Raw genomic sequence first — 72,089 nt, 5'->3', positions numbered from 1 at the left:
ATTAGAGTCTAATTTAGGATTAGATTTTGAATAAAAATTCTGAATTTTAGTCCAGCAATAGAAATTCCAGGTTTATGCCATATTTGACTCATCAACTTTGGAGGCTCATAGATTAAGTTTTACTTGGCCAAATGAGGCCCAAGACGGCTCATTGGAAAGATAAAATTAAGGAGAACATTTCTGAGGAGGTTTCACTAATAGATTTGGTTATTAATTGGGTCAAAAATCATGCAGAAGATCAAGCTCCGAATTTCTAAAACAAAATCAATTTTCTGAGTTATTTTCTACATTTTCATTTGTCCAAGCCTCTTCTAATTGCAGATCCATTCGTCAATAATATCCTTGGCCAATTAAACCATCCCAGGCATCAATAGAGAGCTTATATTTTATTTTCAATTATTTATTTAAATAGAATTTGATTGGATTTGTTTTAAATGCCAGAAATGATATTTTGATTTTATTGATTGCATCTTAATTTATTTTGATTTCTTTTTGCAAGAAAACAGTGGAAGAAATATGGAGAAAAGGATCTCAGTCAATGAGAATGCTCCAGCAATTAAAGATGAGAATTTTGAGCAAATAAAATTGATTGGACAGATTTTTCTTCAACAAACTTTCCTCTCAAGAATTCCTTTGCAAATATTATAAATAGCATATTGAAGAATGTAATAGGGGCTGCTCTCCTCTGCAATTCTGGAATTCTAGAAACACTTTTGTAATAGGGATTTAGAGTTGTAGGTGGGAGGAGTGAAATCTCAGATCTAGAGACTATTCAGATTTTTCTTCTACATTCTGAGTTATGTATAATGAACAGAGTTTGCACTATTGCAGCTCTGGTTTTGAAAGCAGAAGCTCAGACATTGTAAAGGACTATTAGAGACCGGAGTTGGAGAAATGGATTCAATAAACTAGTATTTCGAATACTATTGTTTTAAATGCTGGTTTCATTTTATGATAACATAAATGTGTCAGTTTACTTACATATTTGTGCACTTTTGTCGGTATGGGTAATTTGCCTCTATTTTATGTTGTTATTTATCTCTGCTCTTATGGGCTGAATTCTGATTTCTGAGTAACTATTTACTCATAAATTTGTCTTTTAATATTGGATGAATAAATAGTGATATGTTGTGAACTTCTTCCGCATATTATTATTTAATTATTCAAGTTACTGATTAAATGATCAAGATCATTCTGAGAACTTCTTCCTGAGTGTTGATTGATTGATTATTTCAGTTAAAAGGTCTCAATAGGATGTGTTTTGCTATCCATAATGTCAGTTAATTGAACTACTTCATTAACACGATATTCATTATAAACAAGACATATTTCAATCCCAATATTATAAATACCCGCTCTTGGTTGGGTTAGATCTATATCTGCCTAATTGAGATAGGATTAAGATAGTTTATTTTGCTTGCATCTTAGAACAAGTTTGCATTTAGAATAATTTCTACATTCTTTTAAGTCCTCTTCCCAAAGAGGCAAACTTTAGTAGTGGATTGGCTGAGCCCCAAATCAGCTTAAGGATCACTTTCTTGCCTGATCAGCAAGAAGGTTGATCTGATGTCTCTTTTCCATTGGTGAATGAAAGTCATATTTTAAAGCCATTGGAGATTAAGAGAAGGTAACTGGACCCAGTTGAATTAGTCGAAACCACCATTCCAAACGGAAAAGGAGCTGCTTTAAGGTCTGGACCGGGTGGTCATCCCCCATGTTGTTGCAGCGATTTTCGAAGCTTCAACACTACCCAAGCAACTGGCCAGTCGGGGTAAACATGTGACAAGAGGCCACTATGATATGATTCAACCTCCTAAGTCATGTTAAGGAAGTGGAACCGACGGAAACACACCATACATACATTAATCATTAGCTATAGGACCCTCAGGAACCAATCCAATACTTTAGACAGCTTGCCTTGGGGTCCCACTGAACTTTTGGACAATTTAAGGCTCATTCGCTCCCATGCTATAGGCATGAGTGTGACCAGCAACTCAAATTTGTTCTCACAGGATTGCCTGCCAGTGACCAGAGACCAAAACTATTAGTGTTATGCCAGTGACTCCGGGATTTGAGCCACTTTTTCAGGCCCAGAGCCCAAGTCACTGCCCAGAATTGAACCATCTCTTCGTATCAGTAAAATAAAATGTAAATGATAGTACTAAAGCAAATACTTGTTCAAGACCTTGATTGGACCCCTATTAGGCATGACAGGCATTTCGCCAAAAATATTGCAAATTTTTAATCTACAGGTGTAATTAATAGTTCTGAGCATGGGTCTCATACTTAGCTAAGAATCGTTAAGAACCATTGATGCCTCAACACATCAACTAACATTCCATCCATTAGGTCATAGATACATTGATCATTCAGTTACAAGTAAAAACATGATGAGAGCCACACATGGTTGCTATCATAAAACACATACATAACCAACATAATAGCAGCAGAAATACTCATGAAGTACAACCATATAGACCGCATACAATCCATCAAAATTCTCATAGAAATACAAGGAGAAATAACCTTTCATTAATTATTCAAAATCCAAACCTGGGATGGGACTCACGGTCCACCCGACCGTAGAGTAGCTTAGCCAAGTCTATCTTTAATCATTCACCCCCATGCCATATTCCAAGCATGAATATGGGATCTCATAGAACACATCAATAAAAATCCATCTAAGGCTTCCAGAGGCCATCCACCTTAACCCATCAAACAGTGATTCCACATCATTGTCAGAGATCACAAAACCATCATCAGATCGGTCTTTATCCAAGTCTTCCAAGGATCCAAAGCATTTGTCCAACCAAGGCTCCAGGACTAGTAACTCAACCCACATCTTTTACCGGGATCCAGAGTGTTTGTCCAACCAAGGCTCCAAGACTAGTAACTCAACCTACCAAGGGCTCCAGAGCGTTTGTCCAACCAAGGCTCTAGGACTAGTAACTCAACCCAAGATGTTATATGGCTCCAGAGCATTTTTCCAACCAAGGCTCCAAGACTAGTAACTCAACCTAAGCTAAGGAAACATGGGAACCAACCAAAAACACAACAATGAAAATAAACCCACAATCACCAAGGTTATCTAGGAAATGGAAAGGCTAGGTAATCCACTGTCAATCTTGGCCATCCTCCATGCCAATGACAGATCACAACCAAAAATTCACATGCATATGCCATGCATGCAAAAACTAGTGAAGGAAACATACATGCAACTCGGTACCTACAAGAAAATTTGATGTAGTTATTGATCTCGATGCCTTCTTACGCTTTCCTGCTCTTCCTTTGCCTTCTTGCTCCAAGAATCCAAGTATGCCACACCCTCCAAGAGTGCTCCAAGAAAACTCTAAGTCTCCAAGAGTATGAGAGAGAGAGAGAGAATAATGAGAGAGCTCCAAAACTGAACTGACAAAAGGTTACCAACTGATCCTCTGAAGCCTTTTTATGAATGAGGCCTCTATTTTCTTCATTTTCCATTATTTTCCTTCAATTTCCTCCTCACATGCAACCTATGACTTATCACCTTCCTTTTCTCCTAATTTCCATTATTTTCGTAAGTAAATGTGCCAAAATGTCATTTTTCCTTTCCAAAGCCTTAGCCATTGCTCTTTCCAATTTCCTTAGCCATAAACAATCATAAGTGATCCACATCACTAGGATTTTGCCCAACATTTAGCTTGGAATAAGTGTCCCATCATATGTGGTTATTATTTTTCCTTTATCTACTTTTATTACATGGAATTTTCACCAGGTCTATTACAGAACTCTCCCCCTTAGGGGGACACCATCCTCGGTGTTCAACAACACCTATAACCACAAATTTGTTGTAAGAAAAATATATATTGTTGATGGAGATTTATAACTTAGCTCGATACAATATTTACAATGATCAACCTGTTGAGAAGAAACCAACATAACAACATAATAACATGGCATCATAACAACATATCGCATAGTGGAGCTTTATAACACAACTCATTATGGTATTTACAATGATCATCCTGCTAAGTGCCAATTCACATGACATCGTAACATCATGATAACATAACCACTTGATAGCATAGTAACATGACAACCATACCACATAGTGGAGCTTTATAACATAGGTCAGGGAAATACTTACATCCATATACATGTGTACATATAGCAACATTACCAAAAATATATACCAAAACATATACCAAAGAATATATCAAAACATATACTAAACACCATATCTAAGCATATATCAAAACATCATATAGCATATACCAAACCATCATAAAGCATATATCAACCACCATAAATCATATACCAAACCACCATAAAGCACATATCAAACCACCATAAAGCATATACCGACCACCATAAAGCATATACCAAACCACCATATCAAAGTTGCTTTGCCTCAATCGACAAACAAGGAAGGATACATATCCCGCATTCAATCCGCCATCTCCCATGTAGCTTCATCAGGCCCAAAGTGCTTCCACTGCACCTTAACTTGCTCGATTTCTCGGTTCTAGAGCATGAGCACCTTTTTCTACAATATACACTGAGGCTCCGGCTGGAATTATCCATCTGGTTCCACCTGCAATACAGACCAGTCAATCACATGATCAACATCCTTAACATACTTCTTAAGCAATGATACATGGAAAACATCATGAACTTTCATTGTCAAAGGCAGTGCAAGTCGATAAGCTACTGGCCCAATCCTCTCAATGATGCTGAAGGGTCCACAAAATTGTGGTGCAAACTTGGCACAAGATCCAATCCGCAAGGAGATCTTCTTCGGTTTGATGCAAAAGTACACATGTTCCCCAACCTGGAACTCCTTGAACAACATGTTCCTATATGCATAAATTTTTTTCCTATCATGTGTTGCCTTTATATTCTTCTTGATCACCTGCATCTCTTGTTCCATGTCTGCCAATATATCTGGTCCAATCAATACCCTTCTAATCATATCACTCCAACTGATGGGAGTGATCATACAGTGTCTCAAAAGGACTCATCCTCAATGACTCCTGATAATCATTGTTGTATGCGAACTATACCAAAGGAATATACTCTTCCCACTTCCGCTGCTGATGCATCACATACATCCTCAACATGTCCTCCAATATCCTGTTGATCCTCTTTGTTTGTCCATATGTCTACAGATGATAAGTTGTGCTAAAGGCCAACTATGTGCCAAAACCTGCAAATAACTCCTTCCAAAACTTGGAAGTGAGCTCCGCCTCCCTGTCTAACATGATCTTCTTTAGAACATCGTGCAGTCTAACCACATCTCGGATGAATACTTGTGCTACATCGCTAGATGAGAATGTAGACTTCACCGGAATGAAATGTGCAACCTTTGGCAACCTATCCATAATAACCATAATGGAATCATGTTGTCTCATTGTCTTCGGTAACCTTGTGATGAATTCCATGGAAATAACTTCCCATTTCCACTCTGGAATCGTAATCGGCTGTAACAGTCTATCTGGATGTTTACATTCTGCTTTCACTCACTAACAATCGAAACATCTAGCCACAAAGTTTGCTACATCCCTCTTCAAGTTCAGCTAATAGTCAAATATTTTCACTACAATTAATGTCTTCTGATAACCTGGGTGATCTAAATAAGGTTTCACGTGAAACTCCCTCAAGATCACCTTCTTGAGCTCACTATTATCCGGTACATATATGTTGTCTCGGAACCTGACCAACCCATCTATTGTAATACAATAATGCATACCTTGTGAACCTGCACCTGTACCTGTACTGCCACCTGTACCTGTACTTTGTTGTAATTTGTGCACAATATCCATATATCTGACATCCTGCTGACCTACCTGCAAGATCCTATCCTATAAGTCTGTCCCATAGGATCTCATAGCTACCAAGTGATTTACTTGTACCTGTATGCTGAGAGCATCTTCCACCCTGCTCTCTCTACCTTTGATGTACCTAATCTCGAAATCAAACTCACTTATCATGGCCAACCATCTAGCTTGCCTAGCATTCAAATTCGGTTGGTCAAACAAACACCTCAACCCAATGTGATCACTCATAATTACAAATCTTCTGCCAAGAAGATAGTGTCTCCACATCTTTAATGCATGTATGATCGTTGCTAACTCAAGATCATGCGTGGGGTAATTGTTCTCGTGCTTGTTTATTTTTCGGGACTCATAGCATACCACTTGTCCATCCCACATAAGGACTCAACCAACCCTCTCTTGCAAGCATCTGTGCATACTACAAACTATTTGTCCATATTTCCAATCCGTATCACTAGTGCATGTGTCAACAATTGCTTAAGTTTTTCAAAGCTAGCTCACACTCCTCTGTCCATTTGAACTTCTTACCTTTCCTTTGTAATGATGTGATAGGATAAGCAATCTGCGAGAATTTCCTGATGGACCTCCTATAGTAGCCCGCCAAACCCATGAAATATCTCACCTCATCCACACTCTTAGGAGATACCCACTCCATGATGGCCCTTGTCTTCTCTGGATCAACTGCAATGCCATCCTTGGAGACAACATGCCCCAAGTAGTGTACCTCAGTCTGAAATAAACTACACTTGCTGAGCTTAGCATACAACTGATACTCTCTTAATAACCTCAACACTGCTGCTAAATGCTTGGCATGTTCTTCCTCATTTTTAGAATATACCAGTATATAATCAATGAACACAATAACAAACTTATCCAAATATGGATGCAACACACTATTCATCAAACACATAAATGTAGCGGGAGCATTAGTTAAGCCAAATGGAACAACAACAAATTCATAATTCCCATACCTGGTTCGGAACGCAGTTTTGTAAATGTCATCTTCTTTGATGCATACCTAATGGTATCCAGATCTCAAGTCAATCTTCGAGAACATTGATGCTCCCTTCAGCTGATCGAGCATGTCATTAATCCTTAGCAAAGGGTACCTATTCTTGATGGTAACTTTTTTCAATTGCCTATAATCAATGCCTAATATGAGAGTACCATATTTCTTCTTTACGAACAATGTTGGTGCACCCCACGGTGATACACTTGGGATAATGTGTCCCTTGTCTAACATTTCCTTCAACTACAATTTTAACTCAACCAACTCAGATGTGCTCATCCTCTAAGGTGCTTTTGATGTTGGAGTTGCCCCTGGCACTAACTCAATAGAAATTCTACCTCCCTGTGAGGTGGAAACTTTGAAATGTCCTCAGGAAACACATCCTTGAACTATTGTAGAAGTGGGTATCTACTCAACAAATCTTCATCCTCAACTTCCTTACCCTTATCACTAGAAATGTGTATTGCAAATAGCTTGCACCCTTTCCTGCGGCTACGCTATGCTTTCATAGTTGTCCCATCCTAACTGATGTAGTTTTCTTCTTACCCTATAAGACTTTTGGTTCTCCATTTTCATCAACACACTCAATAGCTTTGTCATAATAGTCTACATTGGTTCTATGAAGATACAACTAATCCACGCCCAGCAACATACTACATGATCCCAATGGTAATACATTCAAATATGCTACAATAGGCATACCATTCAAATCAAATGCACAAGCTCTTACCCAATGATGAACTTGTTTCTTCATACCTATGGTCAGCTACACTAACCAATACTATGCATGTGATTCCTTACTCAAACCACACTTATCCACCAAGTCAGGACTAACATAGCTATAATTAAATCCAGGGTTAATCAAAATAGAAATAACTTGATCACAAATATTACTGTCCATCTCAATCATAGATGTTTGATGCCCCCCATGTTTGCTATCCAATGTTGCATAGATGCTTGGAATACTCTGACCAACATCTCCAACAGTTTGTGCCTCTTGTGCACAGTATATATTAGGCCTACCACCCTGGTACTGTGGACAATCCTTCCTGCGATGATCTCCTCCACAAGTCCAACACCGCATGGGCTCCTTATTCTTCTCCTCAAATCTATGTCCCTATCCTCTATCTGATGCATTGAACCTCTTAGGTGGTGCAACATTCTCCTTGTTTCATGTGGCATGTGGTCGTACTCACTTCTTGTCCCATTTGTCTTTGTTCTTTGCTTTACCTCTCCAATCTAGCACAGTCTTAACTTTGCACTTCGATTGTTCATAGAAATGCTTCAGTTTTCAGATAGCCTCCTCCAATGATCTAGGCTCATCAAAATCAATCTTATCTTTGATTGTAACCGGTAACCCACTTACGAATCTCTAAATCTTAGCCTTCTCCTCCTTGAGGTAAGGCACATACCTCAGAAACTCCAATAATTTGCTAGTGTACTCATCATCTATTATGGATCCCATCTTCAGCTCATAGAATTCTTTCATCTTGTCATCAAAGTATCTTTCTGACAGATACTTCTTCTTGAATAGTAGCTCAAACTCACTCAAAGTCAAATCTTCCTCATTTATATCTCTGACATTCTTCATGCCTTCCCACCAAATGTGTGCTTTTTCTTTGAGACTAAATGTAGCCACTCTAGTTTTAATGTTCTCTAAATAGTCATGCAATCTGAAGAACTTCTTCATGCCTAGCAACCATGCCTCTGCATCTTGTGATTTATTTACCTCCCGATCAAAAGTAGGTGGCTTTACTTTCTTAAACTGATCTAGAAAATACCCCTTATCACTCCTCCTATAAGCATGATACCTTTTAGCGCTTGAAATTTCACCTCAGGCTGAGAAAGGTAAACTCCAAGGCAACATCAAACCACTTAGCCTCGTAGCTAGCCCTACGGGGCAGGAGAGGGCTCTCTCCGGTCTATCTCGGTAGAGATCTTCAACGGGCGAGATAACCAATAAAGAAAACTGATTTTAGGCTAGTAAACTGATAAAAGGTTTGATTTGAGATTTTTAGGATTTTGGTGGAAAATCGGGAAAAGGCAATTTTGGGTGCGGGGATTGGACACAGTTTTTGCAGGGGGTTCTTTGGGGCAAGGTAGGAGACTGTATTGATGCCTTTGAATTAAGTGAATGGATAGGAATGACCGGTGAGGAGCTAAAGAGAGCAAGAAACCTTCAAGAGTTCTCTTTAGACAGATGAAAACATAAATATTAAGCAAACTTAAAAGCAGAGCATGACAATCATGAATTCTACTTTAACACTTCATTTGCCTAATTTGCAGAAGGAAAAGTAAGAAGATGATTCACATAAAAAACTTACAAGTACAAAGAGAAACACACCATCAATACATGTAACCACAGGAATCCCAAAAAGGACTGCAAAACCCTGGTCTTTCTTCCTTTGCCAAAATTGCAGAGATACAATGAGTAATACAATAGAGCTTTCTCCCTCAAGAGTCCAACCATGAAAATGACCAAGAAAGTACATAATATAGGCAATCTAACATCTTTCCTTGCCTCTAGGGGTCGAGCTCACTATCCTAGGAGCTGTTTCAACCAATTCTAAACTGAGCACTGAAAACTAGGCAGTCAAAACAACTTGCCTCTATAAGCTAGGAAACCAATTCATTCATTAAATTTTTGCCTATCTCATGAATGAATCTTCTAGAAGAGATAAATAAGTGTCAAAATATCATAAAATTACATCATTTACAACAAGGAAGATCAAAATCTACTCCAAAAAGTCAAATCCAGTCAAAACTGCGTTTTGCTGAGCTGTAGGTGAATTTCTGTGAAAACTGCCCAACACGTCGCGCCCTGATCCTGAACGCGTCGCGCGCCTTTGGAGCTACTTTTGAGGCACTTCCAGGTGTCCAAATGAGGCAAAAGTGGGCTTTTTGGAAAGGTCTGGATGTCTATTTTCCAACCCAAGTAGAATTTCTGAATTTGGTGGCAATTTACCCCTCCAAAATTGCACTCTCCCAAGACTGCTTCCTGTGTGTCAAAAAGGTGGCAAAAAGTCATTTTTTGCTTGTTTTTTGACTTTCTGGAGGCCCAAAACTTGGTGAAATTTCTTGGCAATTGCTGAGAAAGTGTATCTTTGCATGACAAATCCAAAAATGCTGAGTTTTCCTGAAAAGGAGTTGACCATCGAAAGAGTCGCGCGCGGCGCGCGACGTGTTGGTAGAGAAAACCTGTTTTTTGCCCAAAAATTCACAAGTGACCAAAAATGCTCAATTTTTTTTGAAATTTGTGTTGGAGTTAAGTAATTTAGCATCATACATTTGTTGTTACCCCTTGTCTTAAAAAAAAAAAATCGCTCTGCAACTAGGCCCTAGGGTTTCCCTCCAGCTTCTTCGTCCGTTCCCACTAAACCCTGGCAGCGCACCAGCATCGTTTTGAGGTCCTCTCTCACAGAGGTCGGGTCCTGGCCCGACAGATGACAGAGGGGGGGTCCATGGGGACCCCATCCTTTCGGGACGCAGTGATGCATATGAACAAAACGGCGGAAGGTCTCAAGATCCCAGGCTACGAAACAAAAAAAGACAGCTCAGGCAATAACACTGGAATGGCAGCCCAAGGACAGAAAGGTCCAATACAAGGATCAGGCATGTCAGACCTGGACAGAAACAAAAAGAAAAAGCACGTAAAGGAACCGGAAGCAGGAAAGAATAGCTCGAGCCCAGCACTCGAACCGTCAGAAGACGACAAGCATCACAGGGAGGAAACAAGATCTGTAGCAAATGAGGATAAAGCAGAAGCCTCCAACATCAGCTCCAAGAGCAACCTACAAGGTGTCTGTAAACCAAAGAAAAAAGAGGCACTCCGAGTAGTTTTCTCCGACCCAGAAATCCAAGCATTCAGGGATCATATGATGGAGCATGCCATCATCTGCAAATTTATGGGCCTGTGGCCCACTGAACGAGCCCTCTGCAACTGGATCAAACAACACTGGAGACCTAAAGGTGAGGTCGATCTCCACCTTGGAGCTAAAGGTTTTTTCACTGTTATCTTCTCTAACCTAGAAGATAAGGATAGAATATTTGACGGAGGCCCGTATTTCCTTTCCTCCGCCGGCCTGTATATGAGGCCCTGGAAAGCAAACTTCGCGCCTGAGAAAGAAACTTTTACCAGAGTCCCAGTATGGATCCGGCTCTTCTCCCTACCTATAGACTACTGGGGCCTTGCCACCCTCAAGTGCATTGGAGATCGACTTGGTACCTTCATCAAAGCCTCAGAGACGACCATACAAAGGAAATATACCTCCTGCGCCCGAATCTGCGTGGAAATGGATGTCTCAGGCGCCCTGCACGACGGACTGTGGCTAGAGTTCAGAGACGAAGACTACTTCCAAGCCATTGACTACGAGCAGATCCCATTTCGCTGCAGGAAATGTCATGAGCACGGCCACCTGATCAGGGAATGTCCACTAAACAAACCAGTCGAAGAGGCTAAACCTGAGCAGCCAGCAAAGGGTCAAGCGACCTTTAAAAAACCAAAACCCCGCCAAAGAGCATACAGGAAAAGAAACAGTAAAGCAGCAATGGGCCCAAGCAGAACCCTCAATCCGTTCGCTGTTTTAGAATCAGAAGCAGACTCAGAAGACAACCAAAAAGAAAATACACCCCCTGAAGCTCCTCTTCGACATATATCCACCCAAGGCGCCACGAATACAGAGGAACTTGTCACAGACACAGAGACTCAAACCCAGGAAGCAGCAGAGGACACAGACATGCTAACAAGTGATGGGGGAAGCGAAGACATGGATCTCAATGAAATTCTAGAAAAAGAAGGGGTCAATTTGCCGGCCATAGAAGAACAATGGAAAACCCAAGGACCAGACAATATCCCAGAGGAAGAAATCAGAAAAGTCAGGGATATTTTCATTGCAACACACCAAGCAGTACTGGACAGGCAACAAAATAGATTGGGGATCACAAAGGGCACAGGTAAGCATCCTAAAAATCTCTCCATTTTTTCATCAGGACGTAAGCAAAACAAAAAAAGAGGAAGAAGAACAGATGCAGAGGTTCTCCAGGATCTAGGCATATTCCTAATCAACTCAGGGAAGATAAAGGACTTGCATTCCTTCCTGTTTAGCCAATAACCTCCCTGTTTATAATGAAAATCACATCCTGGAATATAAGAGGGCTCAACAGCCTCACTAAACAACGACTTCTCAAAAGGAAGTTACAACAGGAGAAGCCAGACATTATGTTCATTCAAGAAACTAAGTGCTCCCCAGCTCAGATGGAAGTCATTTCCAGAAAGCTAGGATCCTCTATCAAATACATAGAAAGTGCAAGTCATGGGTGGGAAGGAGGCCTTGCAACCCTCTGGGACTCCAGAACTGTCGAAATTACTACTATGGAAGCTACTCGATCCTACATTGCCACTGAATTTCAATTAACAGGTAACTCTGAAACGTACCTCTGTATAAATGTATACGGACCCCAGCGCCTAGAGGATAAGGCTTCATTCCTGTATATGCTAACAAAACTAAAGCAGAGATACCAAAACTCCAAAACAATCATGGGAGGAGATTTCAACATGATTACCACCCTCCTGGAAAAAAAAGGAGGTCTCAGACGCCTCAACAAAGACTCAGAGCTCTTTATTGACTTCATGGAGTCGGTCAAACTCGTGGATATCCCCCCTAACAATGGGCTCTACACATGGAACAACCGAAGAGGAGGAGTAGCCAGGATATCCTCCCGCCTTGACAGGTTTTTGGTTTCAGAAAACATCTTACTCGAAGGGACAACAGCCACCTCTGACATTCTCCCCAGTGGGGGATCAGACCACTGGCCCATTGCACTGGAAGCCGCTTTCATCCAATCCCCCAAGAACCGGCCCTTCAGGTTTGAGAAATTCTGGCTCACTCACCCAAACTTCCAGAGCCTGGTTAAAAAATGGTGGAATGAACCCTGTACTGTCAGAGGGACAAAAATGTTTAAACTTCAGTCTAAATTAAAGCACATCAAACTCAAAATAAAGGAGTGGAATACAACTGAATTTGGCAATATCTTTCAGGATAAACAAAACTTAGAAGACCAACTTCAGGAAATCCACAAGGATTGGTCCTCTGGGATTTACAAAGAAAACTCCATCGAACAGGAAAAGGTTTTAATGCAGAAGTGGCATATCCGCTCCCATCAGGAAGAAATCCTTTGGAAGCAAAAATCCCGCATCCAGTGGTTAAAAGAGGGAGAACGAAACACCAAATTTTTTCACAGATCAACAATGGATTATAGAGGAGCAAATAAAATCCTCAAGCTCACTAATGCTGCTGGAGAAGTCACTCAGAACCACAATGAGATCTCGTCTCTACTTACCACTCACTTCAAACGAATAGCACAGGAGTCTCAAGAAGATCGAGTGGAAGCCTGTGAGGCAATAACGCAAGCTATCCCTCAACTCATTACCCCAGCTCAGAACGCATCTTTGGTAAGAAAGATCACAATGGAAGAGGTGGAGGAAGCAGTTCATGACATGCCAAATGATAAGGCCCCGGGCCCTGATGGTTTCACAACAAACTTCTACAAATCATGTTGGCAAACAATCAAAACTGAGGTTTGGGAAGTGGTGGAAGATTCTCGGCGTTCCGGCTCAATTCTCAAAGGCCTGAACTCCACCTTCCTAGCCCTGATTCCAAAAGAGGAGGAAGCCCGAACCCCTGAAAAGTTCCGGCCTATAGCCCTGTGCAATGTAATATACAAAATCATCTCTAAGGTCATTGCCAACCGTCTAAAACCTATCCTCCCCAACATCATCTCGGAGGAACAATCGGGCTTTGTGGAAGGAAGACAAATTTTAGACAACATCCTGCTGGCTCAAGAGATGATCCACACTCTGCAATCAAAAAAAATCCCTGGAATGATGATTCAACTAGATCTCTCAAAAGCTTTTGACAAAGTCAATTGGAATTACCTGGAGGCTACTCTAAAAGCCTTTGGTTTTGACACGGGATGGATCAACTGGATCCTCGCCCTCATTAAGTCAACAAATTTCTCTATACTTGTCAATGGCTCCCCCTCAGCTCCTTTCTCGCCCTCCCGAGGCATCAGGCAGGGCGACCCGTTATCCCCATTCCTCTTTGTGATTCTTATGGAAGGTTTGAGTCGATACATACACAAAGCTAAGTCAGAAGGATCAATTAAAGGTCTGCGCCCCTTCCCTTCCATTCCTGCAACCACACACCAGCAGTTTGCCGATGATACTATGCTACATGGAGCTCCCACCGTCAAAGAGGCTAAGGCTCTCAAGGAAATTCTATCTCTCTTCAGCAAGGCCTCAGGTATGGAAATTAACCAGGCTAAATCAACTATTTTTTTCTTCAATACTCATGTTGCTATTCAAAATCACCTCACAGGAATCCTAGGATTTCGTAAAGGCTCCCTCCCCTCGAAGTATCTGGGAGCTCCGCTCACCACCAAGCCATGGCAAAAGATCCACTGGGAGAAGCTCATAGCAAACCTGGAAAAAAAGAGCAAGCATTGGACCTACAGAGCCCTAAATTTTGCGGGACGCCTTGTCTTAACCAAAGCTATTCTCCAGGCTATCCCTCAATACATGCTATCTATCCTCCCAGCACCTAAAGCTATCCTCCAACAAATTCGGACCATCCAAAGATCCTTCCTCTGGAGTGGCAGCACAGAAAAAAGGAAATGGGCCCTTGTTGCCTGGGACAAGCTATGCCAATCGAAAATAACAGGAGGATTAAACCTAATAGATCCTGATACATGCAATCAAACTGGAGGCGCTAAGCTGTGGTGGCGATGGCTCAAAGAGACCCACCTCCCTTGGACCCGTCACTGGAAGGAGAAATACACACCCAACTGCAGGGATCAGGATCTTATTAGACTCCAGGAGCTGCCAGAGGGATCCCCAATCTGGAACCTCGCCAAAAGAAACCGAAACATTGTCCAGGATCACAGTTTCTGGGAGATTCGTAATGGCGAAACAGCCCTCTTCTGGGAAGACGCATGGCAACAACACCCCAAACTGGAAAGCCCAGACCTTGGGGACTACAAATTACAGTGCCAGAACAGGGGACTTCTCACAGTTCAGCATTACTGGAATCACAATGGCCATGACCAAACCTGGCGTGAATGGACTCTCCCAGACACAGGCAATCACAACGCAGATCACAACGGAATCCAGGATCTTCACCAGGTTATTCACAGCAGGAAAATCAGGAGATCCACGGGCGCAGACAAGTTGCGATGGGGCATGAAAGGAAATGGAAATTTCACCTTAAAAGAAGCAAGAAAACAACTAGAACTCGCAGAGCAGAGGGAGCCAGTCCCGTGGCTTAACCAGGTATGGGATCCCCTACTTTGGCCAAAAATCCAAACTTTTCTCTGGCTTCTCATGCGGAAAAAGACCCTCACCTGGGAAAACCTAAGGAAAAAAGGCTTTGAAGGTCCCTCTGTCTGCCCAATGTGCATGCAAGAGGAAGAAACAATGAACCACCTGTTCAATTCTTGCAATTGGGCAAATCACATATGGCTGGAGATTGAGAGTATCATGAAGCATCAGAACAGGGATTTAGACTCAATTCATAGCACAATTATCAATTGGCCAAGTAACTATTCGGAAAATCCACAAACTAATAGCATATGGAAAACCTTACCTGGATTCATCACATGGACAATCTGGAAAGAGAGGAACAGAAGAATCTTCCAAAACGAGCATAGGGACCTCGAGCATTTGAAAATTACCCTAATGGAGAACATTCGGCAACTGATCCTGGTTAAGAGCCCTCTGGACCCGACCAGCAACATCTCCGAGAAGGACAGAGGAATCCTGAACGCCTTCAACATTAGAGCTGAGCAAAGCCATCAAACCCCCATTATTCAGCCTCATACCAGAAAAGTGCCCAACTCCTGGTCCCCCCCTCCTAAGGGCTTCCTAAAACTGAATTTCGACGGGGCCTCACGAGGCAACCCGGGTCCAGCGGCCATTGGAGGCCTCATTCGCAATCAGCAAGGAGAAATTCTCCACATATACAGCCAAGCGTTGGGGAAAGCCACAAATAACGAAATGGAATTTACTGCTATGGAAAAAGGACTAAAAATCTTGCTCAGAAATCAGACAGGCAATGCAATTATCGAAGGTGACTCTGAAATTGCAATTATGGTAGCAAGGAAAATTTATGGTGGCACTCCGATCAGTAAAGTTACTAAACACTGGCGTCTATCCATGGTCACAGAAAGTATAGGAAATCTTCTGGGGCGCATGACAGGCCTTGTCTTTCAATCGATAAGGAGGAAAGCCAACTCAGTAGCAGACCACCTGGCAAATCATGGGATTGATAACCCAGACGGAACTGTGGACAGCTGTTGGAGCCAGGTCACGCACACTCAGCTCAAGGAAAGGTGCTCCCACCTTGCACGCTTGGACTTGGTGGCTGAGGACGGGACAGAATGAATACCCATTTCCCCCCTCATGGATAGGACAAAGGATCGTAAGCTTCCATCACACTGCAGGCCTCAAAGCACCTCGAGGTGGAAGGCAATTATGGATACAGCAGCTCACACAATTTTGTACAGCATCACGACAGGGGATGATATTGGCCACAGCAGCTACAAAGATCAGTGGGACACGTGGAGTCTCACCAGTAGCGCAGACGAAGGAAACCAAATTTTCTCCTACCCACCCCCCTCGCTTCACTCAACTCTGAATCCAAGCATTTATGGTGATCGGACAAACAATTTGATTGCCCCGTCCCGCCCCCTAGCTCGAAATCACCCCACCTTCATCCATTTAATCCCGCCCTGCTTCCTCTTGCTCCTCATCATTTTGAAGCCCTTCTCTCCGGTCTCTGCATTCAGCAATTTCCCCCAGCTCTTATTCCCCCAGAATTCTAGTTCGATGGCGAGTGAAGGATGCAGAAACAATGCTGCGAACAAAGAATTGCAGCAGGCAAAAGACATGTATGAGTCCAGAACCTCTGCGCGAAACAAGCGCAGAATCATAGATTTGGAAACTTCAGCCATAGAGGACGAAGGAAAACTCTCTGACCAGCAACTCGGCCAGGAAGTGGATTGGCTGCAGAATCCAGGCACTAACAGCACCCGGGCGACCCAATTCGTCCGCACCCAGGCGGAAGCCTGGCGCATGAAGACTATCCTGGCGAAGGCTATGGACGTACAAGCTGAACAAGCGGAGCAGCTGCGGACCCTTCAAAGTTTTGCGGCCACCATGACTCATGACCATATGGCCGTGGTTGAGAGCAGCGAATTCAAACTCTCAGCAATTCACCAGGAGCTGGGCTCGGTCAGCAACAAGCTCACTGAACTTATTCAGCTCCTCAAGAAAGTCATTCAGTCCGACAACAAGCATCAGGGACCATATCAGGGGGGACCACCAAAGGCTTAGTTTTCCTCTGGTCCTTTGTTTCTCTTTTCTGCTCTCAGTGGCTGCGGTAGCCCTATCTATTTTGCTATGTTTGCTCTCTGTCTTGTTGTCCTCTGTTCTGTTCAACGCTCTTTATGTATCAGTTTTTCCTCGATGTTATTACTTATGGCATTCTCTGGCTTGAACCACCCTGCGCGGGGTTCCTTTTGGCTGCCTCAGACTCTATGTTTTACATGGGCCACCTCTCTTGGCATCACCTTCTCAGCCCTACCTTCTTAGTAACTCCAGGCGAGGCCTGCTTCAGAGCGGCCAGTAATCTGCTTCGGCAGAGCTTTTGTAATATATGATTTTTATGTTAATATCAAAGCTTACTTACACAAAAAAAAAAAAGTAATTTAGCATCATGATCCTTCAAGGAAGCCTCAGCCAAGATGTGGAGGGGATCGGGCATTTTCCTTCGTTTTAGTGCTTTGGCCAACCTCCTTGGATCTAGCGATTGTATTTTTGACATTTATCTAAAACCATGACACCTGTGCAAAAAGTGAAGGAGGTTTTTCTTCTTTGGCATGTTGTGGATAAAAACCTCTCTCAGTTTTCTAAAATTCATCCTTGATTGCTCTGAAACAGCTTTTGAGTGAAACTAATCCCGATGTGTGGAACAAGGGATTTTGTCGAAATGAAGCGAAATGAAGGGGATAAGAGGCTTCTAAATTCTTGGGGAAATTTTTGGAAGTAGGGAGGGATATTAGGAAGCAGGGGAAAGTGGAATCGCGGAGATCGAGTGAGGGGAAGGGGTCCAAAAGGGAAAAACACAGGCCCAACCTAGAAAATTGCCAAGTTGTAGCAAGAAACTAGGGTTTGTGCAAAAATGAGGAATTTGGGGGATCTCGGTGATGGGAAGCATTTGATAAGGTACTTTAAGGATAGGGGAAGGTGTATGAACATCAGGATACAAGTTTTGCCGATGATTTGACCGTCCAAGAGAAATTACCTCCAAAACCCTAGGAGAGGGAAATGACCTTACCTAGGCGCAACTGAAGCATGAACAAGGGGTAAAATGAATCATTAGACACTGACATGATAATGACAACCCTATGAATGATGATAAACTCAGCTGAATGGTGACATGGACCAACATTTGGACAACTTTAGAAGGAGTGAAAGCAAACCCTAGACCTAATGCCTAGTGACCAAATTTTGCTTGAAAACTCTTTGAAATGACAAAATTTGACCTTGACACTCTGAGACCACTTTGTAAGAGCATATTTGATCACTAGAGGAAGGCTGGAAAGACTGACACTAACATTGGCTCCAATGGGGATGGTAGCTCCTTGGAGGTGCCAAGAACCGCAGATCTCTGTAAGAGCTAAACAGTGCCTTCATCTATTGGGCGATGGAGTCATTATTTCGGCAAACGACACAAGACTTTGACTCATTTATTGACTGAAACTTGACTCAAGCCGACACAATTATGAAACCAATAATGACTGAAAACTGACTCATAAATGACTCATAACTAACTTAATGAAAACAAGAACTTACAAAGCTTATTGAAGGGCAGCACTCCATCAAGATTTGAAATCATGATGACAACCACCTGTGTTTCTTACAAGACAATATACCATCAAACTATATCAAAATGCCAATGCAACCAATCAAGAAGATGCCTTCTTGATTGATTCTCCGGATCAGATCTTCTGGTCAACAATGAATACTGGTAACTGGGCATCCAAAAATATAGTCGACCATATTCTCCTTCATCACTGAATACTGCAATAATCACCTTCACTGTTGACTGCAAGAGATCTGCCATTGGATCTTGAAAAACATAAAGTCTTTCCTCCTGCTGAAAGAGCAAGGTGTCTTTTTCTCTTGATTCTGATCTTCCTTCATCATGTACTCCAGAAAGAGTATGTTCCTGGTCCTCAAAAAATTCTGAACAAGTAGATGAGCAGATCTCCTCTTGAAATAACATTTCAAAACATGAGACATATGAGGAAGAATCTGAAATGGAATCCTGAATGGTCTGATCTTTTGTAGTTTGAATATATGGTAAGTCATCCTCATATGATATGATAGCCAGATTCTCATTACATTCATCAATCATGAGAAAAGAAATTTCAGATGTTTTGTGAAACCCAACACTAACATTTCTATCAACTATCATAGATTCATCCAGAGAAACCTTTTCACTTACTTGAACGAAGATCTTGTCTTGTTTTTCACAGAGGCAATGAACTACCTCCTCATGAAGATCTAGTGCTGGTGAGATGAGAGCATTTAGGTCTGCTACTCCATTTTCTTCATCTGAGGCAGCCGCGACAATACAACTCTCTTTTATGAGATCCGGAACAACATGTTTTGCCTCATCACAATTTATCTCCCGATCTGATTTATCATCTTCACTTTCTGAGATTGGAACATTACTTTCCTGCGTTACCTGCATGCTGTCTTCTTCTATGGACAGATCTGAAACAACATTTTCTCTTTCCTCATTTTCAACCATATGGAAATCTTCAGCCTGTTGATCTTGACAAGTATCCTCTAAGATTTATGTGTGCTGCTGAAATGGATTCTCATACAGAGCCTCCATAATCTCAACGTCCATAAAATTATCATCTTCATAATATTTCTCAAGGCTTTCAATAAAACTACAAGCATGCTTGCAACAGTCTTGAACTAAATTTAATGATGGATAAGATGCTTGATATCTTTCAATAAACAAGGCATGAAAATCCTTTAAACAGTAAATACAGGCCTGCGGCAAATTTTCATACCAGGATTGAGCTGCACCTTCCAGAGTGGCCAAGAATATCTTCATCAAGCAATCTTCAGGAAAATCCACCTTCAACTTGCGAATATGCATATGAAATCTAACTAGATGTAAAGCAGCATCCTTCTTACCATCATCATTAAATGTAGGCAAATTCCTTGACCAATCTACCTTCGGAATTTTATTTGGAAAACCAGGGATGTGATCTCGGCTCAGGGGAGCGTATCTTCTTGCAATCCGATCCATCTTGAAAAGCTCAAAGCTACTAGTCTTCCTGCAGTGAAGTCACCATGAAGCATTGATCTCTGGAGTTTTCAGTGAAGGAGTCGCCAGTGAATGATTTCAGCCTGTGAAAACTCTCAACTAATCATCCAAAAGTTCAGAGTTTACAAATGAACTGGGGTAAAATGCAATCGAAGTGGTCGTATTCACAAGCTCACGGAGATTGACTGAAGCAGCGTTTATCTACTTGCGCTGATGCAAAGTAAGAGCGTTTTTTAAGGCTACCTGGCGTATCTTCAGACTCCGTCTAAGACTTATGAAATAAACACATCAATCAGCAAACAATTTGTTCTCCCCAGTATAGTCGCCAATATGTTAGCGCTTGAAATTTCACCTCAGGCTGAGAAAGGTAAACTCCAAGGCAACATCAAACCACTTAGCCTCGTAGCTAGCCCTACGGGGCAGGAGAGGGCTCTCTCCGGTCTATCTCGGTAGAGATCTTCAACGGGCGAGATAACCAATAAAGAAAACTGATTTTAGGCTAGTAAACTGATAAAAGGTTTGATTTGAGATTTTTAGGATTTTGGTGGAAAATCGGGAAAAGGCAATTTTGGGTGCGGGGATTGGACACAGTTTTTGCAGGGGGTTCTTTGGGGCAAGGTAGGAGACTGTATTGATGCCTTTGAATTAAGTGAATGGATAGGAATGACCGGTGAGGAGCTAAAGAGAGCAAGAAACCTTCAAGAGTTCTCTTTAGACAGATGAAAACATAAATATTAAGCAAACTTAAAAGCAGAGCATGACAATCATGAATTCTACTTTAACACTTCATTTGCCTAATTTGCAGAAGGAAAAGTAAGAAGATGATTCACATAACAAACTTACAAGTACAAAGAGAAACACACCATCAATACATGTAACCACAGGAATCCCAAAAAGGACTGCAAAACCCTGGTCTTTCTTCCTTTGCCAAAATTGCAGAGATACAATGAGTAATACAATAGAGCTTTCTCCCTCAAGAGTCCAACCATGAAAATGACCAAGAAAGTACATAATATAGGAAATCTAACATCTTTCCTTGCCTCTAGGGGTCGAGCTCACTATCCTAGGAGCTGTTTCAACCAATTCTAAACTGAGCACTGAAAATTAGGCAGTCAAAACAACTTGCCTCTATAAGCTAGGAAACCAATTCATTCATTAAATTTTTGCCTATCTCATGAATGAATCTTCTAGAAGAGATAAATAAGTGTCAAAATATCATAAAATTACATCATTTACAACAAGGAAGATCAAAATCTACTCCAAAAAGTCAAATCCAGTCAAAACTGCGTTTTGCTGAGCTATAGGTGAATTTCTGTGAAAACTGCCCAACACGTCGCGCCCTGATCCTGAACGCGTCGCGCGCCTTTGGAGCTGCTTTTGAGGCACTTCCAGGTGTCCAAATGAGGCAAAAGTGTGCTTTTTGGAAAGGTCTGGATGTCTACTTTCCAACCCAAGTAGAATTTCTGAATTTGGTGGCCATTTGCCCCTCCAAAATTGCACTCTCCCAAGACTGCTTCCTGTGTGTCAAAAAGGTGGCAAAAAGTCATTTTTTGCTTGTTTTTTGACTTTCTGGAGGCCCAAAACTTGGTGAAATTTTTTGGAAATTGCTAAGCAAGTGTATCTTTGCATGACAAATCCAAAAATGCTGAGTTTTCCTGAAAAGGAGTTGACCATCGAAAGGGTCGCGCGCGACGTGTTGGTGGAGAAAACCTGTTTTTTGCCCAAAAATTCACAAGTGACCAAAAATGCTCAAATTTTTTTGAAATTTGTGTTGGAGTTAAGTCATTTAGCATCATGCTCCTTCAAGGAAGCCTCAGCCAAGATGTGGAGGGGATCAGGTATTTTCCTTCGTTTTAGTGCTTTGGCCAACCTCCTTGGATCTGGCGATTGTATTTTTGACATTTCTCTAAAACCATGACACCTGTGCAAAAAGTGAAGGAGGTTTTTCTTCTTTTGCATGTTGTGGAAAAAAATCTCTCTCAGTTTTCTAAAATTCATCTTTGATTGCTCTGAAACAGCTTTTGAGTGAAACTAATCCCGATGTGTGGAACAAGGGATTTTGTCGAAATGAAGCGAAATGAAGGGGATAAGAGGCTTCTAAATTCTTGGGGAAATTTTTGGAAGTAGGGAGGGATGTTAGGAAGCAGGGGAAAGTGGAATCGCGGAGATCGAGTGAGGGGAAGGGGTCCAAAAGGGAAAAACACAGGCCCAACCTAGAAAATTGCCAGGTTGTAGCAAGAAACTAGGGTTTGTGCAAAAATGAGGAATTTGGGGGATCTCAGTGATGGGAAGCATTTTATAAGGTACTTTAAGGATATGGGAAGGTGTATGAACATCAGGATACAAGTTTTGCCGATGATTTGACTGTCCAAGAGAAATTACCTCCAAAACCCTAGGAGAGGGAAATGACCTTACCTAGGCGCAACTGAAGCATGAACAAGGTGTAAAATGAATCATTAGACACTGACATGATAATGACAACCCTATGAATGATGATAAACTCAGCTGAATGGTGACATGGACCAACATTTGGACAACTTTAGAAGGAGTGAAAGCAAACCCTAGACCTAATGCCTAGTGACCAAATTTTGCTTGAAAACTCTTTGAAATGACAAAATTTGACCTTGACACTCTAAGACCACTTTGTAAGAGCATATTTGATCACTAGAGGAAGGTTGGAAAGGCTGACACTAACAATACCGATGACAATCATAGTGTTTATCTGAATCAGAACTAGAATCATACCTGTGTCTATCCCTTCTCCTATCTGAAGTGTCCAACAATCTGCCATCTCTGATTGTGTCATCTCTATCTGATCTGTGACCACCATGCGATCTACTACCATATGCCCCATTAGTTCTATCCTCCTGCTCATGACTGATCTGAAGTAGTCCCTATCGCTGAAAATCTGACAAGCTCTGAAGTATGACAGTTTTTACCTCTGCTAACTTTTTCTGTGCCTGTATGATCCTGTCATTATCTGCCTTACAACTCCTTATCTCTTCCTTTAAGCTTCTCACTGTAACATCCAAATCGAAAAGGCTTCCAACACCTTAATGCTCTTCAAATTCATAAGGGGAGTCTTTATAGTCAACAATCTTGCTAGCCATTTGATATTTTTTCCTGCAAGGTATCTCATGTCATTTAAACCAAATCACAACAAACCAATGTACCTTAGTATAGCTTAGGGAGGATACCTTGTCTGCAAGATCAACAAATCAGCATGATACATGTATAACATAATCATGACATCATTTAGAAACACAAAACATAAGCATACAACCATGCAACCATCATTCTAGCTAGGGTCCAGTCATCAATGCATGACCTCAACAACAACGCACACCATGATCTCATGCATGACAACCACCATCTTTACATCACTATACACTTGACCACATGCAAACATGAACATGCATAAGTGATGCATAACCAGCCACACATATGCGTAAACACGTGATCAAGCATGAATGAACAATACTTGAAATTAAACCTGGAAGAATGATACATGCAACCAAGCATACAAGAATGTTACCAAACATGAAAAATGTAACCAAGCATGCTACAACGATACATGTAAGCGACAGAAATTGACATGTAACCAGTCATACACTCACGATGTTGCATTCCACCACCACAACCTCAAGTTACATGTGATGACATCACTACAACCATGATCAGCATCATGCAAATGCAACAAGCACATGGAATGCAAGTGTGAGAGACACACATGAAACTGACATGCATGCATGACCAACACATAACCCATCCACTCTAAGAGGTGAACCATGCTTTGATACCACTTTGTAACACCCTCCTCCCACATCCACCCAAGCAACCAGCCAACCAGGGTAAACATGCGACAAGAGGCCACTATGATATGATTCGACCTCCTAAGTCACCTTAAGGAAGTGGAACTGGCGAAAACACATTGTACAAACATTAATAATCAACTACAAGGACCCTCAGGAACCAATCCAATACTTTAGATAGCTTGTCTTAGGGTCCCACTAAGATTTTGGACAATTTAAGTCTCAGTCATTCCCATGGTATAGGCACAAGTGCAACCAACAACCCAAAGTTGCTCTCACATGCTTTCCTGCCAGTGACCATAGACGAAAATTGCCAGTGTTATACCAACAACTCTAGGATTTGAGCCACTTTTTCAGGCCCAAAGCCCAGGTCACTACCCAGAATTGAAGCATCTCTTCAAATGAATAAAATAACATGGAAATGACATTACTAAAGCAAATACTTGTTCAAGACCTTGACTGGAACCCTACTAACCATGACATGCATTTCGCCAAACATACTGCAAATGTGTAATCTACATGTGTAATTAACAGTTTTCAACATAGGGGTCTCATACTTAGCTGAGAATCGTTAAGAACCATTGATGCCTCAACACATCAACTGTCATTCCATCCATTAGGTCATAGATACATTGATCATTCAGTTACAAGTAAAAACATGATGAGAGCCACACATGGCTACTGTCATAAAACACATACATAACCAGCATAATAACAACAAAAATACTCATGAAAGTATAGCCATATAGACCACATACAATCCATCAAAATTCTCATAGAAATGAAAGAAGAAATAATCTTCATTAATGATGCAAATTCCAAACCTAGGATGGGGCTCCCACATTCCACCCGACCATAGAATGGTTGAGCAAAATATCTCTTCAGTCATTCACCCCCGTGCCATATTCCAAGCATGAATGTGGGATCTCATAGAACACATCAATAAAAAACCATCTAGGGCTTCCAGAGGCCATCCACATTAACCCATCAAACAATGATTCCACTTCACGGTTGGACATCACAAAATCATAATCAGATCGGTCTCTATCCAAGCCTTCCAGGGCTCTAGAGCGTTTGTCCAACCAAGGCTCCAGGACTAGTAACTTAACCCACCAAGGGCTCCAAAGTGTTTTTCCAACCAAGGCTTCTAGACTAGTAACTCAACCCAAGTTGTTATAGGGCTCCAGAGTGTTTGTCCAACCAAGGCTCCAGGACTAGTAGCTCAACCCAATCTAAGGAAACATGAGAACCAACCAAAAAAACAACAATGAAAATAAACCCACAATCACCATGGTTATCTGGGAAAGGGAAAGGCTAGGCAATCCACTATCTATCCCGACCATCCTCCATGCCAATGACAGATCACAACCAAAAATCCACATGCATGCCAAAACTAGTGAAGGAAACATACATGCAACTCGGTACCTACAAGAAAATCTGATGTAGTTATTGATTCTGATGCCTTCTTGACATTTCATGCTCTTCATTTGCCTTCTTTCTCCAAGAATCCAAGTATGCCACACCCTCCAAGAGTGCTCCAAGAAAACTCTAAGTCTACAATAGTATGACAGAGAGAGAGAATAATGAGAGAGCTCCAAAAGTGAACTGACAAAAGGTTACCAACTGATTCTCTAAAGCCTTTTTATGAATGAGGCCTCTATTTTCTTCATTTTCCATTATTTTTCTTCAATTTCCTCCTCACATGAAACTTGTGACCTTGCGCCTCTCTTTTCTCCTAATTTCCATTATTTTCATAAACAAATGTGCCAAAATTCCATTTTGCCTTTCCAAAGCCTTAGTCATTGCCTTTTCCAGTTTCCTTATCCATAAACAATCACAAGTGATCCCCATCACTAGGATTTTTCCCAACATTTAGCTTGTAATAAGTGCCCCATCATCTTTGGTTATTATTTTGCCTTTATTTACTTTTATTACATGGAATTTTCACCAGGGTTGTTACAATCTCACACCTATGCTCAATGGATGGCCCATTGCCTTAGAGTCCAACACTTATGACACTATAACAACAACATTTGAGATATGTGACTCAAAACCACTACGCACTTGGTCATATGGCATCTCGACCCTCCACTCTTAAGCATTGATCATATGGCACCCCAACTTCTATGTTCCTGCATAATTGACTGCTCGTATTAGATCTACGGCCCAAATCCACTGCACACCTGGTCACTCCACATTCCAACGTGATAGCCGTCGACGTAGGCTTTTGTATGGCCTCTCAGTGTGGCCTTTGACGTGTGGCCCTCCGTCCCTTCAACTTCCAATTGTGATCTTCATAATTATATGAATTCCCTCGACCCTTTAATAGAGACACAACATCATAGATCTATCCCAGATAGATTCGCCACCTTGATTGAGAAATGATCAATATTTTCCCTAAAAATTGCTCAATACAAGAGAAATTTGATAGGTCAGTATCTTGACTGTAATGAATGGAGTCTCCGCCATGAGAAATCGCCCTTCAGAACTCCATATGCATAAGCAACAATTAGTCCTATCCAAGGCACTATGAAAAACACACGGAATTTCGCTCAGGAGTTTCAACCTTTTATATTGAAAGAATACACCCAATAATATGAGGGATCTTATTTTGCCAAATATGGATCATCTTCAAATATGGCTTCTCGTCCATGTAAGAAATTTAGTTTTTAAAGGGACAATCTTCATACAAAGAATTGACCTTTACTCCTCAAACTCTTAGTCTACAAATCTGATTAGATCATGTAAGAAAGATAAACCCTCGAACTGGCTGCAGGAACACCTCCAAAATAATTGATTGGAAAATAATATAACAATATATTGCCTCTTGATCTCTTACATATACCTTCTCTTTGATCTTGGTAATAAGAATTTTGTCCTCTGCTAATAGATCTGGCTAAAATAGCAATGTCTTGGCTCTAGATCAATTTTATCCTCAACAATAAATCTTGGTATGCAAGAAAAATAGTAAACCTCTTAACACCTCAAAATAATTATCTGAAAAAGGGACCAATTAGGGTGATATCGAGTACCACCAGAAATGGGAAATGTCGACTAGGGTGAAAAGAGATCCACCGAAATTATGACGAGAATTTTCAATCTTGAAAATAATTTTTTTATCTACTATCAAAAATGCCTCAGGCTGGCAGGATGCACAGGTCTACTACCATTGTAAGATCCCTAAAAGCAAAAATATTTAGTGAATCTGGCACACTTGAGTGCTCTAATTAAATGCTTTCAATCAAAACATCGAACACAAAAGGGATTTGAAACACATCCTCTTATTTATATTAATAATTGAAACAAAGATACATGCTCATACAATTCATATTGAATCCCCTACCAATGGCATGTATGGTTTCTCATCAATGACTAATCTAAGACACTGAAGCCCACTTGTGAATCCTGGATAGATCCACCACACAAATGTCACCGCGAGGTTTTTGTCCCGGGATCAAGCTAGAACTATCCATGCCAAGTTCTCAACAAACACACAATAAGACAGACAAACTCAGGATGATCCCAATGTCTAGCTCCTATCCCCTTTAATAGGCTTTATGGACTCTCTAGAAACCTTATTTTATTGTTTTCCCTCGAAAAATGAAGCAAAATACCATGGGAAAATACCACGATAAATACCATGGGTAGATTTCATCCATTTTGACTATATCGAGAAAAGGGAATATTACAGTTAGATGTCAAGTGAAATCTGTGTATGTATTCTCATTATTAACACCACCACTATTTCAAAAAAATAATGTTGAGCACCTTGGCTTGCCTTTACAGATTCCTATCGTTTGAAAAGCAGTGACTTTTACTAATGTATTGCCATAGTGTCTCCATCACACACGGAGGAATGACTTTTATTAATATATTGCCATTGTCTCTTCATCATATAGAAGGTTTACCATTCATATTAATTTCGACAAAGATATTAAGGATGGAATAGATACTCCATGTCAACAATAACTCCTATCAAATTAGGCAAAGTAGATTGAATTTCACCCCTTTAAGCATGGTATGCTTAGGTCAATATAAAACAAATATAGTTGTACACAGGAATAATGGATTTAGCAAGCTACGTTGATATAATTGTTTTCCCATGGGCTTAATAAAGAAAGTTGATATTAATTAAGAAAGGTTTAGTAACATTTAGAAATTAGATAAATGAAATGTATATAAGATGTATATGATATTGTGCATTATCATTTAGATAAACGTATAAATAATTTGTGTTAATGTGTTTGTTTTCCATTGCATTTTTTTATTTAAATTAAGAATCTATTCACAATAATTAATTATACAGGGTTAAAACCTACACTTAAAGATGGGATCCAATAGTATAAACCTTTTCATGAAACCATCTTTTGAGTTGGTGTCTTTCTTTATATCTAGGTCTATAAGAAGGTTCATGTAGGAATAAGTTATTATAGTCCTTCATTGAAAACAACAGCATTGCTTCCTTAATTGTGAGCACTATGAAGGTTTATCCATAGCATAATTCAATAAGTTTCCTACCTTTGATATGTCATGTTCTCCCTAGAGGATCCAATCAATGTAATACCCTAATTTGTCCTTCAAATTGGTAGTTTTCCTTCCATTTTTCAACCTATATCTTCTATGTAAAGTGAAAGTGGGGGAAATGGAATTGACCACACCAATGATGTTAACCATTGAATTAAGAGCTACCACTTTGAATTTGTTGATTGCTTTGGATTTGAATTGATGCACGGGAATTCAATTAACATCCTCCAAGTAATGATTGATTATAGATAGGGGAACTAAACCTAATGTTAGATTATGTAGAAATTTGATAGAAATTGCAACTGCTCTAGAAATCGAATTGAAATTAGGAGACAAAAATTCTACTCTACTAATTTGTGGAATGAAAATCATAATTTAGAACAACATGCATAGACATGAAATAAGTAAAACCACAAGTACACGATGATTTCTAGGGAAACCCAATTGGGAAAATCCCCTCCGCTGCTTTGCATTAATTCAGATGAAAAGAGAAACTATTACAATGACTTGCTTCAAAACTGAAGCACACCCTACATTGCAATCTTATTATCTTGCTTCTTGGCCTACTTTGTCCAATACCTAGCCAATTTAGGCCTCGGAAAACCTCCTATTTCCTTTCTCAATCCTAGAGGAATTAGCCCCCAAAAAATAGGAGAAATTCCCTATTTCCTTGCACAATAGCTTGAGGAATTGATCACCTACTAAGTGCAAAAGAACTGCACACTCAATAGTATACAAATATAAATACAAACATGCCTCTTCCTCCACTGCAATTAGGAATTTGAATTCCATGCATGATTGTGTCTATTTTAGTTGATTCACTACATGCACAACTCTACTTCTAACCTATAACCCTAATTTATTGAGAAAACTAGTAGACAAGGACCATGTCAAGTTAACTTCTATCTAAGTCATCATGCTGATGTGGAAAATCAAATTACTCAATTTGACTAAGGAAAAAAGTCAAAATTGTGCCTTTTCTTGCTACAGTTTCAACATATTATGGATAAGGAAACTAATCCTATCTCCCATTGATTGTTGAAATGGTTGTATTAAGTTTGTGTTTACTTGATTGTCTCATTATACACAATGTGCATCTCTCCTAGTTTGACTTAGAAGTAGAAGGCATCTATTGAATCATTAGCAAGTGACATGCATCTCCTCTCCATCATAGTCAATGAGATTAAATCCAAATACTTTCGTAGAACCTATTTAATTTAAATATTGAGGAAGGGGTATATTTGTGAGTAATCCACCCTTCATGGACCAATATGTATGATAAAGGACTTAATGCATTAATAGGAATAGTAGTTGTCGAGGGACTACTTTTGGAGTTGGATAGGAATGCAAATGAGATGAAGGAACAAGATGAAAAGTGAAGGGTTTTTAGTCATAAAATAGTTACTCTATAAATGGGACTCTTGTGGAAGCAATATAGACATTGGGTAAAATAATTTGTGTGTTTGATGACTTTGAGTTCAAGTATTGCAATAGTTTTGTTTCAATGAAGATATTTAAAAAGTTCATAGGAGAGTTAGATGAAAGGGTAAAAAACAAGTGCCCATGTATATCAAAAATGTAGGAGCTTAGTTTACTTTGAATGTTGAAAATTTATATGGGTGCATTCATTGAGCTTGATAATAGAGCCCTTTTGAAGCTTTCTTGTTGCAACATCGGTCTTCTTTATCAATGGAAGTAAACTTAGTTTTGTGCTGATGTGTTTTCTCAAAGAGAGAAACATGGTATTGCGCGGAAGCTAATTTTATTGAGTGGATAGGGACAATGGAAAATAATTGAAGGAAAGGTTGTACATTAGTATATCCTTTGAAAACAAACTAATGCCACTACCAATTAAGGTTGTTTCCATTATGCAATGATGGCATGCTCAAAAGTGAATAAACACACCAGCAAAGGAAAGGGGAAATGTAAGAAACCATTAAAGGGAAACAAGAAATACATAATGGATGTCTACTCTCCACATAATTTAAAAAAACATGCCAAAGTTTTGTAAAACATGTATTTCATTGAACTTTCCAATTATATAGAAGAGGGCACTAGAGAAAGCAGTTACAATGGTGAAGAAAACAATGGAAGGAAATACTAAGAAACAACCATTTACGAGAAATAAGGGATGAGGTGAGTAAGGTTCTTTTGCATATGTATGGGATGACTCTAAGAAAACTAAAACTACTTATTGCAAGTGCTTCCACAAGGCCAAGAGTGCCACGGTTTGGATAGTAAGATACCTCTTCAAGAATCATAGACAAGGGATTCTCAATATCCGAAAATTAAGAATACAAAATGAGAAGGCATCGATGTATTGGTATAAGACATCCAACATAAACAATATAAATTTCACTAGATAAAAGAACCATATCTGGTATAATAAATGATAGTAGAGAACTATTTGAATACCATCTCCATATTCCTAATTATAAATTCTTTTGCACCCTCGAGGAAGAAATTAAGTTGAGTTGAGTATTTAAGTGCTTCACTGTTAGAGACATATGCTGAACATGAAATAATCTCATGTTTGAGAAGGTATAGATTGAGTACCTTGATACCAAAGTAAAAGTGAAACAAAGACAAAAAAGATGTTTTTTAGACCCTTATTTATGCATTGAACTTGCCAATTGTATAAAAGAGAGCATTAGAGAAAGCAATTATAGTGGTGAAGAAAATGGTGGAAAAGAAATGTTAAGAAACATCCATTTACAAGACTTAATGGAAGAGGGGAGTAAGATTGTTTTGCATATGTATGGAACAACTTTAAGAAGATTAAAACTATTTATCACAAGTGCTTTCACAAAGCCAAGAAAGCCACCCAATGATAACACAAGGTTTGGCTAGTAAGATATCTCTTCAAAAATCATGAACAAGGTTCTCAACATCCAACAATCAAGAAAACAGAATGAGAATGTGTCTATGTATTGGCATAAGACATTCAACATAAGCAATGTAAAGTTCACTGGAATAAGAAACAATAGTGGAGAGTTATGTAAATACCATCCCCATATTTCTAATTATAATTTTTTTTGCACCCTTGAGGAAGAAATTAAGTTGATTTGAGTATTTAAGTGCTTAATTGTTAGATAGTTATGCTCAACAACATGAAACAAGTTCATGCTTGTGGAGGTACAGATTGGCTTGGTACCAAAGCAAAAGTGAAACGAATAGAAAAATATGTTTTTTTACACTCTTTCATTGAACCAAGTGTTACTTCATAGGAAAGATGTTGGGAATTTAATTTTCAATGTTTAATGTTGAGGTGTACTCCTAGCAATAAAAAGTTAATCTTTTCAAATATTCAAAAACCATCTAGCTAACAAACTCGGTACAATAACTATTTCAAATCTATAAAAAAGTGTTGCTATATCATTTAATGTGATAGCAAAGAAAGTAGGGTGGATATTTTTTTTTTAGAAGTGGAGGTAAAAGAGAAGATACTCAAAAAAATAATCAAGGTTCAATGTATAAACATTGTCAAAGAATAATTTAGAAAATATTTTAGGTAGTCCTATATAAATTTAAAAATAAATAAATAAATAAGCTATATATTTAATTGTTAATTGGGTTTATTTCAGGTGGTTGGGAGAAAGGAATGGAATCCTCTCCACCTAGGTTCAATTCCTGCAAGTCACATGATGAGGGTTGACATTATTGATAATATATGTATACTCCTCATATGGAATATACAACGGAGTACCTATATAAATTAAACGATCGGTAAATATTGATAAGCATCAATGCATAATAAGCATCAAAATATTTTTTTCATTATACATGAAATTAAAAAAATCATAAAAACTAACTAAATTATAACTTTATTTTAAATTATTATTATTAATTATAAAAAGAATTAATATATGAGTTTAACATACGCACATTTAAAAAACATAGAACAAGATTCTTAATCATGGAGATTTACCTCCACTTTACCATGGAGATTCTTAACATGTAAATAGGCTTTGTTATAATAACATAGGCCAATAACATGTCTTATCAATACCACACGTCCAAAAAAACATAACTCCCCTGATATGATTGGTTCGTATCACTTTTTTTTTAGTTAATCAATTTAATTAAAAGGGTGAAAAGGGCATAACTACATTGGAGATAAATCTCAACCATTGATTTATGTATACTAATATGAATATTCTAGAATATTCCATGGAGGTTAAATCCCTACTATCCACTTAATAATTATTAATAATTAAATTAAAATTTTGTAAGCCCTATTCCAAAATAAATACACATATCAACATAATAATAAACATTGTAATAAATGTTTATGATAATTTAATTTTTATTAATATATATATATATATATATATATATATATATATATATATATATAAACATTTAATATGACTAAAAACATAAGTAATTAATATTCTTAGCATATAACAAGAATAATATCACTCTAATTTATGTCCAAAATGAAAAATCAAAGATTACAAATAATCTACGTCGTTAAAATTAATAAATTATCTAGGTAGAAAGAAAGAAAGAAAGAAAATTATTTTAACATCCACGAGGCTAAAGGTAGGCTATGGGGCATATTGCTTCTTCATCTGGTTGATGTATTTGACCCTTTTCCTGTGAAGCCTCACAATAAACACTCCCAGCTTCTCGACAAACCCCTCGCTAAATAAATTATCCCAAGAGCTAGCTGTCGGAATATCTGCATAACTTTCCTTCTTGTCTTTGAAGGCCTTACATTCTAAAATGAAATGATTTTTTGTTTCCAATTTTCTGGAAGAACAAAAAGTACATGCTCTCTCCTCCAACACTTCTTTTGGCCTTTTCCAGTGCCTTGTTTGAAAACGGAATTTATGATAATTAGTCATTTACTGAGTAATAAGAATTTTGGCTCTCCAAGAAATATTGGCCTCTATGTACGCTTTTTGTTGATGATTATGAGTGGGATTAAACACTTCAATATAGTATTTTTTCTTTCTCCCTATCTCCTTATCCCAAGTATGCTTGTGGAACTTATCCATAACAAAATCTTTTATCTCTTTACTATTTATGGGACATGTGTTCAAGAAAATACCTCGTTTACTAAACCATTTGTTATTTTTTTGCATCCAAGTCTTCTTTCTTTTCGCAATATGTCACTAAAGACAACCTTAGGCCATCTGCCCTCTTCCATTTGCTCACATTTTTTTAAATACCTTAGTACTCACACTATAGCAATTGCTTTAATAGGAGAAACCATTGTTTCACTCAACAAGATAGCATAAGGCACTGCACTTTTAAATTTTGAATTTGTTTGTAATTAAATGCTTCTGAATTTTCTCAATTTGTTTCCATTGCATGTCGGATGTACTGCTGGCCCACAGTTCACATCCATAGAGAATCATTAGAATCACTAGAAGCCCAAAAATAGTTTGAGTGGTTTTCCAGTCCCATAACTCTGCCTCTCTACACCTATTTTGAAAAGCACAAAATGATTTCCAACCCCCCAAAGTTCTTTTCTTTCTACAGCCATCCCAGTTTAGATTTTTGTTGAAGTCAATTCTGAAGTATTTGTAATCCGAAACTTCTTCCAGAATGTTTCCTTCAAAGTAGAACTTATGTTTGTTATGTTTTATTTTTTTAGAGAAAACCACTACTTTTCATTTTGCTAATATTGACTTGCATCCCCACCCTTCTACAAAAATGCTCATGGGATAGTAAGTGTTATTGAGAACCAAGAGCATATTTAGCAATTAGAATAAGGTCATCTGCATACAATATAAGCCTTATAACAAACTTTCCCAAATAGATACCATCACCCCCTTCTGAATTTAACCACTCCTCAAGCTTGTCCATATATAAACCAAAAAGGGTAGGAGACAATGGGCAACCTTACCTGACCCCGATACTGCTTCTAAAACTTTCAGAAATACTTGTTGAAGTTCTAATTTTGACTTTCACCTCTTCATACATCCTATGCACGGGCGCTATCAAATGTTTAAGAACCCGTGTATTCCTCCATTCTGTGCCAAAGCTTATCCCTAGGAACCGTGTCAAATGCTTTTCTCAAACCAACAAAGCAACAAAAGTCTTCTTCCTTTTTCTCCCAAACTTTTTCAATGATGTGCCTTAAAGTTATACAATGATCAATTGTGGAATTTTTAGGTCTAAAACCCACTTGCCCTTTAGCATGCTTATCTCTTTCTTTTGCCCACTTGTTGATTTTATTTTCTAACATGCTTCCAAATAACTTTGCAAACAAAGGGTTTATCATTATGGTCCTATAATTGGAGGGATTATTGACATCACCACTCTTGAAAAGAAGTATTTCCAGATTAGCTGTCCAATCTATGGGGAACCCCTGTTGTATGATGTTTTTGAAAATTTTGTAATGTGAGGTGCAAGAATCTTTGAGCCCCACTTTAGATACTATGCTTGGATTTCAGCTAAGTCTTTTGCTTTTCCAACACCCAACTTCTTGATACCCATCTCTACCTCTTGCACTGTGAAGAGTTCAGTATCAGTGTTGACTAAGGGGGAGAGTCAACCTTGGGATCCTGCTCATAGAGTTGTCTTGCATAGTCAAACCATTTAGAATCTCTAATATTATTTCCAATTTGCATCTTTCTCGATTGGAGCTCCTTCCAAACTAATTTAGGATTATTTTTCCCAAGGAAGATTACTTCTTCCCTCTTTGAAACCATGAAATCAACCTTTTTATTTATTAATATCTTCTTGTAAGCTTTGAGGTTTATGTTATCCTTCTTTGACTCTTTCCACATTCTCCTTGGCTTTTTGCATTCCTCATCAAATCAAGCATTAATCAGAAAGCAATTTGTTTCATACTTCTTAATTTTTTCTCTTTTGCACTCTGCAAGTGCACTTTGAATTAAATGTATTAATTCGTGACTATCAAGGCTGTGAATTGGGGTTTTCTCCTTCTCGAAGAGCCTCTCTAGTGTCATTTTGAAGGTATTACAATTTTCTGGAGTCAAAAGAATTATGGCTTTTGGGAGATTTTGTTGAACACACTGAGTTTTTGACTCTAATTGCTTATTTCCAGTCCAATAGAAACTTCAATAAATTGAGTTGTGATCTGATTTTAAGTCCCAACGCTAATCTCCAATCAAAAATTCCTCAATTTTCTCACACAAACCATGCAAGCAAATTACATAATCTACTACACTTGCTCCATTGTAAGTATCACAAGTAAATTAGCTGACTTTTCCCATCTAGTCAAGCTATTACAAATGACTAAATCGAAGGCCCCACATAGAGTAAGCAATTTTTCACCAAAGAGATTGTAGCCCTTGTCCTCCGAAATTGTTTCCCATGGATGACTACTCTCTTATATAATCTAATTAGGGTCACAGTCTTCTTTACAACAAAGAATACTAGCTTGCTCACTTGCAATCCTAGCATTGAAACCACCCACTATAAGGACTTCACCTAACTGAGAATATGTTGCAATATCTATTTTTAGGGCTGCAAAGGGATCTTTGTGGTCAAGCCCTCTATTTTTGTAGATTTTTTAAACTTGTGGCGCAAAATAGCATGTGACAATTCTGATGGGATTTCCATTTTCTGATATTTTAAACCAAATGAATTGTTTATTTGAGTCTTATTTTTCTAACTTAATGAGATGACCTTATTTTTCCCTCACTAATACCATGATACCCTCGTGTCCTTTTCCATTCCCTGCTACCTTGTTACACACTGCCATATTCCAGTATCCTTCAAACAAAGGTGTCTTGCACCCTTCATGCTCATGTGTTTCTATGAGGCAAATTATGTCTCTATCTTCTGCAATAAGCGCTAACCCAGGTCCTCGTCTCCATGGGTAACCTCTCCAGTTCCAACAAACTAATCTTTAAGGAAACTTGGGTATGACTTGATTGCTATTTATTTTGACATGCAAGACTCATAGTTGAGTCTTTGTCCCTGCTTTCCCATACGGGCCTTGCTTCCTGATTTCTCATTGAAGAGTTTGTTGCCTCTTCTTTATTACCATCTTGTTGCTCTGTTTTGGAATGAGGTCCAAATCGCGCTATCATAGCTTTACCTTTATAAATCCATGTTGTATTTCCTTCATCCCTTGCTTCCATAACCTTTAACATTTCCTCCCTCCTTTCCTCCTATTGTCTTACAGTGAAATCTTCTGCTAGAAAAAAGTGAGAACCCCTCAAGAGATGCTTCTTGCTTAGAATGATATATTTATCATGCAATCTAGACATTATGACTTTTATGGACCTGGCTCTCTCATTGTTAAACTTACCCACCCTCCATGCTTTGCATATTTGTCCTTGCCATAACAACTTGTCTTTGAAGAAGTCCCTTGCGAGGTCAACAATACATTCATTTTTCCCATAGTCTTTCACCCCTTTAATAATTATGTTTTTGCTCTATTTTGTCTTTCCTTACTCTCTATCTTGCATGTTGTCAACCCAAATGTTTGATTCTCATTCCCTATTATCAGAATTGCTAATAACTTGAGCCCAAGTTTTGGAAACTTTTGTTGAATATCCTTTCATTTCTTCTCTTGCTTTCTCTTCATATGGTTGTCTATTAGGGCAACCATTTTCCCTTTATCCCTGGATGGTTTCACATTCACCATCTCTGTACTTTTCACTAAATATTTCTTTATGTTTTGCACATCTGCCTTCATGCATTGTCATTATGTCTTCGCTATTAGGAGAGCTTCCTGTAGCAATGCCACCTGTTCTTTCAAAATTTTATTGCTTTTTGCTAAAGCCTTGTTCTCAGTTGTTATTATATGAATTTTATGATCTCTTTGGCTTCTAAAACGTCCAACCTATGTTTTGCATTTAACAATTCTTTCACATAAAGCTCAGATGACCATGTGAGAGGTGTGGATGTCGGACTATAGAAGGCAGAATGATTGAGTAGCTAAACACAAAGGTTAGATGTCAAATGAAATTTAATGACAAGTGAAATTTATGTATGCGTTCTCATTATTAACACCATCATTATTTGAAAAAATCGTGTGGAGCACGTTGGCTTTCCTTTACACATTACTATCATTTGCAAAGCAATGAATTTTACTAATGTATTGCCATAGTGTCTCCATCCCACACGAAGGAATGAATTTTATTAATATATTGCCATTATGTATTCGTCACATACAAGGCTTACCATTCATATTAATTTCGTTAAAGATATTAAGATGGAATACATACTCCATGTCAACAATAACTCTTAACTCTTATCAAAATAGGCAAAGTAGATTATATTTGACCTCTTTAGGTCAATATAAAACATATATATACTTGTACATAGGAATAATGGATCTAGCAAGCTACCTTGATACAATTGTTTTCCCATGGGATTAATAAAGAAATTTGATATTAATTAAGAAATTTTTTAGTAACATTTAGAAATTAGAAAAACGAAATGTATATGAGATGTATATGATATTGTGCATTACCATTCAGATAAATGTATAAATAATAGGGTAATGTTATGGGAAGATGAGGGTGAGGGTAAGGGTGAGTGCCATGGCAACAACACTAGAGCATTGGGTGTAATGGTGATGGGATTAGAGCATTGTGTGTAAGGATGTGTAGTGACGAGCCTCGCAAATTTCAAGTTGATGATTGTTTGGGGACTCTTCATAATGGAATTGGGTGAAGTAAACTATGAGGTGTATAGTCTATGTGTTGGTTATATTTTATGTACTAAAGAAGACTTAATTCATGGACGCTCTAATTCATTTGATCCTTTGTGATCTGTGTCAATCTCATAGCTTGATGTAGTCACATTTACTAGTTTTTAGATGGGGGAAAAGGAGAGGGTGGTGGATCATTCTAGAGAACTATGCTTGCGAAAGTAGATGAAGTTCTGGCTCTTTCCCCCTATAACCCTTCTATAATAGCTCTTGACCCAAAATTGAACTATAGGAAGGTTATGAAGTCACATAGAGCTTTGACTATAGTGATAGGGGATGATGTTGGGGTAGTTGAGGCCCTAATTCTCTTACAATATGGTTTGTTTCGGTCAATTCAGTTGCACTACAATTTCATTACATTTAAATAATCAATCTGGGTTGGTAAACTTGTGAGGTGTAATGCACAATATATGTGGGCTTTGGCTTCTAACATGAGCTACTAAAATTTGACTTTAAAATAAAGTTATAATATATGAAAAGCATTGATAAACTAACTAACTCAATACAGCCATGGCTCTAAAACATTTCTAAATCCTCATACCATGTAGAGAATTGTTATGAAACAACTACAAGCTCACTAAAATATATAATTTATAAATATATTGCTAAGTTTTGTAAATTACAATTTCTATTCAATTTGAAGATTTGTATGATTAGCCTACACTGTATTGACACTCAAGCAAATTTAATATGAGAATTTCATTCTTACTACAAGGAATCAAGCACACCAAATGTAAGCAAACTAGACTGTGAAAAATATCAAACATAAACATGAGTGATCACTTGTACTAAGTATAAATTAATTTATTGAACTATTAATCAAACCCTTATGCTAATTTGTGAATGAATAGAGCTCTATATGCAATGAAGTAAAATTAAACTATGCAAATGAATAACCTTGACACTAGGGCCCCTTCCTCGCTTGGTTGCACGTGCTAAAGTAAAACCAATGATTTTAGATTGTTGTAGCTACAATGGAGTATTTTCCCTGAACAATGCATTACAAAAGAAATAAGTGACTCACAAAATGGAGTTGTATTAATTGCAAAATGTTTCAATACACTAGACTTAGAACCCTTGAAGTTTCTCATTACACTTATTTATATGGTGCAAAATAAATCACATAGATCCATTTCTTGTTGATCTCAAAATTGGCAACAGCTAAAATCTAAGAAAATATGGTTTAAAGAATCAAGAAAATATTTCATATCCTTCACATTTTGAGGAAGTCATTCACTTAAAACGTAAATGGGCTCATTCTACAAGAGACCCGTGTTTTAATTTATTGAGATATGTCTTCATTTACTTGAAAATTGTGCCACAAAATCAAAACTTGGAAATTGACAGAAATATTTAACCAAGAGTTTGATCAAGAGTTGGATGATCACATGTGTGACCTCAGTGAGTTTTGAGTAACACAAATCCATATTGGGGTCCTAGCAACAAAACCTATGTGCACGGTTTTCTTTTAAAACCCTGTTGATATCTTGATCACATAGGTGGTTATCAAAACTAGCTTTAAGAATAAAATTGACAAACTTTCATTAGTAAAACCAAGCAAAATTATTCTTAATTCGTTAAAAATAAAGCAAATAATGACAATAAACTACATAAACATGTATGAGGGATTTTTGGCGTGTTTCTAAAGAGAAATGGTTAAAAATGGTAACACTCGATGAATGGAATGATGTAAAAATGGAAAGTTCAAGCAATAAAAATATGGAAAAATAGGAACCCAATGGTTTATTCGGGAGATTTTTAAGGAATGTATTTAATTCGACATCTTTCAAGAGATGGATGGAAAATTATTGGGTTCTTGTGTTGGGTTATTCGCCAGTTTTCCATATTCTCACTTAGGCATGGTTTTGTGTTGTATTACGTTTGGAGGAATAGGTATCAAATATCCTTAATTGGGACTAGCTATGGGGAAATTCCAGTCTTATTATGAAAATGTGGCTCTTAGAATTCAATCTAGTTCGTGAACCGATGTCAATGCAAAGTTTTTGGGCCATCTTTCCCAGACTACCCATGTTGTTTTATTCAATGGACCTGCTAGAAGCCATCGGGAATAAGTTGGGTAGTTTTATTCGTCTTAAGGAGGACTTTCTTACGAATATTGTTTGACATTGAGTAGGGATAAATATAGAGGTTCACCTCTAGGAAGGGTTGGAGGAGGAGTTCGAGCTCATGTATAAGGGCTGAAAATGGATGAAAATCATAGGTTCTTTGTGGATTCCTTTATGTTGTTATGTGTGCAAGCGGGTTGGTCATTTAATTAAACAATGTAGCCAAACTTTTTTGGGGTCTTGAAGCCCCAAAAGAGATTTGGGTCTGGAAATATCCAACTCTAGTGGTCATCTCTCCTTTGGAAGATTCAGGTACAGTCTCTAATCCATCGGATAAAGTGGATGCAAGCACCTCTCCATTGGCGAAATCAAATAATGGTACAAATCTTGGAATCCTCTTTGAAAATGAGAATCTTGATGAAATTTTGTAATATGTATAATCCATTATCCAATGTCGGCCATTTAAAAGGCTCCCCTTCTTTATGTGTCCCTCCTTTGGACTTTGTGCCTTCTTTAGGGACCATCCCCATACTTATCCTTTTGTCTCCTAAGCCAACATGCACTAGTCTAATGTCTTGTAGTGCTCCTCTAGTTTTAGTTGTGTTAACGGACAAATCCCTCTTGCAGACAAGAGTGATCTCCCTATATCTAGGAACGATATCTATAACAAAACATATAGGAACAAAAAACTTTCCCTAGGTTTAATTGCAATCAAATTATCAATGGAAATGAGAGTGGGATAAATTCATACTTGTATACAAAAGTTATCCTCGTTCGTTGTTTGTTGTAGCTTCCAGCCTTGGCATCAATGCTCTGAAGGAAAAACCTACAAATAACACAAAAAAAAAACAAACCATCAAAGCACATTTAATTCAAAAATGATTTGATAAAACTTGTATATATGATCAAGGAAGTATATACCAAAGCTTGTCAAATTGATAGAAAATAATTTGTGGGAAAGAAATATGTAATTGTTCTCCATTTCAATGCCTTTCCTTCATAAGTTTTGAGATCAAAGGTTTGATATTTCAACAAAGTTTCATCAAAAGCAAAATTCTTTATGAGATTTGCTAACTAGCCATCTCAATGGGAGATGGTTGTACTTGTAGGCTTAGGAAAAGATAGGAAGAGGATAAGGGATGGAGGTTGAGATCCAACAAGTTATGGATGCAAGTCAGATCCACATCACTCATCGGAAATGTCATCCATGAGGCTCCTATTTTAGAAGCTTCTCATACTTTTTATTTTTACCTTCATTAAAATAGTGTCGCACCCTATGAATGAGAAAAATGTGACAATATCAAAGTCAATCAGGTATGCAAACTGCGACAATAAGCAATGTCAGAGTTTGTCAATGTTAAACCTGTGAAATCCTTTTTAATTAGGGTTTTTTAAGGTATCTTCACAAGATTATCATCTTCCACAAAAAGGCTTTTCTTCCATCTTCTTCAGGGATTAATGGTAATATGTTTCAGATGATGAAGGATAGGGGTACAACATCAATTTCCATGAATGCAACAAAATAATGTGTGACAAATTTCATGTTCAAAATCCACCTATGTATATTCCTCGAAAGATCATAGGTATGAGAACTAACAAGATTTTGGAAGTATAAAGGTAAATGGTTGAAAAAAATATGATCTCTAATCTCAATTTAAGCCTTTGCAAGAGGACATCCTGAAAGGAGAGATGGTAGTGGAAGTCTCCACGCCAGGACATGCAAGCATAAATTCATACCTTTCTAAGGCTCAGTAAAAAGGCAAGGTTGACATAAAACTAGGTAGACAAAACATTATTCTTAGGGTTCTTGGAGCAAAAAATTCCCTATTGGGGTTTCAAGGTGATTCTCTTGTCTCTTAACAATAGTGGGTTTGGGGGCATCCCTAAGAAGCTCACCCTCAAGAGGCTCTTGAAAGTCCATTATCCAAACATTTGTATGCTCCAAGAAATAATGACCTCTGGATAAAAATATAGATTTGTCCCAACACCTGGCTTAAAGACTATTCATTTTTTCCCTTGACTCAGATGGCTTAAATGGTGGATTTATCACTAATTGGAATCCTTATTTGAAGGCACATTCATCATATGCACATAAAATAACATCTTAGTGGAATTGGAATTCAAGCCGTGTAATTTTATTTGGAATGTATTAAATGTTTACGGCCCATACACCAACAAAAGACCCTTCTATAAATATCTTCATGCTTCTATTTTTTTACTAATACGCTTATTATCCTAGATGGGTGTTAAGAAATCTAGGGGTAGTTATATTAGGTTATTTCTCTTACTTTGATAACTGCTTGTGATGTATTTTTACTTAACGTGATTAGATTCTTCTTTATCTTGATTATTATTGTGTTTGTTGTCATCAAACAACTACCAAACAATGAATATCAATGAGACAAAAGGACACAAAATATATGTTGCAAGCCAGGGCCAAAACATCTCCTCTTGAGAGGAAAACCCACAAGAATTCTTCTCTTCTTATAGAATGTTCATCCAAGGAATTTCAAGACCTAATACCCTTGTTAAAGACCCCTCCAAGACCAAGTCACACTTCTCCACTTGTATACTAATTCACCGGACCCTCTTACAGTCAAATGCTAGGGCCTCTCAAACAAAGTTATATTATATGTATCAGTCTCCTCTGGTTAATGACGGTTCATTATGAACCCCCTCACATTCATGAATTGTTGTTATTCTCTTTCCTCATCCTTATTCAACTTCTTAACTGCTTTTAGAATTAACACATAAGAAAATTCTTTATTGTTTTTTTTTTCTCTATAATTATTTCCTCCTTTTTCTCACAATTAAAAAAAAAATGGTATCAATAGTAATTCTAAATTTTACTTCAACATCCGAAGGTGTTACATCTTCCCTCCCTCAAGCGGAACACCGTCCTCGGTGTTCTTTCCAGCTACTTTAACCCAGCAGCTTCCAACAGTTTCAACCCAGCAACTTTCAGCGATTTCGACCTAGCAAATTATAGCAACTTCAACCTTCCAACAATTTTGACCTAAGCAACAACTTTGACTTCCTAGCAACTTCAACTTCCCCAACAACTTCTTTTGCAACTTCGACTTCCCCAATAGTTTCTTCTGTAACTTCGATTTTCCCATCAACTTTTGCAATTTCAATCTAGTAGCTACTTTCGAGACCCTAACATGAGAGAGATAGAGGTCCAAAACTTTAATCTTGATTCTCTTCTTCTTTTCCTTGAACTTCGTCCTTTTTCCTTATCTTCCATCCTCTTTCTTGAGGATATAGAACTTCTTTCTTGCTTAAGATAATTCTTCGGCTAAAATCACATGATAGACATTCTTTCTTGCTTGAATGAATGTCTCTCAAATGAATTCGAAGTTCCCTTATATATATTAGGAGGTTGAATTGTTTCCCATGAGGCCAACTTGATCCTTCTTGTAGGTCAACTTGCTTGACAAGGTCTTGGAGAGTCTTTATGACACTTTTGACTTTACAAAAAAAATTATTTACAAGATACAACATTCCCAAAGGGGTCTTACATGTATGACAATGACTATTTTGACTTTGTAATTCTATGACAAACCTAGGAGAACTCAATGGTTGCTTGACCTACAAATAAATTTATCTTGAGCATGAAACCCATGCATTAAGAATGACAATAATAAATTTATTTTATCTTTAATATCAAATATATAAAATCATGATTATAACAGACATTATGAAGACCAAACCTGGTTACACATTTCAACAGTGAGGACTTAGATTTGGTTACCTTTATATACAAGGTTCGGGGACAAAATCCACGCATGAACTCTTTGGAATATCTTCTCATCCACTATTTCGACTTTCTTCATCTTGTTGATACCAATCCAATCAAATTGGTTCCTACCTAGAGAAACCATTGTGTCCATGAGGAGACTGTATCAAAAAGGATTGATCATTTTTTTTTGTTTCAGAGTCCATCCTGTCTTCTAACATGCTTCCTAAGTCCAAGGTTGATCTGAGGGAGGATATCTAATCATTTTCCCCATATTTCTTAGGATAGAGATCAGTGATGTCAAAGCCCTAATGCCCTTCAAATTTAATAGCTCTTGGCTTAAGGAAGAAGATTTCATCATGTTAGTCAAAGATAATTTGACACATTTAACTAAAAATGATTGTGTCCCTTATATGAAACAATTTTCCCATAGCCTTTGACAAATAAAGAAAAAAATGAAATCTTGAAGCAATTCTTTCAAAGAAAAAATGAAGTTGCTTTAAAGGATATTAAATCTAAAATCAACTTTATTTATCAATCAAATGTTTTAGGTGTTTTTTCCAATGAAGATTTGGAGTCTTTAAAAGCTTTGGAAGTTTCCAAGAGAGATTGGTTGTCTAGTGAAGAGGAATTATGGAGACAAAAAAGCAGGGCCATTTGGATAATGAAAGGGAACAACAATACAAACTTCTTCCATCGGTATGAAAGTTGTAGGACAAATAGGTATGAAAACTGTAGGACAAATATTGATTTGATTTGGGAGGTAGAGGATAGTAATGGGAATTTGGTTAAGTCTTTCAAGGATATATCAGAAGCAAGAGTTCACCATTTCAAGTCTCTATTCTTAGAACCCCGAAGGTGTCCAATCCTTTACATTCTTGACACTCCCTATATTATTCCTTACAGAATATCAAAAGATATGAATGAGATGTTGGAGGCATAAGTATCTATGTACCATGAAAAAGTAAAATATACTAGGCCCTGTTGGTTTTACTATTGAATTTTTCTTGGGATTTTATGACCTTCTGAAGGAAGACTTTCTGAAGGTGACCAAAGAATCTCGGCACATGGGTTGCATGCATGGTTCATTAAATTTGACTTTCATCTGCTTTATTTCAAAAAAGCAAGATGCTCTCTCGTTTCATGATTTTAGCCTTATCTCGTGTTGTAACATTATTTAAAAATTAGTTACGAAAATTATCCAATTAATTATTCGCTATCCTTAGCCATATCATCTCTGAGGAGCATTTTGGGTTTTTGCAAAACATACAAACATATGATTTTGTGGTTCTAGCTCAGGAGTCTCTTCACTCTATAAAATCTTGAAATATTCTAGCATCGATGATGAAGATTGACCTATAAAAATCCTACGATAGTGTTAGTTGGACTTTTATTAAACTTTGCCAAATCTAGATGGGCATGAGTCTTAAAACAATGAATTGGATCCTGGGATGTATATTGTTGGTGAGTTTTTCAGTTCTTATTAATGGCCACCCTTCCAATTTTTTCAAGGCCATAAGGGGTCTCAAAAAAGGATGTCCTATGTTACCCCTTCTCTTCTTAATCATGGCAAAAGCTCTAAGCAAGCTAATTCATAAATTTATATCCTTTGGGAGCTAAAAGGATCCCAGATCTCTAACCAAGTGACCATATCACACCTCCTCTTCATTGATGATGTCCTTACCTTTCTTTTCTTTTGTGACTAGCATAATCGGTAACACATTAGCTCTCGTACTCGTGTGACATGAGGTTAATCCCCGACAACTACCACTATAACCTTTAGGTGCAATTGCATCGCCCCCAAGCACAGTGCATGAGTAAGACGATGTTTGAACCTGTGACCTGCACAGTGGCGCAAACGCCTTAGCAGTAGGTTCGTTGGTCAATCAGTTGCACCCCTGGGGGCATGATGTCCTTATCTTGCCTGTTGGAACCTTTTCAAATATTTCATTCATAAAAATAATTCTTGCTCACTTTGAATTAGTAACAAGAATGTTAATAAATGAAAGAAAATCCCTTATCTCTTCCAATAATTTACCTGCTCACGTAAAAGATTATATCTATCAATTTTTTCCTTTTAGTATATGGACTTGCATGAAGGCCTTAAATATTTTGGTTTTTATGTTAAGCCAAATGCGTACAAGGTAGCAAATTGGTTGCGGTTAATAAAAAAGGTTGAAGCCAGGATCTCTGTTTGGTTTAATAGACTCATTTCAAGAGGAGGTTGAATGTTTTTGGTTAAATCAACCTTGAGAGCATTCATGTTTACTAGGCATCGATAGTGGTTATCCAAAAGAGCATCCTTCATAGAATCCAAAATATTAGTTTCAAATTTTATGTTGAAAATAGCGACAAGAAATGTTAAAAATAACATCAAGAAGAAAATCATAATTTAATTTGTCCTTGAATTAAATTGGGAATTAAATTGTAATTTTAATTCTCATAGCAACTTGTAACAGTTAAATAAGTTAATTTGACTTAGTTGAATTAGTTAATTCGAGTAAGGAGTCTATTTAGACTCATGTAGAGTGGTTCCTAAATTTTAGGGGCCCGAATTGAGTTCTTTTGAGTTGTAATTATTTAATCCAGTTTAACTAAGTTAAATTCAGCTAAACTAGTTCCAACTGATGGGGGAATTAGTGGGAGATCTAGTAGTGGGGTGTAACCTACAGTAGTGGGGTGTAACCAACACCGCTCAACCTGTAAACTGAAGATTCACTCATAATTAACTCATGCATGTCAAATTAGAGAAAGACACAGTTCAGATTAGAGTTTAGGGACAATGTACTATCAGTTGTAAAATCATCTAAATTAAATATATGGTGCATGCAATTAGAAGAAGGCCTCCAATAAATCATTCCTTAATTAGAAAACTCACTAATTTTAGCCATTCGAAATGCTTTTAAAAGGAGGAATGAAGGCACAAGATTAATCATTGTTTTGGTGAGCATGAGTTGGTGAGACCAAACAATAGGAAGCACAAGTTTGTGTGTGGAGCTTGTGAGAGAAAGGTGTGCCGAGAGAAGATTGTACACAGGTTGGTAGTGAGATAGATAGAGATAGTGCATAGGCTGCTCGAACTTGAGAAAAAAATTGTAATCTTCTCATATTTTTTTATTAATGCAATATACAGATAGCAGGGGTTTTTAGTTGTGGCTTTCCCCAAAAAATTATTGTGTTATTTGTGATTGAATTCTTTCTCTTTTATGTTTCGTGATTTCATCGATCATTTATTGTTTTCGCTGATGAGTAGAGTAGATTCAAGTCAATTGTTTTAGCATCTTACAATCTGCAGTTTTAATCTACAAGGAATTTCTACACAGTATCAAAGCTAGATTTGTAGAAATTTCTACATGGTATCAGAGCTAGATTTGTAGAAATCTCTACATGGTATCAAAGCTAAATTTGTAGAAATTTCTACATGGTATTAGAGTTGAAATCACTATATAAGAGGAGAATATGAGTTTGTCTTTTGCAGGAGAAATCGAATTTGCAGTATCATACTTCTGAGCCAACAGGATGTCATTCTACTGATTGAGACTCGAATATGCCCTTGAGGGCAGTTCAAACTATATTTCTTGGAACGACATGATGGAGGTAGTGTTGAAAGACAACGGGCTTAAGGAATTCATAGAGAAATATATTCCCTAAGCCAACTGATGCTCGGGACCTGGCAGAGTGGGGAACGTGTGTGGAAAAGGAGAGCAAGATCATCCTAGAAGGAGTTCGAGATCATATTGTCTCGAACCTCCATGGTAAGGAAAATCCATTTTCAATGTGGAAGGCCTTGACATAACTGTTTCAAAATAGCAGTGACCACAGGAAGCTGGCACTGAAGGACAAGCTCAGAAAGATCAATATGGAGAAGGGAAACACAATCCTGAAGTACTTAACCAGGTTCACGCAATGTCATGATGAGCTTGTAAGTGTCGGTGTTATAGTTGTTGAAGATGATATAGTGATCCTAACACTTCTAGTCCTTCTTAAGAGTTGGCACAGCTACCAGGAATCAATTAATGGGAGGGAGAAGCTACTAGAGTGGGAGCGGTTGTGATCTGACTTTGTGCAAGAAGAGATTTGGCGAAACAGCAGAGATGAGACCTCTTCCAAAGAAGTGGAAGAGGACTTTGCATTAGTCATCCAAGAAAATAAAGCTAAGGGAAAGCATTCCCAAGGCGAGGAGGGCAACAAGAAGAAGGACTTGTCGAACATCAAGTGTTTTCACTGTCATGAGTTTGGGCACTATGCCACGAAATGCCCACGGAAGAAAGTAAGCAAGAAGGATCCTGCAGTAGCAGCAATAGGTGAAGCTCTAGCTTCAAAATCCGAACTTGATTTCACTCTCATTGCATGCATGGAAAGCACCATAATGGGAAGCATGTGGTATCTCGACAATGGTGCCTCATTCCATATGACGGGGAATAGATATCTCTTCATTGACTTCGAGGAGAAAGACCTCAAATAGAACATAGAGTTCGCAGATGATGAGAGGTATAGCGCGACTGGAATTGGTACAGTTACTTTTCAAAGGGAGTCTGGCTCCCCTCCCAGACTCACAAATGTGGTGTATGTTCCAGGACTAAATGAGAATCTTGTTTCCATCTGCGGTATTGGAAGATCGTGGCTACGATGTGATATTTAGCAAAGGAAAGGTTTTCCTTAGACACGTCGCCACCAGACAAGTGAAACAGATCGGTGTGCGAGTCAAGAACCTGTGTGCACTTGAGGTACAAGATGCATGCAAAGCTTTGAGGAGCAAGGTAAAGGTTAGAGACTTGGTTGTTGAGAGGGAGCATGAATTACCTCTCAACAAGCAGCCTCAAAAGGAACATCAACAAGTTATGGGGCATCCACAATTCGAGAAGCGGAGAGGAGACTAAGTGGAGACATCTACTCAAGCAAAAACCTCTAGTATGGGTGGAATTTCGAGCCAAGTGGGCAGAGGGAGCACATGCAGCCATACCTCCAAGTGAGAAGTGGGGCAATGTGAAGCAAGTCCAAGAGTTTCAAAAATTTGGGCAGGATCCATTAAGGTGTGTTTGTCTCATGGATCATTACCTTGCTACGAGGGGCCACAATATTCAGTAACAGGAGGATCAGTGTCAATCAGATACTAAGGAGTTTAGAGAAGGATGATCAGTAGCAGAGTCAGTAGCAGCACAGTTTTTCTTAGTAGATAGTTGCAGACGCAGTTGATTCAGTTTATTTTGTTTGGATGCTTTTTTGGGTTTCAGATGTTGCAGTAGCAAGAACAACACTGACAAGTGTTGCATGAAAAATATTCCAAAGGTACCAGGTCGAGATAGAGTTGAGTTCCTTTCTTGTTGAGAGGGAGTGTTGAAAATAGCAACAAGAAATGTTAAAAATAACATCAAGAAAAAAATCCTAATTTAATTTGTCCTTGAATTAAATTGGGAATTAAATTGTAATTTTAATTCTCATAACAACTTGTAATAATTAACTAAGTTAATTTGACTTAGTTGACTCAGTTAATTCGAGTTGGGAGTCTATTTAGAGTCATGTAGAGTGGTTCTTAAATTTTAGGGGGGCAGGTTGAGTTCTTTTGAATTGTAATTATTTAATTCAGTTAAACTAGTTCCAACTGATAGAGGAATTAGTGGGAGATCCAATAGTGGGGTGTAACCTGTAGTAGTTTGGTGCAACCAGCACTGCTCAACCAATAAACTGAACATTCACTCATAATTAACTCATGCATGTCAGATCAGAGAACGACCCAATTGAGATTGGTGTTTAAGGACAATGTGCTATCAGTTGTAAAATAATATAAATTTAACAGATGGTACATGCATCCAAAACAAGGCCTAAAATAAATATTTCCTTAATTAGAAAACTCATGAATTTTAGCAATTTGAATTGCCTTTAAAAGGGGGAATGAACGCACAAGTTTAATAATTGTTTTGGTGAGCACGAGTTGGTGAGACCAAGCAATAGGAAGCATAAGTTTGTGCGTGGATCTTGTGAGAGAAAGGTGTGCCAAGAGAATCTTGTGCATAGGTTGGTATTGAGATAGGTAGAGATAGTGCAGAGGTTGCTCGGGCTTGAGAAAAGCATTTTAATCTTCTCATATTTTCTGATTAATGCAATATACAGATAACAAGGGTTTTTTGTTATGAATCCAACTCACAAAAAGATAGAAAAGATAGATAAATGCCTTAGGAATAAGCCTCTTCGAGGGGGCAACCTCCTTTACATTACACAAATGAACAATTCTTGGATGATACAAATGACAAGACCTCCTTTCTATATATAGGAGTCTAAGGGGTCATAATATAATCAGAGTTGACATAACGATAATAATGTAAGGGCACAATAATAATAATAGTGGGCTTCTATGGGGAACAATAATAACAATATGGGGACTACATGGGCACAACGATATAATAAGGGGGTTGTACTAATAAAAATAAGGGGTTACACTAGTAGTATAGGGACCTAACATGCCCCTCTCCTTCAAAAAGTGTTATCCTCAACGCTTGAGTAGTTCTTGATGCTTCTGTATAAAATTCTTGTCCTCCCATGTGGAATCTTCAGCGGGTAAGTTCTTCCACTTAATGAGATAATCTGAAATTGATCGATTTCGTTGCTGTCGGGTTCTTGTTTCTGTGACTGCTCCAGGCTCCAATATGATTGTTCCTTCCTTGTCAAGTTCTGGCAATATTGTTTGAGTTGGGATCTTTTGCAACTTTTGAATGAGTGGCCACACTACTTCGTCCTTCTTTCGTTCATCCCTTTCTTCGTTTATCCAATCTTGTTAGAGAATAGAAATAGCACAAAACAATGCTTCCACATCCTCATCCTTTCTTGAGAGTGCATCTGCAACAATATTTTGCTTCCCTTTTTTGTATATGATTTCAAAGTCATAACCCAGCATATTTGTGCCCATTTTTTCTGTTCTTCTAAAGATAATATTTGTTCTAAAAATTATTTAAGACTATCATGATCCATTTTTACCTTGAAGTGTCTTCTCATTAGGTAAGGTCGCCATTTCTTAAGCGCATGTAGTATTGCCAACATTTCCTTCTCCTAAATAGCTTGCTTGAGATGTAGCCGTAAAAATGCCCAATCGCCTACATCAAAATTTCTTTCAATGCGATGTTGATCTACCCATTATTTCATTTGATTCTGCACCAAAGTGGTGTTATCCTTTAAAAAGTTGGAGAACTTGTTGTTGATGCTCGATGTGATCTTTCAATGCTTGAATCTTTTTCTTCTTGATATGTCCTTCTATCTTGAGGGTTTGAGGAGTCGTAATTTCTTCCAATGCATTACAAGATATGGTTGGATTCATTTCTTGATGCTCAATGTGATCTTTCACTTCTTGAACATTTTTCTTCTTGATATGTCCTTCTATCTTGATAGTTTGAGGATTGATAATTCCGGCCAATGCATTACAGGATATGGTCGGATTCTTTTCTTCTTTCTCGATGTGATCTTTCACTTCTTGAACCTTTTTCTTCTTGATATGTCCTTCTACCTTGCGAGTTTGAGGAGTGGTAATTCTTGCCAATGATTTACAAGGTATGATCGGATTCATTTCTTCTTTATCTGAGGTTGGTTCTTGGTGTATATCCTCTTATTTTGATGTTTCTTGGTCCTTTTGTTCCTCCTCTTCATAATCTATGTAAAATAATTTCTTCTCAGCACACTTATGACATTTAGTGTATTTGCTATCACAATTGTAACAAAGCCCCTTTTCTCTTGTTTCTTCCAATTGTTGTCATGTAAACCTTGTAGGTTGTGAAAGGCTAGGAGAAAAAACACTTCCATAATTATAGTCGTGATTGGTGAGATTCCTTGTTTCCATAATTTCGCTTTCAATTTTTCTTGCCAACTTGAATGCCTTCTCCAATGAATCAGGTTCCCAAAGACGAACCTCATGTTGAATGTTATCATTTAAAGTCCCTATGAAGACATCAAGCATTTGCTTCTCTGGAATTTCATTTACCCTTATATTCAATTTTTGAAAGTCCTCAATGTGCTCTGCCATTGAACTCTTTTGTTCGATATTTATCAATTGGCTAAAGAAGGTGTTACTCTTTGTATCCTCATAATGTGCTATCACGTCTTCCGTGAAAATTGACCAAGTGACAAATGCTTTACGAGAACAAATCCCTTTATACCATAAAAATTGATTTGGTTCTAAATATAAAGATGCAATATGTACCTTTTGTAATAGTTGAACCTCATGTAGATCAAAATATTACTCCATCTGTAGTATCCAATTTACCGGATCCTTGCCATCAAACTTCCTCATATCGCCTTTTCTTGATTTTAGGAGCTTTATCTTGAAACGACTGTAACTCTGGAATTTCAGATCTCCAAGTTCTGAAATTGTGTCCTGCAGTAGCCCTTTGAGTCCTCTTTCTAACCTAGCAAGTCTTATCAGAATTTGATTCTCCAAGAAAGAGTTATGCCCAGTCTCCTAAGATGACCTAATTATATAATGTTTTAGTATAGTGAACTTGTACGACGTGCCACGTGTCATTGTTTTGACCTTCAGATCTGAAAAATATATACAGAGAACTACAGTGTGTCCTCTTTCTGTAACTTCTTACGAAATTTCAATTTGTTGCTCAAAGAGAAAGTTATGACAATTTTCCCAAGGTCACCTGTTTAGAATGTAATTCGGGAGTCTGCAAAAATCCTAACCTCCTCAGATTATATCTCCGAAAATATAGCGAGAAAAGATCTGAGATTCAAACCCGAGCTTCACCAATATTTCGGCTCAAATGGATTTTAATTTTAGAGTCTAAACCTTTGTAGAAAAAATATTATATCGAAAATTCCACGATGACCTATTTGAGATGAAATTCTAGAGCTTGCAAAAACCCTAACTTCCTCAGATCATATATCCGAAAATATAGTGATAAAAGATCTAAAATCTGGACCCGAGGTTCATACCAATCTCTTCTAAAATGGGTTTTTTTGTTAGCTTCTGAAACTTCGTAGTGAAAACGTTATAGCTAAAATTCCATGATGACCTGTTTGGAGCAGCGAAACCCTAGAATCCAAAGCTCTGATACCAAATGTTATGAAACTAGCTCACAAAACGATAGAAAAGATAGATAAATGCCTTAGAAATAAGTCTATTTGAGGGGGAAACCTCCTTTACATTACACAAATGAACAATTATTGGATGATACAAATGATAAGACCTCCTTTCTATATATAAGAGTCTAAGGGGTCATAATATAATCAGAGCCGACCTAACAATAATAATGTAAGGGCACAATAATAATAATAGTGGGCTTCTATGTGGAACAATAATAAAAATATGGGTACTACATGGGCACAACAGTATAATAAGGGGGTTGTACTAATAACAATAAGGGGTTACACTAGTAGTATAGGGACCTAACATTTTTAGTTGTGGCTTTCCGCGGAAAAATATTGTGTTATGTGTGATTAATTTCTTTCTCTTTTATGTTTCATGATTTCATCGATCGTTTATTGTTTTCGTTGATGTGTAGATTATATTCAAGTCAATTGTTTTAGCATATTACAATCTGCAGTTTGAATCTACAAGGAATTTCTACATGGTATCAGAGCTAGATTTGTAGAAATTTCTACATGGTATTGGAACTAGATTTGTAGAAATCTCTACATGGTATCAAAGCTAAATTTGTAGAAATTTATACATTTTCATGGGTTGGCAATAGATCATCAAAGGGAGTCTCTCTGGTAAAATGGCCCATGATAACAAAGTGAAAACTCTTAGGAGGTTGGGGCCTGAAAAATATAATGTTGTCCAGCGAGTCGGTTGCTGCAAAAATCTTATGGTGCCTCTTAAACAACAACTCTCTTTAAGGTAGAAAAATAAAGGATAAATGCGTTGGAGGCAAATTAGAAATTGATTGGATTAGGAATCCTCGAAAGTTTGTTACAAATTCTTCTATGGTATGGAAGGTGTTGACAAATACCTTTCCCATTATTGTTGAATCGATTGCATGGAAGATTGGGAATAGGAAAAATGTTAGAGTTGGTTTGGATCCACGAGTTGGTGCATAAATTGTCAGAAAATGTCATTGCATCCATTCATGAGGTCAGAGTTTACTCTTTGGTGGATGCAAGGTCTCAATAGTCTCATGAATGCAGGCATAGGGGTTGGAAATCAACCCTTGACTTAGGCCTTGCAAATGAGGAAGCCTATGAATGACACACCTTTGTTGTTTTTCTTGTTTCGACAATGATATGTCTGTCGAAGGAAGATGAGAATTACTTGATTTGGTAAAAAAATATGACTCTTGGAGCTTTCACAACTAAACTACGATACCAGGCACAGATTGGGACTTCTTTCAACAGGTAAATTTGTTGGTGGCAGAGGTTTCTTTGGAAACATCAAGTCCTTTAAAATGTAGGTTGGCCTTGTGGATTTCCGTCAATAACAAATCTCTTACTTGGGACAATGGGAAAAAGTGGAGCTAGATCATAGGAGGAGTCCATCAATCATTTATTTCTATATTCTCCTTTTTCTATCTAGGTGTGGACTATGGTAAAAATAAAGTTTTGTCTTGTGGCTGACTCTTGGGACAAACACTCTCTATGTGACTATGTTCTTGATTAGGCTATGGATCACTCCATAAAGGAATATCCTATGTTCCCTGCTTCTTTTGTTTATTCTATTTGGTGGGCTAGAAAATCAACCATCTTCTAGGAAAAAAACATTCCAGTTGAGGTGGTCTTAGGGATTATAGAATCCACATGTAAAGTTGCAATCTTGAAACAAAAAGAAAAATTCTAAGAATCCCCATTATTCTTGCCATTGACTTAGAAATTATATGGGGCTTTTTTTATGGCGTAAACAAAGGTCATTCCCCTCTTTGTGGGGTCGGAGTGGTTCTATTTATCAATGAACATCACTTCTTACCTATCAGGTATTCACTAAGTAGGGGATCTAACAGCAAGGCATAGTTTACAACTCCTTGGACCCTAATAAGCATGGCAAACACTAAGAATATAAAAAAGCTACATGTTTTCAATGATTCAAAACTGGTGGTGGATTGGTAAGTAACTATGTTGGTACTATCACACCTTATTTGGAACATATTTTATAAAACATAAAATCTGAAATGATATTCTTGGAATGGTTCTCTTGCAATCACATCTACAGGGGACTCAACATGAATGCAGATCAATTGTCTACGGAAGCACTACAATGTCCTCCAGGAGTATGTGGACAGCCACAAGACCAAGGCTATGGAATTTTGGTTATAGTTTTATTTTAGTAAATTATAGAATATATGTGATGACGGCATATCTATCACATAGGTTATTTTTCACATTAGATAGATTTGTTGGGTGTGTGTTATATTCTTTCCATGACTAGTCACATGCGTGGGGGGGTTACAGGGGGTCGATAGTTCACTGTTTGTTGTGTCGGGCACAGCAAGGGGCTCACAGGGGGGTGGCAGCCCCCTGCACGAGGTGCGAGGCAATGCCCTGAGGAAAAAAATAATTGGACCCCATATTAGGTGGGGGGACCTACATATATTAGGTTTTGGGCATGATGGTTTTCTGTGCATGGTATTTTGTAGATTCGGTTAAGGGACCTACGGTTATGTTCTAATCCAAGGTTAATCGATTGGGGTTTATAAATGCTTCGGTATGTATATGTATGTATTGTAACATTGAAATGAACATAATGAAAAGTCAGTCTAGTAGTCTCAGTTTTGGGATCAAGGGGAAAATCTCTGTGTATTTGTTTTATATTCTCGTCATTGTTATTTTATGTTTTTAGAATTCAGCTGCAATTAATTTTTGTACAGAGTTAAAACCTGCAAGATTTATTCTCATCTGATTTTATAGATGAAATTTCTAATGAAACCTCTCAAGGTCTTCACAACTTATTTTTTCTTGCAAAATATAAGGGTTTTTTTTAAGAAAAAATAATGTACAAATAATAACTTTAATGTTTAAATAAAGAGATGGAAAAAAGATAGAATCCAACGCCACTATCATGATATATTTGCATTAAAGTAGTCGAAATGTATATACAATGTGCACGAGTGCCAATTGTCAAATTGGATTTTTTTTTGCTAGTATCTATCAAACTCTTTTTCTTCCAGAATAGAATATATTGAGTGCTTGTGGATGCTTTCTTGGAATTTTTCTATAGCATGATGCCTTACCTTTGTCAAGAAATAATAGTCATTTCTACCACCCAATTCAACAATTATTCTGAATTATAAATTTTGTATTTTTAAAAAATAAAAATTATTTTAGAAAATTTATTTATTTTAAGATTTTTATATTATTTAATAAATATTTAATTAGGTTTTTTTGGGTGGTTGAGAGAAACGATTGTCATTATTCCCACCCATATTCAATTCTTGTGGGGAACATTTTGAGCTCATATTGAATATATTATTTTAATGGTACCTCACCTTGAAGAATATCTTACCTTTGCCCATAAACTAGAGGATAAGGTACTTAGCTACATGGAAAAATAATGGTATTTAATAAATGATATTATTTTATTAAAAAATCTTTTTTTAATATACATAAAATTATTTTCTTAAAATAATTATTATTTTTTATATTTTATATATTTAAAAATAGTTTATTAAGTTAATTTGGGTGGTTAGAAAAAATGTTTGTTATTCTTCCTATCCATATTCAATTTTCATTCATGATATTTTGAGCTTATATTAAATATGTTAGTGTAATAGTTTTAAACTTTATTGTTATATCCTATTAAGCATTAAAGAATATTCTATCATTATTGATAAATTAAAAAATTAGATATTTAATTACATAAAAATAAATAAATTTAAAAAAGAAAATAATAAAATTGATTGTTGATTTTTAATACACACTAATAAAAAAAATTACTCATACCTAATTTGATCATTTAGGTTAAAAAAAACTAAATTTATATTCAAAATGAAAGAATTAACTGCAACCATGATTAAAGGCCAAAGGTGGCTCTTAAACTTTCATTATGGATATCATTAATGAAATATCCACATATTGTGTGGCCTTACTTCCTTCCAAGTGGTGATTTAATTTTTTGGAATTGGAGTGAACAAAATCAAATATTGGTTTTACCTAGAAGAGACCTGGCTTGACTTTGAGGATACTATACTCTATGCATAAGACAAATACATATAAATGAACAAATTTGCAATTTGCATTTAGTTTTGGGTTTAAGTGAAGATGTAAATTGGAAGTTTAACTAATTTGTATTTAGTTTTATAGTTATATTTAAAGTGAAGATGTAAAATGTAGGATGTAATAGAAGATACGGGTGGGTGGGACTACTCCAAATCGATTTCAAAGAGTAATAATTTTATATATTTTTATATAAATTTATTGATTTTTTTTATGTGTAAATGTTTTTGGATTATTTACTTTTATATTTGTAAGATTTATGGTTCAAAATACATTACTCTCACACATTATACTAGAATGTAATGATAAAAAAAGGAATACATAATAAATTTGTCATAAAAACAATAATTTTACAATCACTGAATATACAAATTTGTTTATGTTTTGAATATATGTAGTTGAGAGTTTCGTGATGCATGCCAAAAGGGGACAAAGAGGCTTATTGATTGTAATGTGCTGAGAAATGTTTTAGGGTATCAAATTATGCATCGTATTGAATTTGCAATTCCATTCTTCGATTATCATACTTTCCAACCTCATACACACTTCTTTTATTGTTGCAACAATATGTTTCTACTCACTTGTACCTACAATTTACTAATTAAACTATATTCATCAGTTAAAGATTTGCATAACAACATCCAAAAGTAAGTTTTTTGTGATCAAAGGTGAAACTTAACAAATTGCATCAGCTCTCTTAAGATCAACCTAACAGATTTGCTTCAACTCTCTTAGGATCGACTTAGTAGATTTCTCAGTCCAATGATTTAAAAGTGATAAAATTGTTTGCACATTTTCCCTTTTGTTATTCTCACTTGGTTTTTGTTTATTTTATTCATTTGCTAAAATATATCAGAGTACTTTTTTAAAATTCAACAAAGTAAATCAAATATGCAAGTTCGATTCAATTTTCCAAAAAAAAATTGGAGACTTAAACCATGAATGTAAACGATGGTGTTAATAGAAAGTTCTTTAAAAAATGAAATGTGAGATTTAATCAATTCTTTTAACTCGGTTTTTGAAAGATTCATGCTTCCAAGAGTTGCCTTCGATGTAGATAAGGGTTATCCATAAGATGTTTGATGTAAACAATTTGTCATGGCCGTTCAATTGACATTGCTTATGAAAATGTGGAAATGATCCTTTCAAATTTGTTTACCTAGCTTAATTTCTAAACAAATAAAATAATAAAAAGAACACATTAAGTGATTTTTGATAAAATATTAAAAAGAAAGTTAGTAGTAAAGCTTATTCAAGAAAATTAATATCTTACAAATTTTTCCAACACATATATACACCAATATAAATATATTTGAGTGGGATAAATCTACCTAACTATATTAAAAAGCACAATAACTTATATAAGAAAACATTAGATATGAAGACCATGACAACATATTTGAGAAGAAGAAGGAGAAAAGACTAAAAACATACATAAATTCTAACAAGACATCGAATAATTACACTAGTTTAGAAAGATATATCCTATTTTTTCCTAGAGCAAAAAAAAAAAAAAAACCTAATTTTATTGTAAAGAGAGAATAAAATTACATTTTGCTGATACATGTCATGCATGTATTCATGCGATGTTGAAAATTGTTGTTTCTGCTTATATAGATAAGTCTATTTTAAAAAATAAAATAACTTGTAGAGTTTTGGAGGGTGCTGGAATATAGTCCTCAAAGAGTGCATATGATATGCAATATGAAAATATAAGTTGGGGTATGTGGACAACCCAATTGCAGTGTGTTGTAGATGTAGAGTAATCAGTAAAAGCAAAAAAACAAAAAAGTGTTGTGTTGAACCTTCTAATATGAGATGTCATCCTTAATAAAAGGGCGATGATAGAACTCGTGCGTCTCACTCTCATGATCCTTTGTATCACCCTCATGATACTTTGTAATCAGCCATGTCCGCCATTGGAATACCCTCTTTAGAAAGGGTGTTTGTTGTGTCAGTGTGCTCCCTATAGATGTCAAAAGCGAAGAAAAAAGTGAAAACAAATTTTAGACGTTTAATATCATTCACCAATGGAAGAAGTCTAAGGTTGTGACATATGTTTGTGCCTCTTATGTAGTTTATGATAAAATGTGTGATAGGTGTTCTATTCATGATTATATATATATATATATATATATATATATATATATATATATATATATATATATATATAATTCAATAAGAGCTTGAGGGACATGATTTCAACATAGTTGTTTGTGCCCTCTCCCAGTCCTATTTTAATGTGGTAATATCGACTATCATCAATGTGTATAACAACACCACCCCAACAAATTTTTGGATCACCCTATGTTGCCCTGTAAAAAAAAAACCCGAAGATTTGGATTTGTTGATTCGTGGACAAGAAGCAATTATGGTGCAGTGTATAGGGTTAGGATTTGGTAAGAGATTTGAGATGGTCAAGGAATATGCAGGAGTGGATTCAGGATGATTAGACAATTGTTGAAAATAGCCTTATTCTTGGCTAGCCATATACCCCAACAAGAGAGGAGAGGGAGAACGATGAAGTCTTTGGTTCCTCTATTGTTGCACCATGTTTGCCAAGCTTCCATAAGATTCGATCCCATCCAGATACAAGCTTATCCTAACTTGACAGTGAAGATATGCTAGAGGGATCGGGACTGAGTGCAATTAATCAGTGGATGGAATAAAATTTCCTTCGTCGATTTGCAGAGGTTGCAATAGCCAGGTCCCTCTTTTTCTATCTCTTGCATAGGAAGTCCAAGGTGGAGATTTTATTTTCCAGAGCATGCCACATAAATAATCTAGATTTGGCTCGGCACTTGAATTTTAAATATTTCACCCCTAGTCCTCTTAAGGATATGACAGTCGAGATAACCTTCCTTGGGGGTGTAGGACCCCAAGGTGGAGAGAGTCCAAACCAGTTCATCTGGTTCATCTGTGAAGCAGATATGGTCCTCCCTTAAATCATGAGTGTAGGTTGACCAATGTCTTTTAAAAACTCGTGGTAGATTCAATTGACCTGTTTTTAGCCACTATTGATCCTTGAGAAAATTTTGTTGGGGGTCGCAACCTGATTGAGAGTGTAGAGCCCCTTTTCATGAAGAAGGGTGATTAAATCTTCAAGGAGGCTATAAGCATTGTTGCTTTCGACCAATAGGTTTGTTCCCAGTAGGAGACGAGAACCCTTACCCAATTTCCATGCTAGTCTATTTTCAGTGAGGGGAAAAGAATTTATAATAACCCACCATATAATGGATGAATTTTGCTTATTTTTTTGGTACTTTGAATCCAATCCTCGAGGGATAGGAGAGAGACATGTTTTTTTTAAACAACCATATTCCACAAACTCTAGGAAGAGAGGATCCTCCAACGCACTTTTTCTACTAGAGCTTGGGAAAAATAGGGTAGATGTTTCAAGCCCCATCCTCCCCATGCCTTAGGTGTAGCGATTGTGGCCTATTTTACCCAGGGAAAAGCAAATTTCTCTAAGGTTCCAACCCATAAGAAATTGTAACAAAATTTATGAATCTTGTTGACGGTGCCTTTTGGGATCCAAGATAGGGACATCTAGTAAACTGAAATGGCTTCTAGGATGAATTTGATAAGCACCAATCAATCTGCTCTAGATGGTCAATGCAAACTCCAAGATTTAAGCCTTTTTTTCAATTTTGGCTAGGAGTCATCTCCAAGTAGCACTGGTGTAGGAGCTCGGTTTGAGGAGGAATCCCAAGTATTTGAATCCATTTTCTAGGTTGCCTAAGTTAAAAGGAAAATAATGTTGGTGGAGTCTCAGCTCACCCTCGCTAAGGCCAACAAGAGTGAGGGAGGATTTATGGATATTTGTAACCATACCTGTGGCAACTTCAAAGAGTGCAATAACTTCTTTGATTGCTCTTGCATCCCTTCATGAGCCATTGTTGAAGATAAGGACATTGTCTACAAAAAGGAGGTGAGTGATATGAAGAGTGGGGGGACCTTGATATCCTTAAGGCCATTCATTCTGCATGCTTCCTCCAGATATATGTTGAGACCTTCCACCACCAAGAGAAAGAGGAGGGCAGAGAGAGGGCATCCTTGCCTTAGTCCTCATTCAACTTTGAAAAAAGGGGAGGCATATCTATTAATGAGAACAACAAAAGAAGTTGAAGAAATACAACTTATAATCCATTTTACAAGGTTAGGTCTAAATCTTAGGTGGGTAAGGAGGAACCAGAAGTAGAGCCAGCTAACTCGATCAAAGGCCTTGTATAGGTCGATTTTAATTATGCCTCCCTTCAGACGATGTTGCTTTAAATTGTGTAGGCCTTCCTAAGAAACCCCTATGGATTCATGGATTTGTATGCCTTCCAGAAAGGCAATATGTTCCTTGGAAATAGAGTTGGATAGGATGGGTTTAAGCCATTGGGAAATGATTTTGGCTATGAATTTGTAAATATAGTTGTAGAGTTAGATAGGGTAGAAATCATCAAAAGAAGTCGGATCATCGAACCTTGGGATTAAAGCAAGAAAATTGGAATTAAAAGAGGCATGAATGTGGCCACTAGATATGGATTCTTCTATAACCATGTGAAGGTCATCACCTATGATGTCAGAAATCCCCAGAAATAACTCAATCGACCACCCATCTAGGCCTAGGCTTTTGTCCTTTTAGAAGTGGCTCAGAACCTTCTTGAGCTTGTCCAATGAAATAACTTCCAATAAGTGTTCATTATCATCAAGATCAACGAAACTAGGAAAGAAGAGGGTCAAGCGCACCACTTTTGCTATGGAAATTTGGGGAGGTTCTTTGAAGAGCGCGTTGAAGTGGTTAATCCCTATCTCTATGAGGTCTTCGAAGGATGAGGCAGTGTCCCCCTCCAAGTCCCTCAACTTCCATATCATGTTGCTCATTTTTCTCCCTTTGGTGTAGTTATGAAAAAACTCGGTGTTCTCATCACCATCCTCCAAACAAATGGTCCAACTTTTTAGCCTTTGTGTGGCTTCAATATTTTCCAATGGCTCTTCCTCCTCCCCTCTAGTCCTAGAAGCATTTCCCTTGATTCCTTTTAAAAATAACCCTAAGTAGTTAGATCAACTTCCACTTCTCTAAGTTCTTGTTTATCCCTTAGCCTTTTGTTGTCTGGTCATTTCATGGTGACCTCTTTCACTGATTTGAGGTTACATACGAATTGTCCACCTATTGGGATAGTCGACATGGGATCAAAAGGCCTCTAAGTTGTTTTCACAAGCTCCACAAAGCTCTCACCACTAAGCCAAGAGGAATTTAATTTGAAAGGGCTAGGGGGTTTTTGTCCCATTTCTTTGAACTCCATCATGATTTGGGAGTGGTTCGAGACACCACCTTCCTCAATCCATTATCTAATCAGTAGCATTATGTCCACCAGTTTTTTAGCAAGTAAGAACCGATTAAGGCACTTAGCAAATCGATTCTCTCCAGTTCTTGTGTTCCGCTAGGTGGGTCTGAGCTTGACAGGTTCAATGTCAATGAGATTGTGGTTGCTTAGAAGTCTGAAAAAATAGGTCAAGTTTGGATTGTCCTGAGCATGGGGGCCCCAACTTTCTGCAACACCCATAGAGAAATTGAGGTCCCACTGCGTGCCCTCACCCCCAATAATAAGTTTGTCCTCAAAGAAGCATGATTTTTATGAAAGGGAATCCAAAAAGAGGATTTTGTCCTATGATGGACCATAAATGTTGAGAATCATGAAATCAAAGTTGAGTTCCACTTATCAGAAGTTGAGAGAAAAAATTAATTCCATCCCTTAGACATTGAGGGCTTTAACGAAACTAGGTTTTCATCCTATCGCTTGGCCTCCCGCTCGACCTCTAGGGTCAGTGCATGTAAAGTGTCATCCTGGCAAAAAAAAATCTAGCGTGCTTGATGTAGGTTTTAACCCGTTACATAAATTACCTACATATGAATTCTAAAACCAAAAAATAAACAATGGCGAGAGCATAACACATAAAACAAATATACACAGAGATTTTCCCCTGGATCCCAAAATTGGGACTACCAAATTGATTTTTCATTACATTCCTTTCAATGTTACAATACATATATATACATGTCGAAGCATCCATAAACCTCAATCCATTAACCTTAGATTATAACATAATCGTAGTTCCGTTGACCGGATCTACAAAATACCATGGACCGAAAACCATCACGTCCAAAAATATGTGTGAAATCCATGCACGAAACCATAGGTAGGTCCGCCCACCTAATATAGGGTCCAAAAATATAACACAACCCAACAATTGAAAAAAATCCCCTTGCTCCCAAGGTCTCTTGCAGAAGGAGGATAACTGCTCCCTCGAATTCAACCAAATGATAGGGAGCTTGTTGTTTTGGATGGTTGGTCAGACCGTTGTAGTGGAAAGAAAAAATGATCATGACTTAACCCCTCTAGGGGTATTCGCTACTCTAAGTGCCCCATTAATGAAGAGTTGTTCCCCTGATGCCATATCAACTAAGGCTTTGTTCTGGGCTAAGACAAGTTTTGAATGATGACCTCTACATTTCCCTATAGCAATATCTAGGGAGTTATGACCTAGGCCACCAAGGGGAAGAGAGGAAATGGGATGGCGAGGACGAAAGAAATAACGAGGTTCAGAGGGCCTCGAGAGGGAGGATGATTCTTCTTGCGAGGGGATGGGCGAAGGAGGGGGGATAAAAAGGAGGGGATAGTCGACATAGCTTAAGGGCAGGTGATAAGTGAGAGGACCAACATATGTCATAATCATAGATGATCCCCCATGTGAAGAAAAAAACACATGTAGACAGACAAATTTACCAAAAAAGAAGAGAGTGAGTGAAAAGGTAGAGTACCAAAGAGAGGAGACAGACCCTGTGGAGGAGGGACTATGACCTACTCTAGAGATGCAAACCTAAACATGGATTGTTGAGGCTGGTGCATTGTAGCTGAAGTTGAACGTGGGGGAGATGTCGAAGGAGAGATCATCATTACATCTCCTGTGTCTTTTTCGGGTGGAGAGGAATTTACAATTGGATCTTTGGCCATGGGGGCAGGCTCTCCAAGAGAGTAGTGAACTTTTTCGGCTCTCTACTTGCCTTTGAATGGTAGTCTACATTCGAGGACGTTATGACCATGGTTGTGGAAACGTATGCACTTGAATGGTATACCTTCATAGTATAGATATTGAGTATGTGAAACCCCCTTATGAATGATCTATGTTTCACTCCATATGCCTCCTCGTATATCCAAAAGAACTAAGGTTCTTGCGACCTTTAATTCTTTATTTTTGAGAAAAGAAGTATCAACATCCAATAATTCGCCCAAATTTGAGACGAATGCAGTGAGAGTGTCGCTTATCCAGAATTTCACAGAAATCCCAGGCATGCGAATCCAGAATGGGATTTTTTCTATCCTCTCCTTAGGATCGAAGAATGGATTCCATCATTTAAGCAGAAGGGGTGTTGAGTGAATATGCCATATTTTCTGGATTGCCTAGGAGGTTACCTCCTTGTCTAAGAAAATCAGTGAGAACCACTCTTTAACTAGGGAATGAACTTTAAGCAGAGTTTTTAAGTCATTTCCCCATTCTTATTTTACCCATTCTTTGAGGTTTTTTTTACTGAACCACTAGCTACTAGCCTTATCGACCATAGAGTGTTTTGCCATATACATGACTTGATGGATATCAACATCTTCCCCTAAAAACATCGTTTTTCCCTTTTTCCTTTGACGATTGGGTGGGGCTTCCTCTTTTCTCCTCCTTTTGGCTAATGGGGTAGAGGGTTTGAGGAAGGGGGAATATGAAGGGAGTTGGTTCCAAGATCAATTTCCGAAAGAGTTGAGAAGGAAGAGAAGAAGAGATCCAGAGAAAGTAAGGGATAAATTAATGGGGTGGAGTGTGGTGGTAATGGGGGTTCCAGAAGGCTGAAGGGGTCTAAATAAATAGGTGGGTAAAAAGGGTCATTCGCCGAAAAAGAAGAGGGCAATGAGGAAAAAGCCTCCAAGATCTAATAAAAACCTGAATCAAAAGATGATGGGAAGATGGGGGGAGATCAAAAAATTGAGTAAGAGGAGGGTTGTCGGGGGGGGGAATCAACAAGCAAGAGTGGGGAGTTGGGGATGCCTACTGGGAGCGAAGGAGGGTCCACTAGGGGGGTTCAGAAAAACCCATAGGGAGTAGTTCTCCAGTGAGACCAGGTTGTGGAAAAGCAACCAAAGTTTAGGAAGCATTCATCATTGGATTAAAGCCCGACATAGAGTTGAACAAAATTTAGAGGGGCATTTTGAAGTAGAGAAGTGGGATCAACCAAAGAAACAAGCGAGGGAAATAGATTCTTAACAGGAGAGGAGCCTGAAGTTAGATATATGATAGGTCTGGAAGTAGGGGTGGAGGTTCCAATGGTAGAGCCAGAGCCAACATTGGCATCCACCACATTCTCTGAGTTAGGCTTGCTCCTTTGATGACCATCCAAATCACTGTCAATCTTATGGGTGTGCGCCTTCTTTGGGTCCATATCTTCCAAGGTGTGGTGGTCGAGCTTCCTGTTCTAAGAACTGACAAGCGACGAGGTGAAAATGGATAAACCTTCATGGGGGTCCTAAGTAAAATCAACCAATTCCTCCATAAGGTAAAAACTATAACCATAACATCGTCATACAGTAACCCTCTGTGCTGTACTGGCCATAACAGGGATAAGAGGTCGTCGTTAACCAAACGTCTTTGAGAAACCACTTGCATGCAATGTACTCTTTGTTGGGAAACTAAGTTGCAAGAGGGATGAATCCTTTCACCCAAGGCCATTTCCAGTGTGGTAACACTCACAGTCGAGGTATAAGGCAAAATGCATGTGTAAAAAGCATGGGTTGCATGGAGCGATAGGGGCCCATGAGGCGTCTCGCTTGTCAGATTGTTGTCAAAGGAGCATCAAAGAACTAGAGGAGGGCATTTTTGTAGCTTATGACTATGAACCCCCCTCATTTTCTTGCTCCATCGAGCCCCCCATCTCCCTCCAACTCTCTGGGTCATTCTTGGAAAGATATATCCTAAAAGGCACAATGTTTTATATAATTGATGTAAATATATTTGAATGGGATAAATCCATTTAATAAGATTTAGAAACACAATAACTTATATGAGAAGAAATTAGACGGAGAAACCATGACAACATAATGAAAGGAGGAGAAGAGGGGGAAACAAAAAACATATATAGGAGAAGAGGGAGAAAAGCCTAAAAACATATAAAGTCTAAAACAACATCGAAAAATGAGATTAGTTTACAAAGGTATACCCTAAAAGGTACAACGTTCCATATAATTTATGGTATGCAAATCACACTAATAATATCTCAAGAAGGTCTTATTACGAATTTTATAGCTCCTTGACAAAAGACCCTAGTTGTAGTGCTTCCTTTGTCCTATAAGGATCTTATTACCAATGTCGACCCCTCAATAGAAATCAACATAATGACATAATTCTAGCATCACTTTCTAAAACGTCCAATTCTTTCTCAATATATAAATCACCATAAGTTCCCCTTAGTCGCACCGTCATTCCTAAAGGAGATGTTCCCTTTCTTAACAATGAAGGCAAAGATAGAATTATGAGAGAATTTACGAGTGTCCCAAGGAAGGTAAAAGTAAATTACAATATATCCATTTTCCCATTTTCATTTTGATTTACTTAGGTGGTAATTTCTCAAGTCATTTCCAATCCTAGTGGAATCTTAACACCAAATTGGAACATGATCACTAGCCCTCAATATGATTTCATTTTTCATCATCAATGTATACATATCACTGGGGTGCAATCTAACTATTCTATGTTTTTTTTCATCGAAATTTAGTGGTCTCATTCTTAGTGAGATTAAATTTTTTTGTTATTTGAATTGCATTTTTGATTGCATAAATTGATTCAGCGTCTTAAAAAACTTTTAAAACACTCAAATTATGTAGACAACATAAATTTACAATTCTAACAAACCCATATCACATTTTGAACAATAATAAGTAAAAATCTAACATAATCATATAAATCTAACCTAATAAATCATCATTAATATACCAAACAACTAGAAGTCTATCTCTTACAACCATCTAATTTAAGCTTAACTTATAAGAATGTACTATAGCAATGCCAACTACTACTTATAACGTTTCCATCATTTGCAGAGAAAAGACTCAACAAAGTCTACTTAATTTACATACCATTTACCATTGTATAAACCAGAAGAAAGCAAGGGCAACCTATGCTCTCTAGGGCTGCACAGCACGAGGAGAAAGAAAAGCAACAACCAAAGCAACATATAGAAAATCCATAAACCTTGAATTGCGTTAAAAAGCATGATTCAAGAACCATATCTTTCAACGATAACGATAGTGATGCTGCCTTCATCAACTGGACTCTCAAATTGGCTGATATTGGTTTTGTTTTTTTATTGTAAAATAACATCTTTGACAAAACAAAAACTAAAAAACACATTATTTTAATCCAGTGGCTGCAATTAGAATATGTGCTTTTTCAAAGAGCATCTTAACCTGATCTGAATTTGGAATCTGTGCTTTATCGTTTAAATGCAAGGGCATAACAGAAAATTCAATAGCTAGATATATACAGACTCAGATTTCTAGAACAATATTGACTGCATATTAAAATATGCATACAAATCCCTAAATACCTAGAAATAAATGAAGGGATTGCAAATTCTACAATTTCTATACATTCCATATAATCCTTTGTCCATCAAGAAAAATAAACAAACCAAGAAAACAGATGAAATTCAGAATACACAGAACAAAAAAAAAAATTGAATCTGATGTAGTGCTGAGGCATATGTCCCTGGCAACCCAACTGAAATATAGCAACCCAATTATGAAAGAGTTTGACTAATTGCAAAAAATTAAGCATTAACACTAATTTTATTAGTATTCATTTTGCTTGGTAATGAGTGCAACCAAAAATATACAGTTGCTAATTTCCACTTTCTTTTCTTTGCTATTTGAATTTGCTTAGTAATGAGTGCAACCAAAAATATAAAGTTACAAGTTTCCACTGGTTGAGAGACCTGTAAATCATTATGGTGTACAAGAATGGAAGAAGAATAAGTGGATTTGTGATTTTTTTTAATTAGAGTATTGAGATTTTTTTTATTTTTTTTTTAAGAATTAGTAACTTTGAAATATTAGCTGCCAGATAAAGTTATTTTATAAAAATGTTACCAGGGATTAGTTACAACATGTTTATTTAAATCTATGGATTTGTGACTTCTTATTAGAATAATGAGAATATTTTGGAGATTCAGTAACTTTGAAATATTAACTGTCAAGATTACAGCAGATAAAGTTACTTTATAAATGTCACGAATGACCAGTTACAACATGTTTCTAGAAATTTAAACTTATCTAACTAAAAATGAATTACTTACCAAACCACTTAAACTATAATTTTTTGACAAATTTCTAACTATTTTTATAATAAACAGTAAATTTTATTTTAAAAACAATAACATTTTTATATAAATTATAAATTTCATATATCTATCAAACCTGGAAAAAAAATTACAGTTAAATTTTTTCTTATTTTTTCCATACCTATTCAAAGAGAGAATCTACAACCTGCATAAGTTCAAATTAATAAAACTGTTCAAATACTATGAAACAAAATAAAGTGACCTTGGGATTGTAACTGAGCTGTATTGCTCCATGATTTTTATTCTAATCTGTTTGAAAAGGTGACTAAATACATTTTCCATCAAGGTGTTTTCAAAAGAATTTGCATGTTTCATGCTGAAATCAATGTTATGGTTCTTGTTGCTTCCTTTTCTTCCACAAAATGTTTGAAACTTTTAGTATTCATTAGGCTCATAAACAGAAAGGAAACCAGAAAATCTGCAATAAAAACCATAAATGAAGAATGCTGCACTTTGAATCATAAAGAAAAGGTACCAAATCTTTGTAGACACTTGAAAGAGAAAAGGCCAGGGTTAACTTTGGGAAAAGTTGATATAATAGGCATTTAAATTATCAGCTACTTAATCTTATGAAAGAAAAATAAATGTGTAATGTAATTGTACAATCTATTTTTATTTTTAACTTTTTCATAAAATTTAAATTTGAAAGTTGATAAGTACTCAACTTCATCTTAAATATTTTTCTTTTCTATCCCTAAATAAATATGAATAATGTATTTATATTTGTTTATAAATGAAATGGTCAATGTCAAGACACTGTGTAAATTTGGGAAAGAAATATTTTATTAGAAATTATCTATTTAAATATTGGAACAAAATAATTTTATAATTAATTTTTATTTTTAATTTTTTTCATAAACTTTGAATTAAAAATTTAATGGAAATTAGATTGATACAAATTAATTGATTTTTTTGAAAATCGTCATTCCATCCTTAAGTAAATAAGTAATGGAGAAAATTTAAGACTAAGAAAATAAATAACAAACAAATCACAAATGTAAACCAAATTGAAAGGAATTTCCATGAGAAGTGGAAAACCAATTGTTACCTTGTCTGAATCCAATAAGATTGTCATACTAGTGAAATTAGTAGTTGTTTCAATAAGTTCATGGAGTACTAGAAGTCTCAACTCTTGCTAAGTCATAAATTTTTAGTATATCTAGCTTATGGGTTGTTGAATATATTCTTGGTGTCATAATGACCGTTGCTAGATTTGATCAATGTTTTAAAAAGCAGTCGAACCGAATCGGAATTGGCCAAGCTAACCGAGCCAGACCCCTGCCCGTGTCGGCTCGGTACAAAAACCAGCCCAAAGGCCAGTCTGCTACCGAGCCAGTCACCGACTCGGCCAGTTCAGTAACAGACTGGCCTTTAGGCCGGTTTTTGTACCAAGACCGACTCGGCCAGTTCAGTAACGAACTGGCCAGCTTGGCCGAGCCCGACATAACCCTGTCAAGCCAGTCAAAACCGGTCCATGATGGAAAAAGGAGGGAACATCAAACTCCAAATTAATTTTTTTTGGGTTTTGGGTTTTTTGCAAGTCGATCTAACCTCTCCCAAGCCTATAAATGTTACCCAACCCCCTCACATTTCCACACAGTTATCTCATTGCATTTGTGTGAGCATTTGTGATGAGTTTGTGAAGAGTTGTGGAGTTGGTTTTTGGAGCAGCAGTGAGGATTCCCTTGGGCAATCATTGGAGCAGCAGTGAGGAGTTTCTTGGGTAGTCATTGGAGCAGCATTAAGGAGGCTAGAGTCTCGAGTTTTTTTTTTTTTTTTTTTTTTTTTTTTTCACTTATCAAATTTGCGTTTGCTTGTTTTTTTTTTTTTTTACATATCTGGAAATTGAAAAGAGTAATTTTTGTAAAAGAAATGAACATTGAAGAGTTATTTTTTTTCTTTTCATTTTTAGATTTTTGTCCTTTCATTTCCGAGTCCAAATAGCAGAAAATGGCTCCTAGAATGGAAGATGTTGCTTGGGCATATGCTGAGATGATTGATAATCAAATGCATTGCAAATTTTGTCATAAAAAAATTAAGGGAGGTGGAGGGGGCACTCATAGGATGAAACGACACTTGGTTGGTATCAAAGGCCAAATTTTTTCCATGTGCAACACCAACAAAACAAATTGGAGATATTAGGAAGGAGTTGCTAGAAAAAATTAAGTTTGAGGAAGAAAAAGCTAGGCAAAAATAAATCGAGATTGAAATTGGGAGGAAAAGGAGTATAAAACACATGATGGCTGCCAACCCCAATTTTGATTATGAGGGCTCTTCACCTATCCCTTGCATTGATGCATCAAACCCCTTTCATTGTGTTCCTCCCTCTTTGGAGTCTATTCAAGAAAAGGGTAAGGGTAAAATTGAAAAGAATGGTGATATCAAAATTTATTTCACACCCTCCTCTCCCTTTGATAGTGCACATGGTCCTCAAGCTAATAGAGGTCAAATGCAACCCACTTTAGATGACCATTAGAAGAAGAATTGAAAGAAATTGTATGTGATTACATACCTAGATTGTGGTATGATGTTGATATCCCCTTCAATGCTTCTTGTTCACCATATTATGAACCTATGTTTGATGTCATATTTGTTGTTGGAAAGGCCTTCAAAGGCCCTACTCTGCATGAGTTAAGGGGATCTCTTTTGCAAAAATTAGTTTTGTCCATTGATGAATATTTGAAAGATTTCAAAACCTCATGGGAAAACACAAGATGTACCATCATGTCAGAGGGATGGACTGATCAAAGGAACTGTACCAACATAAACTTTCTTATTTTTTTCCTACAAGGAACCATGTTTCTAAAATCAGTTTATCCATCTAATAGGGTGAAAGATGAACACTTGTTGTTTCATCTTTTGGATGAGGTTGTTGAAGAGGTGGGGGTGGCTAATGTTGTCAAAATCATCACATATAATCCCTCTAACTATGTTCTTATTGGTAAAATGTTAGAGGAAAAATACAAAACCATCCTTTGGACCACATGTGTTGCACATTGCATAGACCACATGCTTGAGGATATCGGTAAAACAGACTGGATCGAGTACATTGTAGAGCATGCCAAAAACATAACAAAATATATATACAATCACTCGTGGATTTTGAACCTAATGAGGAAAAACACAGGGGGTAAGGATATTGTTAGCCCTGCCATCACTAGATTTGTAGCTCATTTTTTTACATTGCAATCTATGCTTTCCAAACATAGAAACTTGCAAAGGATGTCTTCCAATGATGAATGGAATGAATTTCAATGGGCTCGCAAACAGGATGGCAAAAATGTGAGAAAGAAAATTAATGAAGAAATATTTTGGAAAAAGGCAACAGAGATTATGAAGGTTGTTGAGCCACTGGTTAAGGTGTTGTGGTTGGTGGATGGGGAAAGATTGGCTATGGGCTTCATTTATGAGGCTATGGATCAAGCAAATGAGAAAATAAAGGAAACATACAATGATAGAGTGGCTAAGTATGAGCTCATTTTGGAAATCATTGATCAAAGATGGAACAATCAACTCCATCA

The sequence above is a fragment of the Pinus tabuliformis genome, chromosome 2_1 (genome assembly GCF_031772625.1).
Source record: "Pinus tabuliformis cultivar Carrire ecotype Pingquan chromosome 2_1, CPIR1, whole genome shotgun sequence".
Taxonomy (NCBI): Eukaryota; Viridiplantae; Streptophyta; class Pinopsida; order Pinales; family Pinaceae; genus Pinus; species Pinus tabuliformis.
Note: the sequence above shows the minus strand (reverse complement) of the source record.